The sequence below is a fragment of the Crinia signifera genome, chromosome 1 (genome assembly GCF_055691185.1).
Source record: "Crinia signifera chromosome 1, ASM5569118v1, whole genome shotgun sequence".
Taxonomy (NCBI): domain Eukaryota; kingdom Metazoa; phylum Chordata; class Amphibia; order Anura; family Myobatrachidae; genus Crinia; species Crinia signifera.
In genome coordinates this window covers 329,076,220-329,148,308 of record NC_139217.1, presented here as the reverse complement: position 1 = coordinate 329,148,308, position 72,089 = coordinate 329,076,220, and the positions used below count along the sequence as shown (strand labels likewise).

The following is a 72,089-nucleotide window of genomic DNA, read 5'->3' as shown; positions in this document are numbered from 1 at the left end:
CATGGCACAGAGCACAGCACGGAGCACACGGAGCTTCCCAACCACCCTCTTCCCTCTCCAAGATTGGAGTGAAGATGGCGGGCGCGCGTGCGTCTTTTATAAGATCCCGCTCCCGCGAGAATCCGACAGCGCGATGATGACGTTCGGCCTCGTTATTGGTCCGGAATTCAGGCGGGAACACCCGAGCCGGCTCGGATCTGGCCCGGATCCCCGATATTCGGATCTGTCGGATCTCGGGGATCCGGACCCGCTCATCTCTAATATATATAGTACAATATCTCTGGAATTTGCACTGAATATGTGTGGTCGCTATTAACACTAAGGGTGAGATTTATTGTGTTTACCGTTTTTCCGAAAATGCGATTTTTGCACAAATCGCCCTGTATCGCCGTTTTTTGAAATCGCATTTTTTTCCAGAAATCGAATATTTAATGAGGTGTGTATTCCGGCATGAAAAGTGCGAGAAAGTGCGATGTAGGGCGATTTTCGGGATGGAAAGTGCGATTTTTTAGTCATGAAAAGGTGCGATTTTTTAAAAAATGTGCGATTTTGTGATTGTAAAAAAAAAAAAATTGCCGTGAGGTCCCCCCTTCTGTACATAACCAGCCCCGGGCTCATTGAGCCGGACCTGGTTCCAAAAATACGGGGGACAAAAAATCTGGGGGTCCCCCGTATTTTGAAACCAGCACCGGGCTCCAACAGCCCGCAGTGTCATGCCACAGTCGGGGGACACTTTTTACAAAAGGTCCCCCGGCCGTACCATGAGCACCGTGGCTGGTCAGCCATGGACGGGGTACCTGGAGGAGTGGGGACCCCCCCAATAAAGGGGTCCCCCCCCCAGGCTTCACCCGTCTAGGGCTGAAGCCCGGGGCTGTCACCGGCGTCCCTGGCCATTGGACGCCGGCCTGATGTGTTAAATTCACATTCCTAACATTGCTTAATACAGGAGAACTACAAGTGCCAGCAGACCTCCCCCGCAGGCTGGGACTTGGAGAACTCCAAGTCCCAGCCTGCAGGGCATTAATGGGCCCGCTGGGACTTGTAGTCCACCTGTAAAAAGAATGTTAAAATAAAGTACACACACAGAAAAGTATAACTTTAATACACACACATCCACACACACCTCACTTTTACACCGCTATACATACCGATCCAGGATCCAGCGCCGGTCTCTCTGCAGCAGAGCCGGACAGCCCGCACTGACAGCGGGCTGAACCGGCTTTCTCCGATGCAGCTAACAGCTTCTGTCGCGCTGTCTCAGCGCGACACAGGCTGAGAGCGTGATTGGGCGATGCGTCTCCATGGAGACGCATATGTGATACGCCGCGGGTGGGGGTAGATAAATACCTTGAGTCGCTGGATACTCTTGGTTCCACGCCGATTCTTCGCCGTGTCGGCCGTAGAGAACACACCACCCCAGGGACTCAAGCAAGGCGCCCAATAGGTACAACTACTTATGTTTTATTTAGAGGAAATAAAAGAGTAAACAATCATCACCGTACCTCAAAGTTATAATCGGCCTAATCAGCTTAGCCCTATAAAATTGACATTACACCCGCCTAGCAAGTTACTACTTCAACTGGACAAAATCTCTCATTCGAATACTCTGCGGAACTTCCGCGTCACTGGAGAGTGTAGGCACACTTTCTGTAGGCCATGACTCAGGCTCGGGGAAGCGGGTGCCTTCACTCGACAATGCTACAAACATTATGTGGGTCTAGCCTCCTAATAGATGGGATAACGACATACATGACATGTAATGCAAACAAAGTACACGCAATATGAGACACACAATGTGACCTTAAACGTATCCAATTAACACGGTCCTGAATGAGGCCCTCCTAGGTGTACACTCTAGGATGCTGTCCTGGGGCGAAGGATGAGTTTTATCCCTTTAAATAGGGAGATCAATTGGCTCCAGGCAATATGAATTTCGGCCACAAGATGGCAGGGTTCTCCATTATATATGTACAGTTACAGCAACGTCTCTGCAACCCTTAAACAGCCTTCAAATAAAGGTACACTGAAGGGAGGGCTGATTCCCCTAAGTAGTGGGACTCACGTGGGGCTCCTTGGTGCTACAAGTAACAGGTGGCACCGTCCTCATCCTGTGGGGTGCCCCTTTGGTAACTAAGGCATAGGTGGGGGCTGTCCTCACCCTGTTGGGTGGCATACAGTGAATATAGTCCGCTGGCCAGTGAGGGGCTAGAGGCATTCTGGGTAATTTGAGCAAGGGGGTACCCGTTGGTGGCAGGGAGTGGGCACTTAGAGGCAGGCCTGGGGCAACCAGCACACGGGGTACCTGGTGTCAGCAGCAAGGTGCAGGCTCCTGCCCGTCGCGATCGGGTCCCCCGGTCTCTGGCGCTGGGTACTCTTCTGCAGGAGGGCTGCTAGTGTGGGCGCTGCTATTGCAGCGTTGCCGCACTCAGCCAGCCACTTCTGCGCTGCTGGGCTCCGCACTCCGGTCTCTGCTGCCGCTCTCTGTTCTTCCCCATGTGCATCTCGGGGTCGGCGGGGGTCACACGCCTCGTCTCTGCGGCGGGTGCCTCAGGGTCGGCGGAGGTCGCGCGCTTCATGCGCCGAGTCTCTGCTCTCAGCGTGTCCTGGGGTCGGCGGGGGTTACGCGGTCATCACCGCGCCGCCGCTCCGGCTTCCTCACTGCAGCTCACAGTTCTTCCTCTCCATGCTGCTGCTGTGTGTCCGTCCCTCCTCCTCCAGGAACTTCCTTCTCCTCCCTTCCTCTCTCTCCCTATACGTCCCCCAGAGCTGTCAGTCAGCCTGGGGACGCTCCTTAGCGCCCTGCACTGCACGGGGGTGTTAACCCCTAAGGTCCCGCTGCTGGGACTCTATGAAAAAGTCTGGGGTGCCACACATAGCTCAGTCCTGATTGGCTGAGCTATGCGTCTCCATGGAGACACATAAGCCGGAGACGCTCTCAGCCTCTGTTGCCCTGGGACAGCGCGACAGAAGCTGTTAGCTGCATCAGAGGAAGCCGGTTCAGCCCGCTGTCAGTGCGGGCTGTCCGGCTCTGCTGCAGAGAGACCGGCGGTGACATTTATTAGAGATAATTACTTTTACACATATTTTACAAAAGAACCATACACAGATCACAATGATCTGTGCATGGTTCTGACAAAATCGCCATGTTTCTGACAAAATCGCCAGTCAGGATCAGGTCTATTTTTTTTTGGAACTTTAGACCATTTTTTTGGGCGATTTCCAAATTCGCATCTCATTAAAAATGCGATTTGTATCTTTTTCAATGGGGAAAACATCTGGATGCGAATTCCGGAGTTAAAAAAAATTCGCACTTTCAGAAAGTGCGATTTCGCGGCAAAAAGTGCGATTTCGCTGCAAAAAGTGCGATTTATGCCGCAAATCGCCACCCATTAAAAAATCTATTTGGGAAAAAAATGAAAAAACTGCTGTTTTTGCGAAAAAAATGGCAAAAAACCCAACATCGATCTCTAATAAATGTCACCCTAAGTCTCCTACTAGAGAGACCAACCAATCCAATGCCACAAACAATAGTGTTAACAAGCGCCCAAATGATAATAGTCTTTCCCCTAATTTATACAACCAGAAATAAAACATTTATTAAAACAATGATATAAAACAAGCGTATTGTTGAATTTTGCAATGGTAGTATGTTGATTATCATTGTTTTAATAAATGTTTTATTTCTGATAAAAACTTGGTTGATCCTGGATGTATAAATTAGGGGAAAGACTATTATCATTTGGGCGCTTGTTAACACTATTGTTTGTGATATATATATATATATATAGAAAGTGGAATGACCGCACTCTCACCCAAATGGAGACAGCAGAGGGGTGCCCAGCAGAGGTACATGCAACAGCATGCCCCGAATAAATAAACGCAGATTTCCACACCAGTAGGTATGGAAGCAGAGCACTCTCCTTAAATCACACATCAGCCATGTGATAAAACGAAAAAGTATTTAATTCCAGCTGGGTCAACACAGCGTACGGTAATCAAAGTATACAAGCCCCGACGTTTCGGTCCCAACATGGACCTTTATCAAGGAGCCTACAGGTATACAGAAAAAGAAATATATACAGACAGTTGGTACATGTACTGCTGAATCAAATGACAAGTACATGTTACACAAGCCAAAGCATAGTTACGTTTTTCAATGAGACATCATATAATCAGCGGCGCAGGAACAGCCTGGGTAGGGACAGGGTCAGCCAGCTGATCTGACTGCCCCCCCGTCCGGCTATTTATACCATAAGAGGGGTATGGAGCTGGGAGGCGCCACAGACTCAGGTCTGACAGGCGCTGTCGTACTTCCGGCGAAACCGGAAGTGCGTCGGCCGGAGGCCGGCGCTGGAACGCAGCTCTGGAGCGCATAGCTGCCGGAAGAGAACCGGGGCTATGCGTAACTATGGCAACATATTGTTACACGCACGGAGTAAACATGGCAACGGAGAATACATGGGCTATAGTCTATGGCGTGTCAGTAGTAATGCGTTAGTAAAGCCATGCTGTTTGCAATTAAAGCAAGGTATAAAAGCCGGGGGGGTTATTCTATAAAAACCAGGGTGACTGACAGGAGTGTATCGCGGATAGTGATAGTGAATGCGCCAGGGTTGGAATGCATTGATCTGACACCAAAAGTGATAACGGTTTAAAGGGACACCACGGTGCGTGATTGGTGGGATAGTGATTACTGAGATTAAAAGCTACCCATCTAAGGGTAGCGGGTTATAGTGTGTAATCCATCTTACGGAGAGCACCAGGCTTGAAAATATAATTAGACATGAGTAGGAGGTGACTGAGGGCGTGATAGGTGATTGGGCAGTGTATCACCGGTGTCTGTGAGGGTCTCTCTGGGTTAGTGCTGACTTAGTATAGGGGGCACTGGTGCGTCTAGAGGTAGCGGTTGTGATCCCAATAATTCTAGGGAGTAACCCTAAATGGAAAAGAGGAGCATATGTAGACTACACACAGAATTCACGCAAGATGCATGGTGGGCATATAGAGACACAGATGCAAATATCCAAATCATGAAATCAGCATACATAGTCAAAACTGCGTGGTGGAAGCATAATTAGGATAACTCATCCATGGTACTTCCATAGGTAGAACACAAATCATCAATTAATAGAGATAATTATATTGAAAAACTATACACAAAAACACTAAACAAAAACCAAAACAAAAACAAAAACAGAAAGAGCAAGTCTGAATAAGGCAAAGCACGCAAAAAGTCTCATGGGGTTCATTTTAAGAAGATGGAAAGGGGATTGTTCTCGTTGAGACCTTTGGGGGCAAGTGTGTCCAAACGGTAGATCCACCTACTTTCCAGTTTTCTTAGAGCCAGTCCACGGTCACCTCCACGGAGGGGTGGGGGTACCCAATCGATAATGCGGCATCGGAGGCTGGAAATCTGATGTCCTGCTGCCAAGAAGTGGCGGGGAACAGGGAGTTCAGCTTTGTTTGTCTCTATCGCAGTTCTAATCGAGTTGCGGTGATTCGCCATCCTTTCCCTGAATTTAGGTGTCGTCATGCCGACATAGGCCAGTCCACAGGGGCAATAGAGGAGGTAGATCACGTGATCCATCTGGCAGTGTAGACGGTACCTTATTTTGATAGGTTTACCTGTATGGGGGTGTGGGAAAGTAGGTCCTGGGGTGACGCTGTTGCAGGTTGTACAGCCAGCGCATCGGAAGCAACCCGGGCGTTTAGAATGGAGCCATGTTAGGTTCGTGTCAATTTGTGGACTGATAGTGGGTCGCATGAGGAGTTCTTTGAGGTTTGATCCTTTCTTGTACGCAACCATCGGTGGGCCATACTGTTGTAATTTGAGCGACTGGTCGGAAGCCAGGATGGGCCAGTGTTTCCTTAGGCTGGTCTGGACTTTGGAGGAGGTATGGTCATACTTGTTAACAAAGACCATCCTTGGTGGTTTTGGAGTCTGGGTCTCAGGGTTGGAGGGGTTCATCTTCTTCTTGGCCTTTGATAGGCAACGCTTGAGGGTGGATTCGGAGTATCCCCGCTGTTTGAAACGGTCCGTCATTTCGCCCAGTTGGAAGTCCATAGCTGTGTCATCTGTATTGTTACGCATAACTCTCATATATTGTGAGATTGGCAGATGTTCTTTCAGGGTTGGTGGATGCTGGCTTGAGGTGAGGAGAAGGGTGTTTCTGTCAGTGGATTTTCGGTAGAGGCTGGTGTGAAGTCTACCATCCAGTATGCGAACATTAATATCCAGGAAATTTATCGATTGATTATTGCTGAGGTGTGTAAACTTGTTGGGGTGGTCCTTGGCGTTGAGTGTGTCAACCATCTCAGTGAATTCTTCTGGCGCGCCTGCCCAAATAAGAAAGACATCGTCGATGTACCTTTTGTAGAATTTAATTTTGTCCTTGTAGTGTGGAAGGATGTACCTATGTTCATAATCGAGCATGTAGGTACACGCATAGGAGGGTGCCAGGTTCGACCCCATCGCGGTCCCTGACACCTGGACGTAATATTTCTTCTGGTACATGAAGTGATTGTAGTGGAGTATTGCCTCAGCCAATTCAACCAGGAAGTCTGTCGAGGGGGTAAGTGTTGGGCGTTCATCCAGTCTGTTTCGAAGTGTCCGTAGGCCATCGGTATGGGGAATTACCGTGTACAAGGAGTTCACGTCCATCGTGGCTAGGAGCACTTGTTGTGAAGAAATGTCAACCATTTTTAGTTGATTGATGAAATCCGAGGTGTCCCTGATGTAAGTATCACTGGAGGTGACAAGAGGCTGGAGGTGGCTGTCGACGTAGATGGCCAACGGTTGTAGTAGGGACCCACGGGCCGAGATAATAGGCCTGCCAGGTGGGTGAGAGTGGGATTTATGAACCTTGGGTAAGGTATATATAATGGGGCATATTGGGAATTCTACCGTGAGGAATTCAGAGGTATCTTTAAAAATACAGTTGTTAGTTAATCCTCTCTGTAGGATCTTGTCAATAATGCGTTTGAACTCAGGTAGGGGGTTATGCTGTACGGGCTTATAGGTATTGGTGTCATCTAACTGTCGGACCACTTCAGAGTGGTAGTCAGACCAGTTTTGCACCACCACCGCACCCCCTTTGTCTGCCGGTCTAATCACTAAATTAGGGTTCCCTTTTAGTTCTTTGAGTGCCTCCCGTTCAGTCCTGGTCAGGTTGTCATACCTTGGTTTGGCGGGTGATTGTTGTGTGTCCCTTTCAACAAGTCTGGTAAATGTTTTGATACTTGGGTTGGTAGACATAGGGTCAAACACAGAGGGTTTATGGAATTTAGATCTGGGGAGTCCTGGGTTGCTGTCAGCAAATTGCTCTTGTAGCCTCAATTTGCGTCCAAATTTATAGATGTCAATGGTGGTCTCAAAGCCGTCATGGGGGTGAGTGGGGACGAAAGACAGTCCTTTGGAGAGCAGTGAGGTCATAGCAGGTGTCAGTTCAGAGTCAGAAAGGTTAAACACTAGTTCTGCACCTGCTTGCGTATTCTTTTGCCGGAGACGACCGCAGCGGGGGTGTGGGCGCCGCCCCTGCCTCTGGGGGGTTTTCCCGGTTTTACTGAGCTGCTTGGGCCTACGTCTAAAAAATCAGACTGGGGTTCAGACTGCTCGGTCTCAGACGCTGAAGTCGAGGAACCGGTGTTAAATTGGTACGGATTCCTCTGTCGTCTCTGGCGGAATGGACGCTGTGGGCGGGATGAGCCTGACTCCCCCACTAGCCACCTATAAACGGTGTGATTGCGATAGTCCGAAGTGACCACCGCTAGTTTATTGTGTTTAAAGGACAGTAGGTCCTGTTTATAAGCTTCAATCTGAGTTTTAATTTTATCAATCAAGTTGGTGCTTTTGTCAGTTTTAATGGTAGCCAGATGGGCGTTACCAAAGTCTTCTATGTCCTGTCTAACTTTTTTGAGCTCAACTCCTACCTCTTCGACCACGAGTAGCATGAGGTCGAAGGAGCATTTATTAAGAACCCCACACCAGCGACTGCAGAATGTGGGGTTTCGTCTCCCGATGGTGGGTACGTTCGAGACCCTAAAGCCCCTGGGTATAAATTTCTTGCGATAATATTCAGAAAGGAAGTGTCCGTGTAGGGACAGGTCAACCTCTCGTTTTTTAATTTTTAGGAGCCTCTGATAGAGGTCAGTTGGTGACTCATTGGGTAGTGAGTCAAAGTCGGTGGCGTCGAATAAGACTTTGTCGGCGTCGTCGTCGGTAAGTGAGACTATGCCGTGTTCGGCCTGTGAAAGGAGGAGGTCGTCTAGGAAACCTCCTGTGGCCATAGTGGATGGCCTACACTTAAGGAGAAAAACAAATAAAGCACAGGTAGGGAGAGACGATACACACAGACAGGTGGACAGTGGTTAGGGAGGGGAGGTCTGCACCCTGGTAGATACAGTATTGGGCAGCAGTTCAAAGTGCTGACACCTGGTCCTAGGGTACCAGGTCAGGTGTGGGTGTCAGGTCAAGAGGTTTAGGGCCTCAAAATCTATAGAAAGTGGAATGACCGCACTCTCACCCAAATGGGTATATACACACACACATATATATAGAATGAAGAAATGAGCACTCACCAAGGACTTAATCAGCAACATCAGTTTATTGTAGGTACATCCGACGTAACGTAACGTTTCGATCTAGTATAGACCGTCATCAGGAATAAGTACAACAGGTAAGGTCAAGCTCATATTCAGCACAGGCAACCTGGTATCCATCCTCCATCCTCACACACATATATATATATATAACAGCAGTAGGTTCCACAACAAGTGTCACCAAACACGGCACTGCAAGGACTTCCCCCGTCGTCAGGAGGAAGACATACAACATGCATGTCGGGAGGGGAAGATTGATAACAAATGCTGTATGGCCTTAAAAGTAGTTCATCCTGTGGTGCCAGCATTGTATACGCTCCCTTAAATACATAAAAGCATGGATTACCGGGGGAGTTTATACCAGCCTACATCACAGTTACTTGACATGTTGGTGCAGCCACATGTGTGTGCGCAGCCCACACATTTGAAAGATCCAACAAGTTTTTTGAATAGACTAGCTGAAGTTGGTGACGTTATGATGGACACGATCATGTGTGTCATGGACGTCACCAGCTTATACACGTCCATACCACATGAACAGGGATTAACAGTGGTGCGTAATTTTCTATGTCATAAAATTGAGATTTTTAATTGTGATATAGACTTGTTCCTATCCTTATTGAGACTCATTCTAACACGCAATTACTTAGTATTCAATGGTAAAATGTACCTGCAGACATCCGGATGTGCCATGGGAGTCACTGTGTCTCCATCATATGAGAACATTTTTATGTTCGAATTAGAACAACAATTTTTCTGAGCATAGATTCAGTGGCTACATCCGGATGTTCTGCAGGTATATTGATGACCTGTTTATGTTATGGCAGGGTGGCATGGATAGGTTCGAACTAATGATGAAGGAAATTAACAATCTCCCCATCACCCATCAAATTTATGTTTAAGTGGAGTTCTACATCAATTGCTGTCTTAGTGATATTTCAACTTCTGTCTTCTCAAAAAGTACCAATAGAAACACCTTATTGATGGCTAGCAGCCACCACCCTCCACCGCTAAAGAAAGGTTTGCCCTATTCGCAGATGGTGAGGGTTGCATGGATTGGCAGACTCTACCTCAAGAGTTAGATAAAGTTGTGTCTACATTTCATGAAAGAGGTTACAACATGAAAGCTTTATTGCAGTCTAAAATGAAGGTATTGAAGTTGAGAAGGGAAACATTGTTACCACCCAGTGGCAAACGCAGGATTTTTAGAAGGGGGTTTCCAGAGGGGCGGAGCAAAGCACGGAGATGGACACTTAGTTGACCCAGTATATGCTGGGTCAGTTAAAGTATTATAGATAGACCAAATACATAAATATACATACATACATATATATATATATATATATATATATATATATACATACAGGGGCGTCAACAGCAGTGTAGAACCCTGGGCATAGCAATGTGTTGGGGCCCCTACCGATCCTCCAGCATTAGGGGTGGGGGGTACTATGAGCGGAAGCTTTGATGTCCCGCGGGTGGTAGGGGGTATTATGTCAACCGCTCAGCATGTAGGGCCTGGATCAGTAATTTTCACTAATTACCCCTTTACTGCACAGATGGTGGGAGAAGGGGGCATTGGGCTGAATGAAGGGGCCCTGATACATAACTTCCAGGGTGGTAGAGGATGTTTAATATGCAGAGGAGGGGTGTATAGTGGAGTGGGCTTATTATTCATAATTTTCTGGTGGGAGGACAGCTTGCTTGACTGCAGATATCTCCAGTTCCCAGAAATAGATTTCTTAGATTGTAATGAAATTAAAATCTAGAGAATCCCACCTACCAAATGGTATTGGGGACTAGGGGATCAGATTTCAAGAGGCAGAGCAATCTGCCAATGAGGATATAAAACCACAAACCAGGTGTGTGGAGCTGGAACAGTAACCAGCTGCTGGAAGGCTGATATCTCTGGTTATGGGAAAAGTAGAGACAAGCTACTATTGTCCATTAAAGGGGGAGAGTCCCAGCTTTTGGAATATACCCTCAGAAAAACTCTAAGTCAGACAGAACCTGAAATATCTGACTGGGAAGAGCAATTAACAGGCTTGGATGGGGACCACTGCTTTGAAGTCAGATATCTCCAGTTCCCAAGGGCCGATTTTTAAAATTCTTGTACCCATGGAAAGAGGGGACCCTCAGCTTTCAGGCTAGGGCCCTTAGACGCCTGGGGTTTTTTTTTGGGTACTCAGAAACCCCCCCTGCGTGCGCTACTGCAACCTGTTAATAAGAGAATTTTTCCATTGGTAACTACCTATGACACATCCAGCGCTGTATTACCCATTGCTACTAAGTCTCTGTGGCCGATAGTAGCGTCCGATATGAATCTGACCTGCTTCAACGGTGTCAGACCTTTGTCATGCTATAGGCGGGGTAGGAATCTACGTGATAAACTGGTTCACTTTGACATTAGTGGATATAATTCCCGGGTTAATAACTCTGTAAGGAAACCGGGATGTTACAGATGTCCTAATTGTGTGATGTGTGGTTTCCTTATTCAGGGTAGAACTTTTAAACATCCCCACAGTGGGTTTCAATACAAGATCAGGCATGTATTAACATGTGAAACCAGATTTGTAGTTTACATTATTGTTTGCCCTTGCGGGCTATACTATGTGGGAAGAACCATTAAGGCAGCCCTGTTAGGCAAAACTAATGATCAACCAGTGGCCCTCCATTTTAAAAATCGCAATAATTTTAAAAATCGCAATCACCCGTTGTGTTCCCTAAAATATCAGATCATTTATCATGTGCCGGAGAGTATCTGTGGTGGAGATCGCAATAAAAAATTGCTTAGACTAGAGGCATACTGGATTTATAGACTGGAAACAGTCTCACCCAGGGGCCTGAACGAGAGAATAGCAAGGAATAGTCTAATGTAACTGGTGCATCTCTGTATTGACGGTATTGTGTTATATTATGTCTGGCTGGAATTGTACTGGTTTTATGTTCCTCTTTGATTTGAATCTGTAAATTGATTTTATTATTGTTGTATGTATATTATATATGTATTGGATGTTCTCAGTGTGTATATCTGATTGTAGTGAGCGACGCAGGTAGCTAGCTAACGCACGCCCCTCCGTAAGTCATGGATTTAGCATTCCAAGGTTGTTATGCAACCAGTCCGAGTGAGCCGGCTGATGTCATCATGCTGTGCCACGGACAGGTGATGCGGATTCCGTGATTAGCGGTGTCGTGGGCGGCGGATGCTGTACCTGTGTCCTCTACAAAAAGGTGAGCTTTGAGCATTACATGTTGTATGTCTTCCTCCTGACGATGGGGTTCTCAGCTGACATACCTGTCGCATACAGCTTGCTAGTGCAGCTGCACAGACTAGCAAGCTGTATGCGACAGGTATGTCAGCTGAATTTAATTACATAAGCACTACACCTCTCTGATAGTTTGTAAGTAATGATTGGATAGAGTGTTAATGAAGTGGGCGGGCTGCTTGTCATTTAAGGCTGATCTGGAGTGGTCTAGGTATCATTGGCAGCAATGAACCTGACTGTTTGGAGGTCTTGAAAAAGGGTTGTGCAAGGACCCGAAACGTCGACAATTGTGATGCAATTTTTAACAAGATGAATTAAAGCATTGGAATTTTATCGTTTTCAAGTCTGGTGAGTGCGCTCTGTGGACATTTCCCTCTATGGATATATATATATATATATTTACAACGCAGCTTGAATGCACCTATTAGGCTTTTTTTACATTAAGCGTGTCCCAGCAGCCAGAGCCGGATTAAGACTCTGGAGGGCCCATGGCACTTAATACAGGGGGGGGGGGGGTCCTAAGGTCTAAAATGAAATCATAATAAAAATAAATCTATATTATACACATATATATATATATATATATATATATATATATATATATATATATATATATATATATATAGACTCGGATAGAAGATGCGGCACACCATTCACGTACAAACGATTCTTTTAATGCAACGTTTCAATGCCTAGTATGGCATTTTCATCAGGCTTAGCCTGATGAAAATGCCATACTAGGCATTGAAACGTTGCATTAAAAGAATCGTTTGTATGTGAATGGTGTGCCGCATCTTCTATCCGAGTCTACCTACTTCCATATGCAGGCACCCATGCAGTATCCCACGTAGGAGGCTGTGCCGGACACCCTGGATCGCTATATATATATATATATATGTACCTCTAAACACCTCCTTCCCTGCACCTTCTCTGCCCCCCTTGCACCTCTCACTTCCCTGCATCTCTCTGCCCCAGTCACCTCTCATTTCCTCTTTCCCTGCACCACTCTGTACCAGTTACCCCTGCACCTCCCTGTCCCCGTCTCCGCTGCACTTCTCAATCATGTCACCTCTCACCTTATATCCACCTCTCAGTCCCCCTGCCACCCCTGCATCTCTCACTTCCTCTCTGTACCTCTCCATCCGTTGCACCTCTCCTTTCCTACCTGCTGATCTCTGCCCCCTGATCCCCACTGCACCTCTCCATTTCCCTGTGCACCTCTCCATTTTCCTGTGCACCTCTGCATCCACTGTCCTATTTGCCTTCGATCCCCCCTGCACCGCTCAATTCCCTGTACACCTCTCCATCCTCTGCCCTACCTGCACCACTCTGCCCCCTATCCCCCCTGCATCTCCCCATCCCTCTGTCCTCCCCTCTACCTTCTATCCCCATTGCCGTGCTGCCGTCATTCTGCATATTGATATAATGACTGCATATATCAATGTGACCTAATTATATCTACTGATTTATACTTTGTTCAATAATAAAACATATAAATCTGCATTTTCCCTGTGTTTCCAAGTAGCAATGATGGTTGTCAATGCTCAATTCTGCAATTTGTGTCACTGAGCAGAGAGGGCGATGAAACAATGGAGCTATGCACTGTTACCTCACTGGAGAAGTGGCCAGGGTCTGCAACTCTTATTTCTAAATCTTCCAGGTGTGCCGGTATAAGAGGCTTAGCTTGTGAGAGTGCCAATTGCATAATAATACGATTATGAACTACAGGTAATAGAGTGCAGAATTTTGAATCTGATGACATTTTAGCATCTTAACCAGGTATGTCTAGCCCCAGCAAAACCTACCACAGGATGCAGGAAGCCCCCCCTCACCTCGGGGATGTTTGCGGCGGCTCGGAAGGACTCGGGCGCCTGATCTCCTGAGCGCTCCCGAGTCCCCCCGAGCCGCCCGACCTTCCCTGTCGCCTACGTCACTGCTGCAAATGGCGCAGCGGAGGGGGCGGGGGTGGGCGACAGGAGGGTGTGTGTGACGGGGGGACCCCTAAAGGTAGTGCGCCAGTGGTTCTCCGCTGGAGGCACCACTGGCGCTCACCAATACATAATGGTATGCCCGGAGATTTTCCGGGACAGCCCGCTGCGGCAGCGCAATTTCCGGGCATACCACTCAAGTGGTTAATAGTCAAATTTAAAATGGTAATGTTTAGTAATGCAAAAGAATGTTGCTTTTGCTGTGCTAAACACTACTGTTTTAAATGAACTGCTAACTCACTGGCATCTCATCAGTTTCAGAATCCAGCATCCTATTGCATTTGGCCTACTTATTACATTTCATTTGTTTCAGAGAAGTCTTTACCTCATTGTTTCTCAGAGAATAAATAATTGGATTCAACATGGGGGTCACCAAAGTATAGAAAACAGCAATAGCTTCTTCTACTAAATAGTTCATAGAGTTAGGACTCAAATAAATGAAGACAGGGGGTCCGTAATAGAAAGTGACAGCAATCATGTGTGATGCACAAGTGGAGAATGTTTTCCGTCGGCCTTCGGAACTCTTGATCTTCATGATAGTTTTCAAGATGTGGACATATGATATCAAAATGATGAGAAAGCAGATTAAAGCAATGGCTCCAATGTTGGTTATTATTATTGCTTTATTGATAGTCGTGTCTGCACAGGCAAGTTTAAGTATAGGAATAACATCACAGAAAAAGTAGTCAATCCTATTGGGACCACAAAATGGCAGCCTGAAGGTTAACGTGGTGTGTATCATTGAATGTAGTGAGCCAGTTATCCAGATTCCAATAGCGTACTGTGTGCACAGCCTGAGGTTCATGAAGATAGGGTAATGTAATGGCCGGCATATAGCCAGAAAACGATCATATGCCATGACAGTGTAGAGAAAACACTCGGTGCTTCCGAAAAAATGGAAGAAGTACAACTGGGTTATACAGCCTCGGAAGGAGATGGTATTTTGTTCTTGCAGAAAGTTGGTCAGCATTTTTGGCAATGTGACTGTAGACAGCCAAATGTCTAAAAATGAGAGATTCAAAAGAAATAGGTACATAGGTTTGTGGAGCTGAGAATCTCCTTTTACTGCAACAATTAAAATAAGATTTCCTATGAGAGTACATGTGTAAATACAAATAAATACCATGAATAGCGGAATCTTCATTACCTCAGGGTGAGGCAGTCCGAACAGGATGAATTCTGTCACTGACGAATAGTTCCTATGATCTGGTACATTTTCCATCTATAGAAATCAGAAAATGAATTACACTGTTGAATATGTGTCATGTGCAGCAGCTTCAATGATAAAGTAATATAAACCAAGCCTAGCACAATATATTTCTAACCTATTCTAGAGATATCGTATTATTAAATGGAACGCGTTTAATATCCTGGTGGTGGGGATGCTAACTCATCTAATTTTCATCAGGCATCGGCCCGTCTGCATGACCGGTGGAATGCCCAGCGTTTTAATGGGGTGCCCATAAAATGATGGACGTTCCCCTCCAGCCTTCTATAGCGCAGCAGATTCCGTTGCGACAGTGTAGACAGTGATAGAATAAACTGTGGAACAACAGACAGACATGGAGGTAGGAGGGCCCTGCTGCACGCTTACAAACTAGCATTTGTCCATGGCTTAGCTCTCATGGGTGTCTGTTATTGCTCAGCAGAACTTATTTTACAAAGACAGTAGTATTTATAGTTATTGATCACAAAATGTTATTGTATACAATATTTGTATTTTTGCCCTTCTGGTATTAACTCATAAAGATGCTTGGGGCTATTAACTCTTGAGCAGGCCATGTAAGACTGGCAAGAAGCAGCTGGTCCTGAGATCTACCCCTGCAGACCTGAGCAATTGCCCCACAACTTAGTCATCATCATAGTGAAGCAGATGCTTACAGGAAACTGTTGGTGATTCAATTTAAAAGGAAAATCTGGGGAATAAGGAGAATATGGTAAATCACGTTAGTATCTCTGGCTCAGTTAGGTTCCTTTGTAGAGCAGTCACTTTAAAGCAGGATACTTTCAGCTAATCGCCTAAGTCAAGCTTGCTTAGCTTTGGTGAAAATCTTGGAAAGATTAGATCTCCTTTAGACGGTATAATTGTACCATTAGGATATAGCACACTGATAATCAATAATCCCGGTTTCTATTTTTTACTATAAACTATAAAATACAATTTAAGGGGAAATCAAATCAATTCCATAGTCCAGTCTTTTAAGTATTTTTAAGGCCCATACATATATATACATACCACATGTAGAAGTTACTCTTTCTAGCGCTGGAAAGGGGCTGCACACAACCTTCCAAGTGTTATTACCTTGGATTTACCAACAGAAAAAATATGTATAATGCGGAAGCGGCACCCCACAGTAGGGATATATAAAATGATCAAAATCTACCAAGTAAATACATATACTTAGGTCCTGATACTTTTCCTCCTGTGTTAGTGAGGATGTCATACTGAAGAGACATCTTGTCAAGTCCTTTTTTTATAATGTTCTCATAACCAAGGAAAAATAAAAATAAAGATGTGGTCTGGTAAGTCTTAATTTGTACAACCTTTTCCTTATTCAGGTTGTGGTCTTTTGTACTTTTAAGGATCACTTCCTGTGTTCTCCTATATTAGAAAGTGCTTACATCATGCTTACATTTAGCTTATGTTGTATATTCTCATAAAGGTATCTTTATCTTTATAAGGATGTTACTATGATTCTTCACTCACTGTCCTTGGAGACGTTGTTCTTATATTCTCTGGGAATGGGAAAAAGATTGAATAATAATGCCCGTTATGCAGAGGCGTAGCGAGGGCGGTGCCGGCGGAGCACACGCTCCGGGCGCAGGATGATTGCATGGCGCCGGAGCTGTGCTGTGGCACCGCCAGCTCGCTCGCCAGCCAGCTCCCCCGCCCGCCCGCTAGCTTCCCCGCCCGCCCGCTAGCTTCCCCACTCCATGCTCGCTGCTGCTATAAAATTCACGGGTCCCGCTGGACCGCTAGCCAATGGGCGCTTGCGGTCCAGCAGCCAATCAACTGATGGCTGCTGGACCGCGAGCGCCTATTGGCTTGTGGTCCAGCGGGAGATATGAATTTTACGTAGCCGCATCTCTCCCCCGGACACAGCACATAGAGCCGTGAGCGGGCGGCAGTGTGCACACTGGCAGGGGGGAGGAGAGGGGAGGGGTGCACACTCACAGCACACACACACTATCTCTGTCAGCACAGGCAGGGGGGGGGGGGCGCCTGGCTGTAACTATGGTGTACTCCCACCCTCCACCCACCCTGCTGCACTCACCCTCCTAACCACATAACCCACCCACCCTGCTGCACCCACAAACCCACCCTACTGCAGCCACCCACCCTGCTGCATCCTACTGCAGCCACCCACCCACCCTTCTGCACCCACAAACCCCCCCTTACTGCAGCCACCCACCCACCCTGCTGCATCCTACTGCAGCCACCCACCCTGCTGCATCCTACTGCACCCACATACCCTGCTGCATCTTACTGCACTCACCCACCCACCCACCCTGCTGCATCCTACTGCACTCACCCACCCACCCTGCTGCATCCTACTGCACTCACCCACCCACCCACCCTGCTGCATCCTACTGCACCCGCCCACCCTGCTGCACCCTACTGCCCCCTTGGCATCGAGCATGAAGCCCCTTGGCATCGAGCATGAAGCCCCTTGGCATTGAGCATGAAGCCCCTGGCATTGAGGTAAGTGGCACTTATGTGTCAAATGTGTAATCGGCATTATGGTGTGTTGTATGTAATGGGCATTGCGGAGTGTTATATAGTATGTCATGGGCATTGCGGAGTGTTATATAGTATGTCATGGGCATTACGGTGTGTTATATAGTATGTCATGGGCATTATGGTGTGTTATATAGTATGTAATGGGGATTATGGTGTGTTATATAGTATGTCATGGGCATTGCGGAGTGTTATATAGTATGTCATGGGCATTATGGTGTGTTATATAGTATGTCATGGGCATTGCGGAGTGTTATATAGTATGTCATGGGCATTATGGTGTGTTATATAGTATGTCATGGGCATTGCGGAGTGTTTTATAGTATGTCATGGGCATTGCGGAGTGTTATATAGTATGTCATGGGCATTGCCGTGTGTTATATAGTATGTCATGGGCATTACGGAGTGTTATATAGTATGTCATGGGCATTGCGGAGTGTTATATAGTATGTCATGGGCATTATGGTGTGTTATATAGTATGTCATGGGCATTATGGTGTGTTATATAGTATGTCATGGGCATTATGGTGTGTTATATAGTATGTCATGGGCATTACGGTGTGTTATATAGTATGAAATGGGCATTACGGTGTGTTATATAGTATGTTATGGGGATAACGGTGTTATTTAGTATGTCATGGACATTGCGGAATGTTATATAGTATGCAATAGGCATCATGTGTGGGCTTATGTGTAATTGGAATTACAGAGTTCACTAAAATGTCCAATGGGCATTGCGGTGTGTGGTATAATGTTGGTCCCTGCCCACTTTTCACTGTGCAGGAGCCTCACCTACTACAAATTCGGGGGGAAGGGGGCGCGAAACATGCCTTTGCTCCGGGCGCCGTGGCACCTAGCTACACCACTGCCGTTATGTATATTAGGTGTCTAGAGCCATATACTGTGAACTCTGCTAAAAGGGCAATACCCTTATCTGCCAAATAGAAGTTGACACCTAAGGGGTCACCTCTTTTGTCGAAGCTGTAATTATATGCTTACTTTACATTAAGCATGCACAGTATATGCTCATACAGGTATCTTTAAATGTTTTCACAAGCAATGCTCACTTGTATATACTTGGGATCCTCCTATAACGGTTTCCTTAAAAACTAAAATGTCTGGTCAGAAAGCACTAGTCGATTATATTTAGTCAATATCATAAACACTTTATTTCACAAGAATTTTCCATATATCAAAAACATAAAAATATTTAAAAAGGGGGCCTGTTTTGAGCTGATCCACACTACATGTATATGCTGTATATGTCTAGTGTCTGATTGTGTGTCTCCGAAACACTGCCATCTGTTGGCAGCGAATGGAACTACATCTCTTTCTCTCTTACACATGCACAAACACAGATGCAATCACAAGGTAGCAGACTAGCTTTCGAAGCATTTACTTCAAGTGGGCTTACATATTATATATCTATATAATCTGAATCCTGGGACATTTTTGCTTTACAGGACTGTAACTCGAAAGCCGGAATTCAATGTTCCAGCTGTTGAGTGTTGGAAAGTCCGGTGAATGGTTGATTCCACAATCCACAGATGTTTCCAACAAAACACTGATTTACCTCCACAGGGAGGTGAGTCTGTAGCAGGTGAGTCCCAGCAGGGATTGAATACCTTAACTGCTGATTTCCACTCTTGGAAATCTTTGCAGAAATTGTATCCAGCCCCAACCCGTTGTCTCCTAGTCTCTCATATTTGATTTTAACTCTTTAAACTCTTATAACTTTAACAAGTCATTGTGTTTACAATTCATTGCTGATTGGTTGGGGTAATTATAACTGGAAGTTTGGCACTGACAACATCCTTTGATAAAGCTGCCAAAGCACGGCAGCAAAATACATTAGCATTGCCTTGTATACCACTTACCTGGGCCTTTTTAATTGCCTACTCACTGGTCTTTCATTTACCAACAAATTTATTAACAATTGGACAACCTCAACTCAACACTGGAAGGTGAGTCCTACAAACTTGGTTACAGATACTGTATAGATATTGAAGATCAGCCTTCTTGGATTGATTGGGATTTCTATCCCGGATTCCTGTGCGAGTTCCGGGCCGCGTTTAATCCACACGCAACTCTGCAAACTTTGCAGCATTGCGTGTGGACCAGAATAAGTTCCTAAGTGTCAAGTGCCTGTTTTTATCTTTATAAATGTTCACCATGATATCACATCAAGATAATACATACCTAATGGGGCCTAAACACTTTGTGCCAGAGATTTAGCATGGGATATTCAGCATGAGAGATTCCCCTTGAGCTTCCCTGAATCTAGATCGTTCAGAAAGGGCCAGCTATGTGCCCCAGTGATTAAGCATAGAGATTAAGCATGGAAGATTTAAGTTAAAAAAGTAAATTAAGAATGGGAGATTTAAATTAAGCAAGTAAATGAAGGTCGCAGATCGCTGTCGCCCACTACACAAAAAACACGGGCGATGTGCAGTCTCTTACTAAGCGATTGGACTAGATTTATCCAGCAGTTGGATATAAACCTCCCGGTGCGGGCCGCACATCGCTATACCTATGGGTCCTACACACACAGCGATGTCTGTTTAATTTCTAAATGATCTAGTCAAATTAAGTTAGATTGCTGAAATAATAGCGCTTTATCGTTAAGTGTGTAGGCCCCATAAGTTTCCTTTTAGGTCACTAATCTATACAATAGTGAAATTGCTAAATTCATACAGTAGTTTTTGTAAAAAAATTCAAAGGAGAACCGAAAGGTATACAGGTTGAGTATCCCGTATCCGAATATCCGTTATCCAAATTATTCCGAAAACCATACTTTCCAGAAAGTGGAAAAAATAATTTGTTTAGCTAAAAACTCACTGGGGACATTTGTAACAGCACTACTGAGGACATGATATGTAACTGGCACTATATATGTACAAGAAAATGATTGCTTGGCATTCAAATTCAATATCTGTGATAGTACACAAATTTTGTTTCTTGTTTTGAAACCTTGTTTTTTTAACAAATAAAATATATTTGTGTGTATTTTATGTGGTAATAAAATATATTTGTGTTTCTTTTATGTGTTTATACAGCATAAATGCAAGATACTTCAAAATACATCATTGAAATATTAAAATATTTCAAAATACGGAATAATCCGTTATCCAAAATTCTCCTGGTCCCGAGCATTTTGGATACGGGATACTCAACCTGTATTATAAATGTAAGCTGACTATAGGGATAATAATCAACATGTGTTAGCAACCTCTGGCACACAGATATTTGTACCTCACCAAAAGTTTGGATGATTTACCAGATAGGACCAATATGTAAGTAGTAGGCTTTATTATATGTATAGGAAGGAAGCAAACACGCTCGCCTTAATTACATATTAGCTGAGACACTAGTAGCAAAAGGGGTACTTATATGTTAGTTGGGCGCCCGTTACGTAAAAGGTTGCTGACTCCCATTCTACAAACTGTGGATTGATTGCCAACATCAATGTAATCACGAGAATAGCTTGTAGCAGCCATAGTAATATTAATAAAAGTCACTACACAGTATCAGTGGAAAGCATTTAAAACACAACCAGTGAGAAACCTCTGTCTGTTATCATCATTAGCTCACATTTTGCACCAAGGGTTAAGTGATCCTTGAATTTGCATTTCATTCAAACACTAACGGCTAAATTATTAAAGGTGGATTTGGTGATTTATAATATTGTCCATTGAATTTGGAAACTGTCCATCTACTTAAGTTAAAATGGTCCGAAAACTGGACTATGAAACACTTTAAAACATTGGACCAACAAAAACATTGGTGTTTTTACATAGCTGTGTATAGAAACTGTAGCATTTACTAATGGTTAGTTTTAAAACCAATGGCAATAGGACTGCAAATAATAGACCTGCCTGCAGAGGCCGCCTAGGGCCCAGTAGGTCTCAGGAGGCCCAGTAAAGAGTCCCACTATCTGTATGCAGAAGACTCCCACTATCTCACTGTGTGAGGAGGGCAAGCAGCCTAGCCCCAGCACAGTAGCAGCTGCTACTGCCAGCACATTGCCTTGGCTCCCAGTAATGTCACTGTTAAGCAGTGGGAAAAGTCTTGTGCCAGGCAGCCTGAGAAAGAGAACCCCACCATTGTCTGTTCTGATGACTCATCATGTCATTATGTCACAGTAACTAAGCTGGGAACGGTCACATACATTGCTGTGCATGTACCCTAACCCACTCTAAGCCCCCACTGCAACCTTCTAATCCTTACGCTTATGTGTTGTATATATGGCATAATAGGTAGAGATTTATTAGAGAAAGGGTATTTAAGTTGGTGTAGCAGTTTTGATTGGGGTATTGGGGTTATAGATTATGGTTATTATGAAGTTTTGGGTGAGTTACTGTGGTCAGGATTAGGGTAGGTGTCCTTCTTTTACAAATCTAATTGACTTTGTGTAGATTTAGGCCCAGAGTATACAGCACACATATACACCTACTGTAGATCCTTTCCAGTCCAAGAAATACATGGTCTTGGACCAATAATCCTGAGAATGCATCCTATTGATTTACTAGGGTCTAGTGGCAATGTTAAATGATGTTCTATAATAGGAGAGAAATGTTTGGAAACAAAAATGGATTCATCCACTGTATGTGGGCAGTCAGTTTACTTTAAATGTGACAAAAAGTATTACACACAACTGAGCATTTATTGGTAGACTGCCCATGCTCCAATGTACTCTAGCAATGCTGCCTGCAATCAGGAACAAAATGATAGTGCTATGCATTGTTTGAGGGAGGGGACCCCAAACCGGTGTCTTGCCTAGGGCCCCACAAGATTTGGAGAAGCACTGCATAGATCACTATGATCAGTGCAGGCTTTGCTACTATAAAAAGCAAAGAACGTGTTAAAATGTAAAAGTAAAATGTGCGGATTCCCTCCAAATTGGTATCCAGCCTAGAATCTCTCAGTATCGCCTGGAATGGGAAAATAGGAGGAAAATACTAAGTGGAGTTCCCCGATTTCCCTATAACCAGCAACTGTGGCCTGGGCTGTACACCGCTGAATCAGCCCAATATAGCTTTGTCCACTTGCCATGCAAAATAATTCAACTCTTCAGAGCCCTTTTGAAGCACTGACTCACAGAAACTGTGCTGCCCACCTTGGAATTATTGCATTTGTTTTCTGTAACACAAAGTTAATTTATTTATACACTACCTTTAGAATTAGCTCCTGTCATTACTGCAATTGCTCTCTTTCATTAAGATGTCTCACTAGTTCGGGGTGAATGGATGACAGATGACAGTGTCTTTTATATCCCATGTAAACACCTTTTCTCATCTTGTAAATTGTATACTGATATAAAATTAGTATCATACAGTATTGAACACTTATATGTGGCTACAGTATGTCTGCAGAAAGAAAGGTATGCAAACCTGCAGTCAGACAGTAGCCTTTTATACTAATTATATCCAGTGGGGTGCAATAGCAGCTGGAGGGAGTGGTAATGTAATTATGGTGTTTATATCCTATGGGGAAGTTGGGAAGACTTCCCTATGCTCTTATTTTAATGATCTGTTTACAGTTTGCATTGATGCATATGTTTACACAGAACCTGGACTAGAATGTAGGACCTGGAGCAAGAATCAAAACATACAGTACATCCTCTAATCCTCAACTGTAACAAAATTAAGTGTAATATTTATTTCCCAGCTCATCCACTTTAGTGATTACACCTCTCGTGGTAACTCTAAACACAGCTCTTAGTTTACTGATATAATTCATATTTAGGAACATGAAAGACTGTCAATTAAAATGATTATATTGATGATTTCATATGACTGAGCATACTTACTGTGACAGAAAATAAATGATATTAAGAGCTTACTGCCTACCCTCCTGGAATGGCCGTGAGGGTCCCGCAAATCGGGCCCCCCCCGGGAAGGGGGGGCATGTATACCGCATTTTCCCCACAGCCCCAGTTCCCCCCTTCCCCGTGGTATAAACCCCGGAATTCCGCGGGTCTGCGGGGAGAGGGCGTGTAGGCATGCAGAATAAAATTACACGATTCGCTTCATTTCGTGTCATTTTAGCCCCTCCCACCATCCACGGACTCGCAAATTGTTGCAGCTGCCAGTCATGGGGGCGGGGCTTAGTGACGTCAGCCTCACCCCACCCCCAAAATGTAGCCTCTTTCTCGCCCCCCTCTCACTCCTCTCTGGGCTTCTCCCGGAGAGGAGTTTGAAAAAGTCGGCAAGTATGGTTAAGAGGGACCTGCCGCAGTCATGGTTTAAAAAGGGGTGGCGCATTGAGTTGAAGAGCAGGGCCTTGATCGAACTTTTCCGTCATTTTGTGGGCCCCCAGAACCTGTCTCTGCAATGACAGATGCCATGTGCACAAAATCTTTTTAGTGACCACTGGCTGCTGGTAATCACCAGCTGCAGAGCAGAGTAGTGACCCGCGGTTGGGACAGGTGGACTGTGTTGGGACAGGTGCACTTTCCATAGACACCACTACAACATAGAAATTTACCATAATGTGTTTCTCGAAGCACAACTGTAAATTGACTCAAAATAGATTTAGGAAATACTGTAGACCACCTTTTTCCACACAGATCAGTCAGATATGTGCAGTGCTTTTTTGTTTCAAATTAATTTAATAGTTTTTTTTTTAAACACACACACACACACACACACACACACAAAAAACTGTGTGGAGGCCCAATCACAATAATATCACAATATTAGATAGCACTACTGCCTTTGTAAAATAAGTTCCATTAAGCAAGAACAGGCATATAAATGAGTGAAGACATAGGCAAATGCTGGTATACAATATATACATATACAGTATTACAAACCCCGGCCCAAATGTGCCCTGAAAGTTGGTTTTCCAATCAGGTTTCTGTTGAATGGAACCTGACTTTGCAGCGGAACATAACTGAGGCAGAGTTTCTAATGAGATGTGCCAGGGGAACTGTGTTTATACCATGTATACCCCTTAACCCCAACAAATATCAATTCAAGTGACTGCAGATTCCTGTAAGTGCCTGCTTTGCAATGAAAAGTGCAGATTTCAAGACGATCTGCTTCTCCCAAGGACAGCTTTTTTGTGGTATGATCACCCCAAGCATAATTTCCTGCTATTCACTGAAGGAATAGCAGCAAATATTGATTACAAATAAATTTTGTGATCAATGTGTATAATATAAAATATACATCACAATATTAAATATAAATATTAAATGTCACTACAGCTTATAAATATATTGAATTTTTAAAGTCTTATTATATTTAAACATAGGACTCTTTAAAACACAGAAATATATTTAGATAGCTAAACCTTAGTGCAATAACTGTAATAGAAAAATCAAATGTTAAAAACAAATATTACTGTAATGTGGAAGTGTTTTCCCATAGAGCAGTTATTGTAGCCCTGGGAGGAAGAGTTGTACACAGTGGATCTCGGAATCATAACAACAGCTGTGATGAGTCAGCACTAATTGATCTCTAAATTTATTTACTAATCATAAAGCATCTATATGGATGTTAGCAGGAAGAATCCAGTAAGTACACTATAAAATCCATTATTGGACCTTTTTAACAAATACTATAATTAATGCCAATAACCATGTCACATGCGAGTACTGTAATTACTGTATGTTTACTTGTCTTGGCATCATCTCCATATAGATATTTTAAATTCTGGACAGATCCATAATAAAATTAGTCATGTTTTGTGAATTTCAGAAATGGTAATTTTAGGATTATGAAATGATAATTCAAACTGCTTTAGAACATACTTGCCTACTTATGAAAACTAGTTTCAAGAAGATTATTGTTGGTAGCAAAATTTTGCACAGCGCCCCATTGAGGGGGCGTATCATGCTCCACCCGGTGGGCGTGTCTAGTTCCATATATAAAGAGATTGTGAAAATAGATTGTGAACGTGGCAACTAAAAGTGTGGGTGTGTACTGCTACATCTGAGAGGAATCTTTTAAAATTACTTATATGCAAATGATGAGCCCCAAAGCAGTTAGTAAGAGCTACTATACTTAGTAAAATGTTGGGAAACGGTGCTGATGATTCAATGTAAATGTATCTATCTATCATTACTTTTTCCCCACAAACATTAACAGCTACATAATGTGGACTAGCTGAAATGAGGGAGATTGCTAGACTAATGAGGGAGAGATGGAAATTGCTGTTATTTCTGGGAGTCTCCTGCAGGGTAGGCAACTATGCTTTAGAATGTGATACTGCTCTAGTTAAACATTGCCACAAATAACAGTAACTTTATACCACTGCCAGGGATAACTTATTTGTAAATGCAATAAAAGTTTTAAAAACAAACTTGATACAATGACAGGGAATTAAGGTTAGGCGGCAGGGGTGGGGGGTGTTAGCTTTTGGCTTTGAGGGACTGGGCAGTTAGGATTAGGCTGCATAAGGGAACTGCTAGATTTAGGCTGCAGGAGGCAGAAGTGATGGAATGGCTGATTAAGGGGAGGGCTAGGATTAGGGCTAAGGCAAAAATATTTACTTGGATACTCTGGCCATTGGATTTCTGTTGATGGTCTTCCTAATTTCAGTATCCTGACTGCTGGGGCTCATTACCCATTTGGGCATGAGGTTTAGCGTGTTAAAAAAACTTTGTATATTTTACACCCAATTTTGGATTATCTGTGTCTGTACAAATCATTTTATGTGCGAAAACTTTGCCTTGGTGGTGAAGGTGCAGAAGGTGGAGGGGTCTTTGTTTGCCTTAACTATCCGTTGAGTTCCTGAAGTTAAGTATTTCACATTAGGGTCATTACATATAAAGTATGTATATATCTATTGTCAGTGTTACTCACCAGCAATGGTTCAAAAGTTTTCAGGCACCATTCCCAATGGTACCTTAGGTATTGCCCCCAATATGAGTGTTCATGGTCCATGGGAGTATCAGTCATCTGTCCTCATGCCAGTGTCATTCAGACTCTGTGATTTCTTAGCAAATGGGACATGACGACTAATTCATTGTTGTATGCACATATCAACAGAGTTGCTATTTTTTTAAGGCTATGTACTTACTAATTATTACAAAGGTACCACCCAGAAAAGAATATAGATGCCCACAGGAGCCACTGCAAAGTCCCCAGCATTTGTGCACACATACTGCATTCAGCATCTACTTAATAACAATGAACATCAAGGCCCTGAGTGAGACTATGGTCTTGTAGACTGGCAGCAGCAGTAGCGATGCTGGTGCAATGTTTCTCTATATACAGTAAATTATCAAAGCTGAAGGCAGAAAATGGTGATGAGACATCTGTGTTTTGCTACCACTCCTCATAACCTACACCAAACAGTCCTTTCCTGTCAAAAACAGTTACAGGAGCCCTTGCATATGTTCATGGTGATATTCCAAACAGCAGCCACAACATTGACCTGGCAGATTAACTGTTTTGAGTATAGAGAATTAGGCTAGTAGTAATTTCCCTCCACCAACTCTTGCTGCTCCTGGCGCATAACTACATGTGATGGCAGGGAGTGAGTACTTGAGAACCACCCAAGACCCTTTGTTCAATAAAATTGTAGGTGCCCTGGCTTGCGGGGATGTAAAACATTGCCATTGCTCTTGGAATTCAAGTTATTTATGGGTGGGAGTAAAGATAAGTGTAGGTGTTACCTCTGGACCTCAGTTGGGCATTCAATCTCCACTAATGATAGTTGGCCAGGAATATATCAAAATGTGCAACTTGCTCAGAAGTGCTGGACTTTCTGTCCTAGACCTATTCTTTGATCTTTTGGGATGTTCTAAGATAAACACGTTATTTATTGTAGCTTGCTTCCCTTCTAGTTAAAGGTTGCAATTTCTATACAACATATGAGGAACGCCTCTCTCCACCTCACCATTTCTATGAATTTGTCAATGTAAGTCAATGGCTTCTTAATCAGTACATACTCTACCCCGTTTTCTGGGTGTCTGATGTTATATGCTTCCATTATCTTTTCCATAAGATTGGGCACCAGGTATTTGGCCCATTCTGCTTATTTAATTCAATGGAACACAATCAATGGCTCAAAAATATGCATATGAATGTCATCATTAGATGTTGCTTCCTCATAGGTTGGTATATCTCTATACCCCAACCTAGGTGTAGGTTTTGCTGGTTCCACCAGTGTGGGTAGGCGTACAGACACTTTCACCACTGGTCATAAGGAGCTTCTCCATCTCCAAACAATGCAAAGTATTCTTGTTGCTACACCCCACTGCCCACAGCTGGTGATTCTTGGTCAATGAACTCTCTACTTGCACTTGGCCCTCCTTCTTCCTCTGATTCCTCATACTTGGTATGAGGGTTCTCTTGGCCCTTGTTTTATTATGATCTGCTTGTGTGTCCGCTGCAGTTATATCATTTCTTTGCAATTAACACATTCCTGCAGATATACATTATTGATTTTTTTTTTCGTATATCATTTCAATCCATCTTCTGTTGTTGCCTGCATGGAAAGTGATCCCGTTATTACTGCCATCAAATGAAAGGGCTCTTTCAGTAACTCAGGTCCATATAAGAAAAGAATACAACTGTAATCAGAATAGTTAAAATGGAAGCAGGGGCATCAATAAGTAATACAGTCACATGAAGCAGTTACCAGGTGCTCACTAATTCCGGCCAATGACATGACAGAGTCCTGATCCTCTATGTTCAGTAGCACAGATATACTGACTATAGTGTCTCCTTTTAGATCGGTATGCGGTCATTGGGTAAAAAGGACTATAGTGTAGTTGTGAATCTAGAATTTACTGACCCACGGTCAAGCTTAACCTTAATTTAATCTTAATGTACACTTGCATTTGGGCAGTTTGAAACTTTATAATACAAGTTACATTTTAATAGTAAACAAAGTTAATAAAGCTCGTTCCACTTTTCTCCTTGTTTGAGATGTATATTTATTTTGCAGCTTCAAATTGAGTTTGCTAATTACATGTGGTATTTACGCAATGTGGATAATTTGGCAATGGAAACAGAGAACCCATCACAAGTTATAATGAATTCCTTCATTCAGTGGCATACATTTGAGCTGAACTGCACATGGGCCGTAATGTTTACCACACAGAGGCATAGCTGGAAATTGCATGGATATCCATAAAATGTGTTGGGCTATCCTGGGCGGTAATTGGCTACCAGCAGAGGGCATGTCACAGTCATGTCAGTTTTAACCACTGTGTTTAACCACTGTGTTTAAATAAGAAGACATTCTGTGCATTCCATAGAGCTGATGCCTTATAGGATGATTTGGCCAATTAAACTGATAGTGTTTCTTTGTATATACATCGATGGTTAGGTGCTTCAGCCTTTGGGAATATCAATAAGATGCAGCTTAGCTACAACATTTATATAAAGATGTAGGGCCAGATGTATCAAGCTCTAAAAAGTTATAAAGTGGTAAACAACCAGCCAGTCAGTTCCTAACTGCCACTTTCAAATCCAGTCTGTAACATGACACTTAGGAGCCTTGGCTGGTTGTTTATCACTCTTCACTTTATCACCTTTTGAAGCTTGATACATCTGGTCTGTAGTAATGGCCAGTGGGCCTGATACAGCATGAGTTGTAGTTTTGCAAAAAATTGCAAAACTACAACTCAGAGTGCTAACATGTGGGGGGCCGCCCAGCACAGGGCAAGGCAGGCACAGGACAGCCATGTTTTGGGTAACAGCAGCTGTGTGTGATGTCACACAGCCACCTTGAATGAAACAGGACATGCCTGCATTGTTTACACTGTGCCCACCCAACGCCGTATTGGCGCCAACTCACCAACGTGATGCTACCGTCAGCAAATCCGTAGACTTTGGTCACATTTTACAGAATGCTACCGGAGTTTAAGGGCTCACGTCTGCTCACCCCTGCATTAAAGTGGAAAGAGGGTTGGGAGAAAAAGTCTTTGTTGCAATGGAGATTGTCACGGTAGATAGATTCAATTTTAAAGTTAAGTGTGATGCCAGATCAAGGACATAATAGGAATTAGCAAGAGGGAGAAGCAGTGGGGGGTTGTGTAAAGGAAAGGTTCCCATAAGGGGGAGCAGCCGGAGAGGTTATATATTACTGGGGGGGGGGGGGGTAGCACTACTCGTGAGCAGGTTAAAGAAATTACAGTTGAATAATAACATTTTATTTGCAGATTGACATGACACTCCAGAGAAGGAGACTAATGGATGAGAGGAGCCAAGGAAAAGGATTAGAACAATTTATTTTTTCCATAGCATTAGAAAGCTATTAACACTAAATTACAAGTTTACCTAATACAGAAGGCACCTTGCAAAATGTATAAATATATTTTTTTAAATATGAGAAACTGAGAATGTTGTTACACATGCTCTATGACTGGACTGGAAACTATTGTTCTATCAGCAATGCTAAGCTACTGTATATGTTGCCTTCCTGTAGGCTTTGAAATATATAAAGTGTAGCATGCAGCATACCATACGCAGCAAGTCTTCCCATGATCATGCTACATGTATTTAGTTTTTCTCCCCCACAGTTTTTTCATGGATATCTTCATTTCCTCATTCCTCAGAGTATAGATGATGGGGTTTAACATTGGTGCTATGATCGTGTAAAACACAGACACTAATTGATCTGCTTGAAAGGTTTTGGATGGTCTCATATAAATGAAGACGCAGGGACCGAAGAAAAAAGTTACCACTGTAAGATGGGACGCACAAGTTGAAAAGGCCTTACGTCTGCCTTCAGCGTTCCGTATTTTAAAGATTGCCTTACCAATGCCAACATAAGATATTAGGACAGCCAGGAAGCAGCCAAGTGATACAATACCACTGTTGGTCACTATCATAGCATCGATCATGGTTGTGTCAGTACATGCCAGTTTTATTAGAGGTGGGATGTCACAAAAGAAACTGTTTATTTCATTAGGGCCACAAAATGGCAGCCCCATAGTCAGTGTAGTCTGGATGTTGGAGTGCACAAAGCTAATGGCCCATGTTGCAGCTACCATCCAGAGACACCGCTGTTTACTCATGATGGTGGAATACTGCAGTGGTTTGCAGATGGCTGCATAGCGGTCATAACCCATAGCTATAAATATAAAACATTCTGCACAGGCAAAGAAGTGAAAGAAATACAGTTGACTGATGCAGCCATTAAATGAAATGGATTTCCTGTCAGAAAGGAAATCTACCAACATCTTTGGCACAGTTACAGATGAGTAGCAAAGATCAATAAAAGACAGTTTACCCAGGAAGAAGTACATTGGGTTGTGGAGATGATAATCTGTTCTTATAGTAAACATGATTAAAATATTCCCACAAAGAAGCAAAGTGTATAACAGCAGAAACAGTGAGAACATAGCATATTGCAGGCTGTGGGGAAAGGTGAAAGCCACAAAAACAAATTCTATCACTTCAGTTGTATTATGTTTACCAATAGTAGTGCCAGAAATGTGGGATTTCTGTGAGTTCACATGGCTCTCTGATATGTTATTAAATGAATCCATATTATCTATAATGTATAATGAGAAATTGTTAGTAAATGTAAGTTAGTTCCCGTTTATTCAATAATGTGTTCAAATTACAGTATGACATAATTATTGAGACACCGCCTACTATTCATATTTTTCTCACAACTAAAATAAACCAAACCATGTAAAAAAAAAAGTCCCAAAAACTAAAAATAAAAAGAAATGGCAATTATATATATATATGCAGTTTTCTGACAGTTTGACCATTAATTACTCAGTGGAAATAGAGCATAATTGCCTACCCTCCTGGAAGCTGCAGGAAGCTTCAGATTTTTGCGGTAGCACCCTGCCACTCCAGAAGAGAAGGACCTTCTCCCTCATTAGGCTCTCTTCCTAGTGAAGCTGACAGGATGGTGTTATAATGACCAGCATTAGTCCGTGGGAAGGGGACAGGGCTACATGTCTGGAATTATATCATGTAGCCCCGTTCCCTCACTACTGACTGCCAGTCGCAGGTGTTTCCCTGTCTATCCACAGCCAAACCCCTGAAAATCATCTTACTAAGGACTGTCTGGACCTTAATATCTAAGGACTGGTAAATATCCCTAATGGGGTATGACCTATCTGGACTGACAGCTGTTATTACTGGGGAACATAGCAGATCATATAGTATTAGGGTTAAAACCAGAACACTGTTGTACATCAACATATTGTTGTGCATATTTGTAAGCCTGCTAATTAGCTTTCTTCATATTGACCTTTCATGTGGAACAACAGTGTTTTTTTTTATCTTCTTATATATGTTTATTAATGTCTAATAATTTTTATCGACTGCATCATTCTATTTATTAATTATATATATTGTTCTTCTCCCCGTGACTCATCCTAGATGATCTGTTATGGACGCGGAAGTCATCATTGGAGCCAGGGGTAATTATAGGAAGAGTCTATCTATCTTTTCAATAGCACTGCATATGTTTTAAATATATTATTAAGACATTGTTATTATTTAAATAAAATAAAATAACTATAGCAACAGAACTCCCAGCTCCGGAAGTAAAATGATGACCGGAGTCACATAGGAGCTCAGGAACAGATGACCGGAGCCCACCGATTCTCGTTTTTTATACAGTGATCAGCCAGAATCTCTCAGACAAACATGTTCCAGATCCAGATCTGAGCTCATCCTTCACTGCCAGCAGGCAAAGTAGGCTGTGCAAAGGTAGAGGAACCAGTGGGTAGACTGAATAATGATTTCTCAATAATACTTTATTACAGGACTCCCTCTGGTATTTATTATATTAAAGCAGAAAGTTCCTTTGTGGAGCACTCTCTTTTGATTAGTTTTACATTTGATATAGTTAGTTATTAGTTATAAATGTAACACATAGCTTTTAGTCCTTGCGTTTAAAATAGGTTTACGAAAGGATTAAATGCTATATTTCATATTTCTATTTAATCAAAAATGAGTGCTCCACAAAGGAATTTTCTTCTTTTGACTGAACTCTTTCAGTCGAAATTTGTTTTGGAAAATTTGGAAGTTCTAGTTCCAGAAGCACCTCCAACATCACTGTACATTTACAATTATACTTATCCATGGATACGTTGGTTTAATTTATCACAGTGTCATTTCTGCTAGTTGTGTGCTGATTACCCACCTTACCCCTTTTCCACCTGCAAAAGTAGACAGTAATTAACCTGCACAGGAAAAATGTAAAAGCAGCATGGCTTATTCCAGACAAAAGTAACTTGTTTTTTTCTCTTTACTTACAAACATGAATCAGGCCCTTGCTAATTTTCCTCCAATTGCACTTTAGTAAATTTAGGTGATACTAAAATGAAAAGGTGTGAAAATACATTAATCGCATTATTATAGTAAAGATAATATTGATAAATGAACACCAACACAGGAAATGGCTTTTTACAGCAAAATTATTAAAACGCATGATAATCTGTTAGTTATATCAAAATATGTACTGTATGGAACTGAAAGTAGAAGCATCTGTAACAAAAGAAGGCTGAGGGTATAGAAAAGTACCAGTTCTCAAAGCCATTAGCGCATACATATGTGTATAGCTGTAATGTCAGGGTAGAATCTGATATGTAGTTACATCTTTTGTAAACAACAGGTATATGTGTATTTACAGGTATATGTGACTTCTTATTTTGTGACTGTAAATCTACTATTAGGTAATGTTTGTTAGCACTCTGTTTCCCGCCCTTGTGTGTGCTTTAGTCTTAATAAAATATTATTAATGCAAATATCATGAATTAGATTTTCTGACCAAACAACTAATAAAATATATACATTAACTGCTTCTTTTATGTAAAAAAAAATACTAAAACATTATAAAATAGATAATGAGATATAACAAACATTTTAGTTCCTTAAATTCTTTAGAAAACTTTATTTTTCAAAGCATATATCAAAAACATATACAGTCAGAAATGAAAGATTGGAGGTTACGAGTTGATTGATATATAGTACTTACCCATTCATTGTGTTTATTGTCACAATCCAAAATCCTATTCCACAGATATCGTCCCTTGCAACATCGTACTGTATATGACTGCCATATACGGTCCATACTGAGAATGCACCTGTTTTATTTTATCACCATGTCCATTGGGAAAACATTTCCTGTGAATTAATACCAGTTTATTCTACAGTGTGCTGTTATCAGTAACTCCCTTGTTTCTAATTATATTATTATTATACTATAATAAAAAGTTCTTCCTCATTTGAAGTCAACTATGCACTCTTGGGTAACAAATCTAAACAACTAAAGCACTAGCTAAAGTTTCGTTTACTTAGTTCAGTTTTTAAGTTGTGCTAAAAAGGAGTTTAAAAGGCAAAACTTTAAATACATAAACTGCATTGGTCAACTATGATTTCTATAATAAATAATTATATACATTGTGCAAATTAGTGTGAATTTAGGTATATATTTTGCTGTGTATATTTCCATGTAAATGTACGGGAAGTAAATGCATACTGTATATGGCGATTCTCTCGATAGAAAAACCTATTTCTAATTAGATTATGGGTCACTCCATGTTAGTACAACCAGCCATGACATCCACCAACTCAGATTTTCATGATGCTTTGTACATTTGATACTAACACGTTACTATATTAACCCATGCAAAATATTTCTTATATAGGCCTCATAGTTTTTGAGATATAGGCATAGGTGAATCTAGAGGGTGGTCCGAGGGTGCACAGGACCACCCATTAGCCCATCTTGTAGCTGATGGATGGGGCTTTCCAACGAGCCAAGCCCCGTGTCTCTAGCCCCCTGGGAACCGGAGATACTGCCAGGCAAAGCTGGAACGTTTTCCCTATAGGATAACATGGGACCCACTAATTCCCACCCAGTTCAACGGCTGCCAGTTCCCCCTTCGGCATCACTGAAGTTCGAGGTTGATCTCAGTCAAGCCAAAATCGCTGGGCCTTCAATCTGATACCAGGCTGGATCCATATAGGTTAATTGGTTCCAGGGATATTGAGGTTAAATCGTTTTTTTTTTTCATTTCTTAAATGTAATTTCATGATTGTTTATGTTCTTTGAGGGCAGATTTCTCCGGAACCAAACAGCCCAGTTTCACGGGACCAAAATCATTCAAAGCCAACTCAAAAGTTCTTCAATATGATACTGGTCTCATGTAAATGGGTCAGTTGGTTCCGAAGATATAGCTGGTTAGTTAAAGGGGGGTAGGGATAGGTGAGTGGTTGTCTCTCCTCCTCACACCAGAAAATGCAGGGACTAGGCTGGTGTATAAGGGGTCAGGCTGGGAATGTCCCTGCATGATCCTGGGACCATATTCCCGGGTAAAACCCTGCATTTTCTGTTGTGAAAGGGGTATTATTCGAAACAGCCGTGACCTGCCGTGCTCTGTATACAGCCGGGCAGCTCCCTGCTCTCTGCCCAGCTGTTAAAGACTGTCACCCCTGCAGCTTCCGCTCCAATTCTTCTCCCCGTTTTCACCTCAGCCCGCCCCCCCCTTTAATCATGTGGTGCCGGCGCCCGGCGTGCTCCCCCGACGTCACGCACAACAACAGCGCGCACAATATTTCAAATGTCCACTCGGCTAGAGGGGACACCAGGAGGGGAGTGGGAGCGTGCTCTGCGCTCTGCTCCTCTCCCCATAGAAGCAGCTGCACCGCTCTCCATCTCTCCCTGCAGCAGCAGCGAAGGCTCATATAGAAATTTACAGTAAGTGGCACTTTTGGGGGCATTGCTTAAGGGACGCTACAAGTGGCGGTATGTGAGGGCATTACGCATAATGTGTGGCTTAATGTGTAAGGGGCATTACAGTGTGCAGCATCATGCGTAAGGGACATTATGTGTGCAGCATCATGTGTAATGGGTACTATGGTCTGTGGCATTATGTGTAATGGGTACTATGGTGTGCAGCATCATGTGTAATGGGTATTATGGTGTGCGGCATCATGTGTATTGGGTACTATGGTGCCATCAAGCAAGAACCCCCTAGCAATGAGCACGTAGGTAAGCAGCACTTATGTGGCAAATATGTAATGGGCATTACGGTTTGTTATATAGTATGTAATGGGCATCATGATGTGTGGCACAATGAGTAATGGGCATTATGGTGTGTGGCCTTATGTGTAATTGGCATTATGGCGTGTGGCTTTATGTGTAATGGGTATTAAGGAGTTTGCTAAAATATGTAATGGGCATTACTGTGTATGGTCTAATGTGTAATACCACACCCCTTTTTATGATGCCACGCCTCCTTCACATGAGACCACGCCCCCTTTTTGACTCGCGGCTACGCCGCGCAAAGGTCCCCCTGCTATTATGTCTGGATGTCGGACCAACCATTACCATAATTCTAGATTCGCCTATGGATATAGGGGGTAATATTTTTTAGAAATTGCTTGCACATGCCCTTCCTGATACTTCTTTTTCATGTTAGGTCTATGTGGAAAAAAATTCCTAACTCAGGGGCAGATTTATTAAGCTCGGTGAAGTGATAAACTGTCTGGTTTTCATTACCGGCCAATCAGCTCCTAACTGTGAAGCTATAGGCTTGGTTTGAAAAATGTGACGTTTAAGGGAAAGGGGGAGAGGAAGATGGACCAGTGCACAGGTTGGTGTTGTAATGTATAAGTGTAAAAGGATAATTATAGCTGTCCACAATAGAATTTAATTATGAGAACAGGAGGTTCCCCAAGAAATCACGAGTGTGGAGGTGCACCCTAGAGAGTAAGGATTACTGGAAAGGAGAAGAAGGAACGACTCTCTTTTGTGTTGGGGCACTCTTAGTTTAATGATTATATCTAGTAATCTATACAGTTATGATTACTAGATTATCTGAAATGAAATATCGGTGGGATTGAGGATACTAGCTCAAAGATAGGGAGTAAAGTGGGAGAATGCTAGTTGCACAATGTGTTAGAGGGTGGACTGTTCCACCTCAAGGTGAGTTATTAGCGTTTAAAAATTAACTTTTATTAGGTATAGGGTAAAATAATTCCTAGACAGACATTTACAGACATTTAACGCAAAACATTTAGACATGTAGACAAATTAGGGTAACACTTAGATATCTGTGCCCATGGGGCAGTGTGTCCTCCTGTGATACCTCCACTGAGGTTGGTTATGTACGAAATCCCAGGTGGGATTGAAGCCTCCTCTGAGGTGGGTTGTGTATTGGAGTCCCTAGTGGGATGGTTGAGCCCTATCACTTGCAAAAAGTGGCTCAATCTCTGTTTGAAAGGTCCCTCGTTTCAGGAGGGGACTTAATAGTAGCGGGGTCAGAGGTTCCACTGATGAGACCTAGACGTTCCTGCACCGGGCGGGCCAAATCCCTGGGGTAACGATTGTGCAGAGAAAAAACCTATGCTCGGGGAGCTAGGTGGAGATCTTCGTGTCCAATCGGGTCCCTGGTTTCTCTATCAGTGTACTGGGTCCACCGTTTAGGGGATTAATTTTAGACACTGGGGTTCTTGTTTCCCATAAATGCGTCCACGCTAAGATCAGGTAATTCGTGTAACTATGGCCAGGGATATACCTTCTAGTACATCTCGGGTCAGGTTACTAGGTACATACAAAGGAAATCACATGGCATGCTACATATCTCACAAATAAGATAAAAAATTACCAGCATGAACTATCAACCCGTGTAACCCAATTTTCCTCTTTTTGGCGAGGAGATTATCAACAACGTTTAGCCCAAGAAAACCCCTTTGGATCTTTTACACTTCCCTGAAAGGAATCACAGTGCAGACATCAATTTCTAACTTAAGTCACAGTGTTACACTTCCTGAGCAATGATGTTCCCAGCAGGATTGACCTTTGTACAGAAATTGACTACAGTGTATGCAGTTTTACGGCTATGTGCTCATTGCACCATTACACCATTCTAAAGCATCCAAAAAATTGTCATTGCATCTATACACAAAATAAATACTAGGAGAAGGGGATCTTTCAATATATCATGGGTCTCGTTACTCATACAAGAGAACACAATATACCGGCCCGTAGTGGCCTAGTTACCAATAATCCCTTGGAAGGGTGAATATTTAGTTTTTCTGCCTCCCAAGCAAATACACAGTCTGTCTCACAAAGTCACGTGAGAACCGCACAGTAGAAAGGCTGATTTAGGTGAAGCTTCACTGAGTTTACATGTTACATTTGTGAAATTATTTCAAAAAGACACATCTAAATCACGGGAAAAAAGTAGCAGTATAGACTAACTAATTCTCCCGCAAGGAGACAGGGATAGGGCTGAAAGGAGGGGGAGTAAGGGAGGGTGGTTGAGGAGAAGAGGCAAGTAGGGGTGAGAATTGGGTAGGAGTTAGGGGTTGGGGTCCCGGTCTGCCCAGTGGGTATGGGTGGTCCCACCGACTTTATATACCCGTAACAGAAGGGAGAGTCTGGTTCAAGGCAGGAAAGTCTCCTTTCCCCTCTAGCAGGTTATCTGCTCCAACTGTCAGCTGCCACTTGGTGAGAGTGGGCTTTAAGGGTATTGTGGGGGATGTCGCCAACCTTATAGGGTATCGGGTCAGGGGTGAACAATGAAAGACTGCTCAAGGTGATCCTCTATAATAAGCGGCTGCTGCCCAGCTTTATATACCTGTGGGCTCAGGGTGGAATACTGTTCTATGGGAGAGGTCCCCCTTCTCTCACAGGACCTTCATACGCCCTGGGCCGGTTACCGTCAGTTTGTCGACGGACCTCAGAGGTATGGCGGGTGAGCGGGCTTATGTTGGCGCAACAAGAGGCATATGTCACAAGAGCAGTCAAGTGAGGAAACTGCTGTCAGGGCAGACCCCCAGATTCCCCTGTTTGGATAGTTTCCAGTGCAGGGTGAATCGTGGGTGCTGTGCCCGGATGAGTGTTCCCCGAGCAGGGAGTAATACCCTGAATAGTATACAGTCAATGCTGGGATAGGTGTGCTGCTATCCTCCTCATATGAAGCGCCACTTATGGTGGAGGGTGAGCGGCACCTATCAGAGAGCCAGCTAGTGGGATAAGTAGAAGGCAGGTTGTATGGTGGGCAAGAGGTGGATAGAAATTTGGGGAAGGGGGGGAGAAGAAGGGGACGGGAGAGAAAAGAGGTGGATAACACTGGTCAGGAGAGGTAACGGGGGATGCAGGAGAAGGTGGTACCTGCCTGTGTACAGCGTACACATGTGTGGCACTTGAGACGTCTCCTGCAGGGAATGGAGGCTGCGCGAGACGGCGTCCTGTGTCTGCACCTATTGATCAGCTGGCTGTGCGGGCTGCTTTGTAAGAGGCGGGAGGGTACCTGGGGAATCCCCTTGAGTGCGGCTTTAGACTAATTTCTGCCCGATGCTGCCGGAGTCTTCAGCAGGCTCAGGTGGCTGCTGCGGGGGACACTCAGTGTTAGGACTGCTTCCCCAGGGTCGCCAAGCGGTAGGACCCACGAGCGGTGTCGTGTAGTCAGCGTAAATGCTGCTGCTGCGGGATACGCTAGATAGTAGCGTCTTTCCCTCTGTCTCCTCGCTTAGATGCGGCTGCTAAGGGAGGCGCTTGGTAGTAGCGTCACTCCCTAAAATTACCAACGATCGTTTCACCTATGGGCTTCGTCAGGGTGTGTGTTGACACACACCCTGACGAAGCCCATAGGTGAAATGATGATCAAAAGCTGATCAATAGGTGCAGACACAGGACGCCGTCTCGCGCAGCCTCCATTCCCTGCAGGAGACGTCTCAAGTGCCACACATGTGTACGCTGTACACAGGCAGGTACCACCTTCTCCTGCATCCCCCGTTACCTCTCCTGACCAGTGTTATCCACCTCTTTTCTCTCCCGTCCCCTTCTTCTCCCCCCCTTCCCCAAATTTCTATCCACCTCTTGCCCACCATACAACCTGCCTTCTACTTATCCCACTAGCTGGCTCTCTGATAGGTGCCGCTCACCCTCCACCATTAGTGGCGCTTCATATGAGGAGGATAGCAGCACACCTATTCCAGCATTGACTGTATACTATTCAGGGTATTACTCCCTGCTCGGGGAACACTCATCCGGGCACAGCACCCATGATTCACCCTGCACTGGAAACTATCCAAACAGGGGAATCTGGGGGTCTGCCCTGACAGCAGTTTCCTCACTTGACTGCTCTTGTGACATATCCCTCTTGTTGCGCCAACATAAGCCCGCTCACCCGCCATACCTCTGAGGTCCGTCGACAAACTGACGGTAACCGGCCCAGGGCGTATGAAGGTCCTGTGAGAGAAGGGGGACCTCTCCCATAGAACAGTATTCCACCCTGAGCCCACAGGTATATAAAGCTGGGCAGCAGCTGCTTATTATAGAGGATCACCTTGAGCAGTCTTTCATTGTTCACCCCTGACCCGATACCCTATAAGGTTGGCGACATCCCCCACAATACCCTTAAAAGCCCACTCTCACCAAGTGGCAGCTGACAGTTGGAGCAGATAACCTGCTAGAGGGGAAAGGAGACTTTCCTGCCTTGAACCAGACTCTCCCTTCTGTTACGGGTATATAAAGTCGGTGGGACCACCCATACCCACTGGGCAGACCGGGACCCCAACCCCTAACTCCTACCCAATTCTCACCCCTACTTGCCTCTTCTCCTCACCCACCCTCCCTTACTCCCCCTCCTTTCAGCCCTATCCCTGTCTCCTTGCGGGAGAATTAGTTAGTCTATACTGCTACCTTTTTCCCGTGATTTAGATGTGTCTTTTTGAAATAATTTCACAAATGTAACATGTAAACTCAGTGAAGCTTCACCTAAATCAGCCTTTCTACTGTGTGGTTCTCACGTGACTTTGTGAGACAGACTGTGTATTTGCTTGGGAGGCAGAAAAACTAAATATTCACCCTTCCAAGGGATTATTGGTAACTAGGCCACTACGGGCCGGTATATTGTGTTCTCTTGTATGAGTAACGAGACCCATGATATATTGAAAGATCCCTAGTATTTATTTTGTGTATAGATGCAATGACAATTTTTTGGATGCTTTAGAATGGTGTAATGGTGCAATGAGCACATAGCCGTAAAACTGCATACACTGTAGTCAATTTCTGTACAAAGGTCAATCCTGCTGGGAACATCATTGCTCAGGAAATGTAACACTGTGACTTAAGTTAGAAATTGATGTCTGCACTGTGATTCCTTTCAGGGAAGTGTAAAAGATCCAAAGGGGTTTTCTTGGGCTAAACGTTGTTGATAATCTCCTCGCCAAAAAGAGGAAAATTGGGTTACACGGGTTGATAGTTCATGCTGGTAATTTTTTATCTTATTTGTGAGATATGTAGCATGCCATGTGATTTCCTTTGTATGTACCTAGTAACCTGACCCGAGATGTACTAGAAGGTATATCCCTGGCCATAGTTACACGAATTACCTGATCTTAGCGTGGACGCATTTATGGGAAACAAGAACCCCAGTGTCTAAAATTAATCCCCTAAACGGTGGACCCAGTACACTGATAGAGAAACCAGGGACCCGATTGGACACTAAGATCTCCACCTAGCTCCCCGAGCATAGGTTTTTTCTCTGCACAATCGTTACCCCAGGGATTTGGCCCGCCCGGTGCAGGAACATCTAGGTCTCATCAGTGGAACCTCTGACCCCGCTACTATTAAGTCCCCTCCTGAAACGAGGGACCTTTCAAACAGAGATTTAGCCACTTTTTGCAAGTGATAGGGCTCAACCATCCCACTAGGGACTCCAATACACAACCCACCTCAGAGGAGGCTTCAATCTCACCTGGGATTTCGTACATAACCAACCTCAGTGGAGGTATCACAGGAGGACACACTGCCCCATGGGCACAGATATCTAAGTGTTACCCTAATTTGTCTACATGTCTAAATGTTTTGTGTTAAATGTCTTGGTTTGAAAAATCAAAGTGAAAGAAGAGAAAGTACTCTCTTTTGTTTGGGGGCACTCTTTAAATTGTCAAAAAGATAGTGTTATTAATGAATAGTTATAAAATGTAACTTTTAATGATCATTTAAAATAAGAATTTGCAGACGGACAGACACACACACACACAACATTGAACATGTGTGTCATAGGAAGCTCCACCTAGCGAAACGGCCGTCTGATCCTGACTACAGCCACACCAGGGGCTTACCCTTATACCCCGCTGCACTTAGCGGCTCACAGCAGTCCGGGTTCTTAGAAGAGTGTGATTGATCCTGATTGCAGCCACACCAGCGGCTTACCCCTACACCCCGCCGCACTTAGCGGCTCTCAGCAGTCCCGATTCTCAGAGGATTGTGATCCTGACTGCAGCCACACCAGCGGCTTATCCCTACATTCTGCCGCACTCAGCGGCTCACAGCAGTCCCGGTTCCCAGAGGAGTGAGACTAAGACAGTTCCGGGTAAGCGGCGGTAACCGCCACCTTCTATTAATGCGCACTGTTTATCACTACGTTATTATGAGTAATTACTAGCAGTTCTGCGCACTCTTTTTCTTGTCTCCCCATTATTAGGGGTTTACTATCACTCACGCAGACCAGTGGCAGATGTCGCTCATCCGCTATCAATGTTTAACATAAACACATAGCGGAAAGCAGCACACCTACCCCTAACAGTAAGACGCTACCTGTTAATTTCTTAGTAAATTAATATACCTGCTACTAGGGGCACTCTCTACTCTGAAAGGTATTGTAATCATTTAACCCTGCACTGACCAAGGTATATCAGGGTTTTGATCTACCTAGTAAGAGACAACAGATGCCCTTATTTTTCTTTCTCTGACACTCTTTTCATACAGATATAATATTTCTGACCGCTCACTGACTCTCATAGAAACCTGGACGGTTGCGATAGTCAGCAGCAGCCTCAGAGATCTTTACTACTGTGAGTGTCACTAACTTACCTTCTAACCTATAAATCTGTATCTCTATGTGAGTGGTTACCGTCGTAATACAAATACCCAACCTTAGTACTCATCTCCTCGCTTATAAAAATAAGGCAACAACAATAAATGTATTCCATTATCAAGACAATTGTTGCCTAGTACAATTATAAGTGTCCCGGACTGTACCAGAGTAGGACAACTCCTCTTTGGTCACTATAATCTAATAAAATATATTTCGCTTATAAAAACTTCCGTCATTGGCCCTTATTCTGATTGATGCGGACTTTACCGCGTTCTTACGGATCGCGTCTTTACGGCGTCTGCGCATGCGTGGAGAACGCTACGCGCATGTGCCACGCCTTGACTCGGTACCAGTTCGGACAAAGCCCGTCCAAAACTGGTCACCGCAATCAGTCGGGAAATAGGGGCGTATTATGGGCGTCATGCGGAATGACACATGGGCGTAGTTTCAAAGTGGGCAAAACGGGGCGGAAACATGGGCGGACACGGGGGAGTACACTTATGTTGGGGGGCGTACATTCGGAAACCACTCCGAATGCACGCGAGCAAAAAGGGCTGAAATGTGCGGTGTCCACAAGTGTACTATTGCTTTGCGGACACCACTCGTTCATGCGGTAGGCGAACGTACGCCTAATGACTACAACCATTAACACCTGAACCCAATAACAATCTACTCCTTTACTCATTACTCACTAATAGGACGCTTGTCAGTGCTTTAATTGAAACCATTGCACTTCAATTGCTGTAAGGGTTAATGTGTGCTATGCATGTGTTAGGCATGCTTGTAAGGATATATTGGAATCTAATTGATTCCAATTCCAAATAAGCAGTTTTTTATGAGGATAGGTAATTGAATAAGTGGGTCATGTGATGTCTTGCAGAAGATACTTCATAGTGGGTTGTTTGGCGTAAATCCTCCGCTTACGTGCGGTAGCACCGCTTGGCTCCCGTTCGGATGCGGTATTCCCGAGCATACTCTGTAATACTCTGTAATACCGTGCCGAATCGGAGTGTTTCTCCCGCACACGCATGGTTTGTATGTCGTCCGTAAACACGCCCTGTTCTTAAAGAGTGAGTCCGTCCGAATGCGGAGGACACGTGGGCGTTTCTACGGACGATGGCCGCATGCGGCAAAACACCGTGGCGTGCGGACCGCTCCGTAAGAATGCGGGAATATCCGCACAGATCAGAATAAGGGCCATTGTCAAGATGGGACTACAATATTGATAAATTGACAAAATAGCATCATATCTTATTTAATTACTGCTCCTCCCATCTGACAAATTTCAGGAGCCTACCATATTCATAGGATTGTATTAAATTATTCTATAAAGTTACTTTTACTCTACCTATGACACACATGTTCAATGTTGTGTGTGTGTGTGTCTGTCCGTCTGCAAATTCTTATTTTAAATGATCATTAAAAGTTACATTTTATAACTATTCATTAATAACACTATCTTTTTGACAATTTAAAGAGTGCCCCCAAACAAAAGAGAGTACTTTCTCTTCTTTCACTTTGGTACTAATTTTTACTCTCAGGGGAGCACCGCCACGTCATCACCCACCGTACCAGCGGTTGATTATTTTACAGTGGTAATTACATTTGCTACATCTTACTTTGAAACTATTTCTATTATACTACTAACAGTATTACCAGTGTCACTTGTGCTCAGGTCATCCCTCTCCAGAACCCCCTTCCATCCCCTTCCCCCTAATTAAATTGGTTTGAAAAATGACAGGCCACTTTATCACTTCACCGAGCTTAAAAATCTATCCCTAAATCCCTAATCCACATATCACTTTGAAATTTTGACCCTTTGTTTGTTTTATTAATCTTGGGTGACTCTGATGGGACCTATACACTTATCGATTTAGGGGCATATTTTGTAAGCAATCTCACTAGATCGATAAGAAAATGCCCCTACGTCACTGTGTCTACAGGGGCATAGCGATCCGTGGCCCCGTTCCGCTGCACATTGCCCCGTGTGTAGGCCCCAGGAGAGTCATTATACATTCATTTACTTTACACGTAATTGTACCCCACCCCCTTCCTACTCTATAGTATCTGCATCCCCACAGCTGCATCCGACGCCCCCTGTCGTTTTGTTCTAACCCATACCCCTGACATCAGGTTACCAGCTTCAAAAGCTGTCCGATCTCTATTGAATTGTAGCCATCATTGTGTATGCCCAGTCTTCCACAGCAAGTGCATAGAGAACACAGGACAGACCTTCTGCAGTGATTATAAATATATTGGAAAATATAAATTTGATAGGCTTAGAAATTTTATAGACATGTACAATTTGCCCATTGCTACATTCCACCATTGTGTCGTATAGTACAATGGGTCAAAATATCTGCTTGCTACTTGGTGAACAAGCCTATTTGATACAAAGGGGGACATTTACTAAAGGAAATTTGTAAAATATAGGTGTATTTGTATCCAGAAATACACTTATTTTTGACATTTACTATCCCGAAAATACAGCAATTCGTATTCGTATTGATAGCACATCAATACAACTACGAATTGCCGTATTTTCAGGATAGTAAATGTCAAAAATAAGTGTATTTCTGGATACAAATACACCTATTTTTTTTACAAATTTCCTTTAGTAAATTTCCCCCGAAACGCGCACTCAGGAGCGTCAGGACCTTGTGTCTGTGACTTGGACAGACCTTAACCATACTGGATTCAGGTAAGTATAATACTCTTTTTACTATTATCTGCATACCAGCACTAACACAACACAACTAATTCTGTTGTATATTGTAATTGTCTAGGAACGCTTCAGCAAAGGAAGAATATCTGTTAGATTATTTCAAGCAATAGCTCCAAAAAAAACCAGAACATAGCTTTAATTGCTAATCGTTAAAATGCATGATGCAATGAGATCGCTTAGGTGACTCAACAGTGACATCTTTTGGCTAAATATAAGAATACCACTCTGCTCTGTGTATCTTCACCAGAACAATACCTTGAATATTGTGAATTCAGTATCACTGCCACAAACTACATCTCTCACACTTCAGACAGGAATCTCAATGTGATGGACCCCGATATTCCTTCTGCAATGGTCTTCCAACAGGGGTGACTAGGGAGGTCAGTAAGCATAACAGTTGAGCCTGTCAACTCTTCTTTACTTTTTCTTACCTCTGTTTGCACTCTTACCTGGCTCTTCTCTGAAGTCTGACCCTCTGACTCAGGTTCAATGCACACAGGACCGCGGACATTGAGGGGACATTAAAGGCATCTGATTTGGGACAATTTCTCTGCCGGATACACTGGGAAGGGGTGAAATTGGCCCAAATCACTGTAATATATGGGGGCCTTTAGAGAATGAATGATATTCAGAACCGTTATACATACTGTAAATTAGATTTGGTGTCAGTTATTAGAAAATGTTACAAAGAGCACCACTTTTACCCAAGGCAGATAACAAAATAGGCAACATTTAAGGTAAAGAAATTAGAGATGAGTGCCGGGATTTGGATTTGTCGACGGGATTTGAATTTGGCTTTGTCAAACAGCGGTGAAATCTTTGGATTTGGATTTTTTTCAAAAGTGGTCAAAAACGCCCAAATTTCGTAATTTTGTGTTTTTTTTGCCCCTAGAGTCATATTAACCTCAATAACATTAATTTCCATTCCTTTCCAGAACATTTTTACCACTTTACAGATCACAATGTTGTTTTCATTCAATTTAGGCCAAGGTCTGCAGCAAGCTGGCTGGTTATTAACACATGGAACTTCTGACAGTATAGTATGGGTGCAGAACATACTGTACAAACAATAAAGAGAAAAATTGTTTTACATTTTTATTGTTGTAATGTGCAGCTTGTATAACGCTGCGTGGAGGCAGAACAATCACACACTGAACTTATGGTGTATACTATTGGGCTGCAGTATACACAAAAAAAAATAAAGAACAGCAAAATGTATTTTTATATTGTATTTTTTTTATGGATGGGGCTTGTATAACACTGTGTAGACCATGGAGGCAGAACAATCACACACGGAACTTGTTCTGACAGTAGTATATGGTGTATTGGATTGCAGTGCAGCACACCACACACCACAATGAAAAAACGATTAAAAATTAAAAGCTGGCTGGCAGCCTGCCTGTGTACTACTGTACCCCACTACACTGACTGACAGCCTGTCTAACACATGGCCAGTACAATTACTAGGTATATATATAATATATAACCCAGCATAAACCCCAGCACACAACCCCCTCTGTACTGCACTGCCACACAAACCCCTCTGCACTGCACAAATCCCTCTGCACTGCACAATACCCCTCTGCACTGCACAACACCCCTCTGAGTCTGCACAGCACAAACCCCTCTGAAGTCTGCACTGCACAACCACAACACCACCCCTCTGCACTTCACTGCACTGACTGCACTGCACCACTCTGCACTTCACAGCACCCCTCTGCACTAACTGCACTGCACCCCTCTGCACAAGTTGCACAACACCCCTCTGCACACTCACAACATCCTCTGTACAATGCCCAGACCCCACTGCAGAGCTGTGCGCAGCTGGAAATGTCACTGTGAAATGGCGCCAAATTCTCCTGACTCCGAGCTTTTATAGACTCTGCGTCTCGCGAGAATCCGACGCCAGATTCCCGCATACGGGTTTCCGAACGGAATCCGGACTGCTCATCTCTAAAAGAAATACACAATATACTAAAGTACAGACTACACAGAGCTATAGACAGGAATTCTTACTCTTAAAAAACACAGAAAAACAAATATTAATAGACTAGTTAAAGCCTGTCAAAATGATGGTTTCTGCAATGTACTTTCACTTTCAGACAGTTTTTACTTTTAGATTGAGCTGTGACAGTTTTAGCCCACAAACTATCCACCCTCCCCCTAGTCCCTATGTGCTCTTACCTCCAATCTCTATCTTCCAGTTCACTTTCTCCATATTTAACATAGATCATTGTACCTGCAAAAATTGCTTTCACTTTCTGTCGAGATATATTTTAGCATACAAAGGAGGAATTTGGTCCATCGAGTGGCCTCTAGTGGTCACTGACGGTACTTCTCAAACTTGCTGGATATCGAAAGAGGGCATACTTGCCTACCCTTCTGAAATGGCCTGGAGGGTCGCACAAATCAGGTCCCCCTCCTGGCCCCCCGGGAAGGTGGGTAAGTCTCCCGCATTATTGCCACAGGCCCTGCTCCCCCCTTCCCTGCAGTATAAAATTCCGATGGTCCGCGGGAAGGTGATGGGGCTAAAATGATGCGAATTGCGTCATTTTGTGTAATTTTAGCCCCTCCCTCCATCCACAGACCCGCAAATGAATGCGACTGCCTGTCATGGGGACGGGTCATGGTGATGTCAGCCTCACCCCGCCCCCAAAATGTAGCCTCATCCCACCCCCCCTTTCACTTCTCTCCGGGCTTCTCCCGGAGAGGAGTTTTAAAAAGTCGTCAGGTATGAATGAGGGAGCTGTGAATGCAGAGAATGGAGGTAGGAGCAGATAAGGACTGGGGTGGTGTGGAGAGTTTATGGGCTAAAAACTGTCACAGCTCAAAGTAAAAGTATAACATATACATTGTAGAAGTCGGCATTTTGACAGGCTTTTAACTAGTGATGAATCAATTGCACTAAAGGCCCCCAGCTGTACTCTGCATATGTTCTGCCACTAGTCTCTAAACCCCAATATTGTAAGTTACAATATATTTCCAAAATTGTATGATAAGGGTCAAATTTTGTGAGAGACTGGAAAAAAGTGTACGTTTTGATGACTAGAATCAGAAGCAAACAGAATGAAGAGGTAGGAAAGGAAAGGGAAACAAGAAGCCAAGGTACACACATGCCAATCCTGCAAATATGTCATCAATATCCTCTCATACTAACTGATGATCCACAAAGTTATTTAGATGTTTATCAAAACATTCCCAAGGTTCTCTGGTAATTAAGCACAAGCGAATACAATGAAGATACTGTAATTGTATATCTAATGGATGATTTTGTTCCAATAAATCAGTGGGGAGATGTCTTTGTTTCCATTCACTTGTTGTACAGTAAAGTACAGTGAGTGAAGGCACATTAGCTCCTCCCTGTTCCTCTCCCCTGTCTGAGTATTTGTATGTGTTACACTGGAACAGTAGTGACACCTATCTAGTGCAAGCTGCTAACACAAGATTGCTTCATTTACAATGAAGTTAAAGGCCCCCATACACTAGGGCGACTTGTCCTTAGGACAAGTCGCCCCCGACTTCCCCCTGAACTTCCCCGGCTGCTCCCCGGGGGAGCTTGATTAGATTGGCGCTTGATGTGCCATTTTTTACATGTGATAAATCGTCTCGATTTATCACATGTAAAAAACCCGGGGAGCGGGGGGGGGGGGGGGTGGGGGCTACAGAGGTGGGAGCAGGGGGGCTGGGGACGCTGCGGGCGACACGTCTGTGTCCCCCGCTGCTGGGGACGCTGCGGGGGACAGCGTCTGTGCGAGGCGGTAGAGTGAGCAGGGGGGGCTGGGGACGCTGCGGGGGACACAGGCGGCATAGAGCCGGGCAGGGGGAGCCGGCCGGGAGCTGTCAGTAATGAATAAAAAAAAAAAAGCCCATACAATGAATGGGCAGCCTGTGATTGGCTGCTGAGCGCTCTCTCAGCCAATTGCTGACTGGCTGAGAGAGCGCTCAGCCAATCACAGGCCGCCCATTCATTGTATGGGCTTTTTTTTATTATTCATTACTGACAGCTCCCGGCCGGCTTCCCCTGCCCGGCTCTATGCCGCCTGTGTCCCCCGCAGCCGCGCCGCGTCCCCAGCCCCACCTGCTCCCTCCACCGCCGCGCCGCCCCACTAGGTCCCAAGTCGGGTGGTCGGACGTGCAGCAGGTCCGACCACCCGACGCAGATCCCATGCGCACGGGACCGCGCATCGGATCTGAGGGGACATCAAAACTAGCCGATTTTGGTCCGATTTCGGCCAGATCCGACTGATCTGGCTGAAATCTGACCAAAATCGGCTAGTGTATGGGGGCCTTATGGCTGTGTACAATGATCTATATTTCCTTAGCAGGTAATTTCACAGTAATGCTGATTTATAGAAAACATTTCTTCTCGGTGTCTCCACCTTAATTCTTATTCTCTCTTTTACAACAGGAACCAGTAGATCAGAAAGTGTCACACAGTCACAACCAGCGATAATTGCAGAAGCTAAAGCGCCGATCACTCTAGATTGTGAATATGACACAACAGATATATCTCCCTATCTCTTTTGGTATGTTCAATATCCTGGTAAAAGTCCACTGTGCATTATAAGAAATTTTGAATCATCAGAAGAAGTCAAATCTTATGCTAAGTTTTCAGCAAAACGTGAGACAAAGAAGAAAGTTATCTCCTTGACAGTTTCTGATGTCAGCATGACAGACACGGGATTGTATTACTGTGCTTTGAGTGGCACAGTGTATGAGTTCCATAATATAACTGTACAATAATCTCTGGGAATAACTAACATATAATTACTGTGACATTTTCTGTGAGAACAACACCACATTCTCCTATTCTTGTTTACAATGAATGAGGCTATTTTTTAAATGGAGAAAAGCGCTCCATCTTTTTTCTCCCCAATATTCCCTCTGTCTGTCAATCAAGTACGCTGCTCTGCAGTGCGAGTGCCGAATGTTTCCTGCATAATGAGTCCGGCACATGTGCAGTTTACCTAACACCGCTTATGCGACCCCTTAAACCCAGAAGGGTGTGGTATGGCGCTCCGACAGCGGGGATCCCGATGGTCAGTAGCCCAACTGCCGGTGCTCCGACAGTCGGGCTACTGACTCGCTGCGCTCGCAATGCTGCGGGCTTGGTGGTTCTGTTCTCCTTCTATGGGGTCTCTAAGGGAGAATAGCCCCTGTGAGTTGAGATCCCCCTGTTGTAGCACCGGCAGTTGGGATTCTGACATTGGGATACCGACTACCGACTGTCGGGATCCCCCTGTTGGTACTTCATCCGGCACCGAACTCAGAAGCCCCACCTCTCATCTCTTTTTCCCCACATCATCTCTCGCCTCTGTTTAGCTGCCTCCCCCTTTTTATCACTTTTCTCTTTCTCTCTCCCATGTCATCTTTCCTGACCCCCTCTCTCTTTCACCCTTTCCCCCTGTCCCCCTCTGCTTTCTCTCACCCCTGGCACTGCCTTTCTCTCTTCCCGCCACGCTCACTCTCTGTCTCTCCCCCTTTCTTTTCCTGACACTCCCACTCTTTTTCTCTGGGTGTCTCCCTCTCTCTGCCTGTCTCTCCCTGACACTCACTGTATCTTGTGCCCCTCTTTTTCTCTCTCTTCCTCCCTGACATTTTCTCTCTCTCTCCTCTTTATTTCTCTCATTCCCATTTTTTCCATGAATCTCTCTCTCTGACTACTGCTATGTCTCTCTTTCTCTACTCAGTTTCCCTGACACCTTCTTTTTCTATCACTAACCTCACTCTTTCCTCTGCCCCCTATGGGGCATCGTAGAGACAATGGTGAGTGTGGGTGTATTGAGTGGGCCCTGTCAAGATTTTGCAATGGTGCCCTTAAAGTTCTGGTTACGCCCCTGCCACTCCCCATTCCCTACCCTGCTGTGCCAGGCTTGGAGACAGAGTCCCCCGCTGGACCGCTAGCTAATAGGTGCTTTCGGTCCAGCAGCCAATCAGAAGCAGCATTGGCTGCTGGACTGCGAGCGCCTATTGGCTAGCGGTCCAGTGGGAGAATTGAGCCCTGGCTCAGCCGGGCACAGCGGGGAGTGGGAAAGTTGGGCGGATGGGGGAGCGGGCTGTATTCCCTCTTGGCATTGAGCAATTTAAGTCCCCCTTAGCAACGAGCAATTTAAGTCCCCCTTGGCAACAAGCAATTTAAGTCCCCCATGGCAAGGAGCAATTTAAGTTTCCCTTGGCAATGAGCATGAAGCCCCTTGGCATCGAGCATGAAGCCCCTGGCATCGAGCATGAAGGTAAGTGGCACTTATGTGTCAAACGTGTAATGGGCATTATGGTTTGTTATATAGTATGTAATGGGCATCATGTGTGGCCTTATGTGTAATTGGCATTACGGCGAGTGCCTATTGGCTAGCGGTCCAGCGGGAGACTTGAGCTCTGGCTCAGCCGGGAACAGCGGGGAACGGGAAAGCTGGGCGGATGTGGGAGCAGGATGTATTCCCCCTTGGCAATGAGCAATTTAAGTGCCCCTTGGCAATGAGTATGAAGCCCCTTGGCATCAAGCATGAAGCCCCTGGCATCGATCATGAAGGTAAGTGGCACTTATGTGGCAAATGTGTAATGGGCATTATGGTTTGTTATATAGTATATAATGGGCATCATATGTGGCCTTATGTGTAATTGGCATTACAGCGTGTGGCTTTATGTGTAATGGATAATACAAAGTCTGCTAAAATGTGCCATGGGCATTACGGTGTGCGGTTAAATGTAAAGCCGCGCCCCCTTGTCACCGAGCAAGAGCCCCTCCTACTACAAATCGGGGGGGGGGGGGGTACTCTGGGCACTGTGGCACCTAGTTACACCACTGCATGTGCCAGTCCTGGGACCGTGGTGGGAATCAGCGGCAGCAGTGGAGGTGGGGCTAGCATTGTGGGCAGCGGCAGCCCTCCTCCTACACTAAGGAGTTGCTACTTTTATTATCATTTCCTGTGTTAAACCTATAATACTGTATGTTTATATGATAACTAGATGAGTTACAAAACTGATGTACTGTAAAAGACTACCATTGCAGCATGAGAGGCTTTTAATGAGACAGGAAGTGATCAGCAGTGCATGCTAATTACACCTGTCATACAGACAAAAGATACAGCAGAACAGACAGCTCTACGTCTGCCATGCATTATCTAATTTCATCCTATCATTTTATCATAGGTAAGTCAGATATTTCCTTGATTTTCTTGGTATTCATTCCATGCACTTATTTTCAAAACCAGGTTGATGTTGCCATGTAATTGATTGCTGCTTTAAAAAAAATGGGAAAACTCTCCCAAAATCTCTCACTTTCTGAAACTCTCACCCTATTACATTTGGCCCTTTGTGTCCATTTGTGTGGCCAGTCATAAATTTGGAACTGAGTTATTTCCCTTTCTTACTTCAGTGCTTGCAATGTCCCAATGTAAGGTGTTCCAGGATGAACAGATTAGAGTAAATGAAGGAGAACAAGTGACGATCTCATGCTACCAGAATGTTACCAGTAAGGACACCATGTTCTGGTACAAAAAAAATATCCATGGAAGGATTGAATTTCTTGGTAGTGGATTTGATGGCACAAGAGAAGCTGGGACGTTTTCGATGTCAGCAAATCCAGATGAGAGAACAACGAGTTTAGAGAAGAGTTGCGCAGAGCCTGAAGACACTGCTCTGTACTTCTGTGCAGTTAGAGACACAGTGATATTATCTGGGGCAGTCAGCGTTCAGGAACTGCTGTCACTTACAGTATGTAGCTCTCAGATGCAAGCTGACAAATGAAAAGGACCTGGCTAACATATATAACTAAGTTTAGTTCATTACATATTTATTATAAGGCAACTTGTATTTTAGATTTACTGATCTGCTAAACTATTCTTGCTAACAATGAAATGCATGCATTCAAATAGGCATAACAATGTCCTTTACTTTATAAAAAAAAATATAGAATACAGTACTGTGAAAGAAAAAAAGGTACTTCTGTAGTTTCACGGCGCCGGAAGTGCAGAGGCTCGCGTGCCGCTCTAGCTATGAAACTTGGCAGCCTGCCAGAGGCTCTGTTTCACTGTGCGCGTGCTGCTCTAGCTCTGTCTGACTGAGCTTGTTCCGCTCTAGCAGGACGTAAACGTAAACAGCGTAGCGGCCGGCCAGCAGCAGCAGCAGCGGCGCTGCCCAGGCGCTGACAGGTCAATGTCACTGTGGCACTTGTAGTTCCACAGTGAAATAGGCAGCGCCTGGGCACCGCTGACAACGGGGGTATGTTAAAGTGGACACCCGGCACAGTGATGCCGGAGCTTCTAAACTGTACGCGGGATTCAGACGCAACTGCGTCTGAATCTCGAGTCACATAGATAGCCGCTAAGAAGTTTAGGTGGCCCTAGGGGAACACTATTGAAACCCACCCTCAGTGCCACTAGTGGACGCCACAGCTGTGGACCGTGTAAATCCCACTATCCACGCCCACCCGAAGCGTGGCGAGCGCAGCGAGGGGCGGCGGTACGCGTCCTACGACCTTTTCATACCCCCACTATCCACGTCGGCGTGGAGTTGAGAATAGATTAGTGTGGCGAGCGCAGCGAGCCACCGAGCCCGAAGCGTGGTGAGCGCAGCGAGCCCCGCGAGGGGACGCGGATACCTTCACAGCTATCCGCATCCCCTCGCGGGCTTCACAGGTGTCAGCATCCGCTCGCCTCGCTTCGGACTCGGTGCGTGGCGAGCGGACGCTGACACCTGTGAAGCCCGCGAGGGGACGCGGATAGCTGTGAAGGTATCCGCGTCCCCTCGCGGGGCTCGCTGCGCTTGCCCCGCTTCGGGCTCGGTGGCTCGCTGCGCTCGCCACACTTATCTATTCTCAACTCCACGCCGACGTGGATAGTGGGGGTATGAAAAGGTCGTAGGACGCATACCGCCGCCGCTCGCCACGCATCAGGTGGGCGTGGATAGTGGGATTTACACAGTCCACAGCTGTGGCGTCCACTAGTGGCACTGAGGGTGGGTTTCAATAGTGTTCCCCTAGGGCCACGTCTGAATCCAGGCTTTCCGGCTTCTTAGCGGCTATCTATGTGACTCGAGATTCAGACGCAGTTGCGTCTGAATCTCGCGTACAGTTTAGAAGCCCCGGCATCGCTGTGCCAGGGTGTCCACTTTAACATACCCTCGTTGTCAGCGGTGCCCAGGCGCTGCCTATTTCACTGTGGAACTTCAAGTGCCACAGTGACATTGACCTGTCAGCGCCTGGGCAGCGCCGCTGCTGCTGCTGGCCGGCCACTACGCTGTTTACGTCTAGCTAGAGCGGCACAAGCTCAGTCAGACAGAGCTAGAGCGGCACGCGGACAGTGAAACAGAGCCTCTGGCAGGCTGCCAAGTTTCATAGCTAGAGCGGCACGCGAGCCTCTGCACTTCCGGCGCCGTGAAACTACAGAAGTACCGAAAAAAAACCTCCAGTACTCTAAACACAACAGGATATAGGCAAATGGTTATGACAATTACAATATAGACATTGTCAAAATGCCAACAGGCAACGTGAAATAAATCTAAATTAAATTATTTGAATTGAAAAATAAAACATATTTTAAAGGTAACCTTTCTAAAAAGCTATTCTCTATGGTATGCTGAGTATATTTAAAGATTATTAAAGGAGCATGATAATGAAATACTTAATGCTTAACATAGAACAGGAATGATGACCATTAATGGAATCTGTATGCAGCCAATAAGAACATTATTACTGAATGAATAGGGTGGTCTAAACCAGGACATTTCTTTACCTACCATCTCTGATGAAGGCTCTTTGGGGTATACTAATGCCTGGGAGAAAATAAACCATAATAGCATAGTTACAGTATATCAGGAGCTGTGACTGCACTGCATTTCATGCCAAACAAAACAAGTGAAGCATCTTGTGGCGTCCGAACCTGCCAACTACTGGTAATCTACAGTATATCAGAAGGTATATATTTACTAAAAGTTGATTTTTTTGTTATACTTTTTTATTGTTGGCCATAACTTGTTTGATATTCTCCCATCAGGTAGATGCTTCAGGTCCATCCCTGCCAAGTCGTCAAGAACTGCAAAAAATTTGGCTTGGGAAAAAAATAAAGTCCTGGAAGAAACTGCCATTGATAAGATCAGGCAGGATTAACCTGGTCAAGATGGCGGTCCTTCCCAAATTCTTATACGTGATTCAACACTCACCAATTTACCTCCCTCTAAATATTTAGAAAACTGAACAGTATTATCTTCTCATTCATTTGGAACGGGGCGCGACCTAAAATTCAGTTAAATAATCTAATGAGGGCGAGTGGGGAGGTCGGCTTGGGTTTACCAGATATAAGAAGGTATTATATAGCTGCCCAGTTAACACAGTTAAGCTCATGGCTAGACCAAGAGGCACACGGTAGTGACATGGCCATAGCTCTAGTGACCTCCTCGTCTCCAGGCAAAACCCCGTTATACAGGATCTTACAGGGTAATAAATTGGCCTCAGACCCTCCACTCCTGTTCTAATCCATTAAAATATGGTGCAAAGCAAATTAAATGATGGAAATTGATTTCATAGACCGGGAATATCCAGTAGAAGCCCTACTATTAGATAGGGAACTTAAAGAACTCCAGATCAAAGAAGCATGGCATATGGTGACCACCCTCTCTCAGCTATATAATATAATGGGCCTTAAATCCTTCTTGCAGCTATCTTTTCCATAAGATTGGGCACCAGATATTTGGCCCATTCTGCTTATTTAATTCAATGGAACACAATTAATGGCTCAAAAATATGCATATGAATGTCATCATTAGATTTTGCTTCCTCATAGGTTGGTATATCTCTATACCCCAACCACCAGTGTGGGTAGGCGTACAGACACTTTCACCACTGGTCATAAGGAGCTTCTCCATCTCCAAACAATGCAAAGTATTCTTGTTGCTACACCCCACTGCCCACAGCTGGTGATTCTTGGTCAATGAACTCTCTACTTGCACTTGGCCCTCCTTCTTCCTCTGATTCCTCATACTTGGTATGAGGGTTCTCTTGGCCCTTGTTTTATTATCATCTGCTTGTGTGTCCGCTGCAGTTATATTACTTCTTTGCAATTAACACATTCCTGCAGATATACATTATTGATTTTTTTTTCGTATATCATTTCAATCCATCTTCTGTTGTTGCCTGCATGGAAAGTGATCCCGTTATTACTGCCATCAAATGAAAGGGCTCTTTCAGTAACTCAGGTCCATATAAGAAAAGAATACAACTGTAATCAGAATAGTTAAAATGAAAGCAGGGGCATCAATAAGTAATACAGTCACATGAAGCAGTTACCAGGTGCTCACTAATTCCGGCCAATGACATGGCAGAGTCCTGATCCTCTATGTTCAGTAGCACAGATATACTGACTATAGTGTCTCCTTTTAGATCGGTATGCGGTCATTGGGTAAAAAGGACTATAGTGTAGTTGCGAATCTAGAATTTACTGACCCACGGTCAAGCTTAACCTTAATTTAATCTTAATGTACACTTGCATTTGGGCAGTTTGAAACTTTATAATACAAGTTACATTTTAATAGTAAACAAAGTTAATAAAGCTTGTTCCACTTTTCTCCTTGTTTGAGATGTATATTTATTTTGCAGCTTCAAATTGAGTTTGCTAATTACATGTGGTATTTACGCAATATGGATAATTTGGCAATGGAAACAGAGAATTCCTTCATTCAGTGGCATACATTTGAGCTGAACTGCACATGGGCCGTAATGTTTACCACACAGAGGCATAGCTGGAAATTGCATGGATATCCATAAAATGTGTTGGGCTATCCTGGGTGGTAATTGGCTACCAGCAGAGGGCATGTCACAGTCATGTCAGTTTTAACCACTGTGTTTAACCACTGTGTTTAAATAAGAAGACATTCTGTGCATTCCATAGAGCTGGTGCCTTATAGGATGATTTGGCCAATTAAACTGACAGTGTTTCTTTGTATATACATCGATGGTTAGGTGCTTCAGCCTTTGGGAATATCAATAAGATGCAGCTTAGCTACAACATTTATATAAAGATGTAGGGCCAGATGTATCAAGCTCTAAAAAGTTATAAAGTGGTAAACAACCAGCCAGTCAGTTCCTAACTGCCACTTTCAAATCCAGTCTGTAACATGACACTTAGGAGCTGATTGGCTGGTTGTTTATCACTCTTCACTTTATCACCTTTTGAAGCTTGATACATCTGGTCTGTAGTAATGGCCAGTGGGCCTGATACAGCATGAGTTGTAGTTTTGCAAAAAATCGCAAAACTACAACTCAGAATGCTAACATGTGGGGAACCGCCCAGCACAGGGCAAGGCAGGCACAGGACAGCCATGTTTTGAGTAACAGCAGCTGTGTGTGATGCCAGCCACCTTGAGCCACACCACAAATGGTACAGGACATGACTGCATTGTTTACACTGTGCCCACCCAATGCCGTATCAGTGCCAACTCATCAACGTGATGCCACCGTCAGCAAGTCCGTAGACTTAGGACGCATTTTTCAGAATGCTACCGGAGTTTAAGAACTCACGTCTGCTCCTGCATTAAAGAGGAAAGGAGTTGGGAGAAAAGTCTCTGGTGCAATGGAGGTTGAAGGGAATTGTCACGGTAGATAGATTAAATTTTAAAGTTAAAGTGTAATGCCAGATCAAGGACATAATAGGAATTAGCAAGAGGGAGAAGCAGTGGGGGGTTGTGTAAAGGAAAGGTTCCCATAAGGGGGAGCAGCCGGAGAAGTTATATGTCAGGGGGGGGGGGGGGGCAGCACTGCTCGTGAGCAGGTTAGAGAAATTTGAGTTGAATAATGCCATTTTATTTGCAGATTGACATGACACTCCAGAGAAGGGGACTAATGGATGAGAGGAGACAAGGAAAATGTTGAGAACAATTTATTTTTTCCATAGCATTAGAAAGCTAAATTACAAGTTTACCTAATACAGAAGGCACCTTGCAAAATGTATAAATATATTTTTTTAAATATGAGAAACTGAGCATGTTGTTACACAAGCTCTATGACTGGACTGGAAACTATTGCTCTATCAGCAATGCTAAGCTACTGTATATGTTGCCTTCCTGTAGGCTTTCAAATATATAAAGTGTAGCATGCAGCATGCCATACGCAGCAAGTCTTCCCATGATCATGCTACATGTATTTAGTTTTTCTCCCCCACAGTTTTTTCATGGATATCTTCATTTCCTCATTCCTCAGAGTATAGATGATGGGGTTTAACATTGGTGCTATGATCGTGTAAAACACAGACACTAATTGATCTGCTTGAAAGGTTTTGGATGGTCTCATATAAATGAAGACGCAGGGACCGAAGAAAAAAGTTACCACTGTAAGATGGGACACACAAGTTGAAAAGGCCTTACGTCTGCCTTCAGCGTTCCGTATTTTAAAGATTGCCTTACCAATGCCAACATAAGATATTAGGACAGCCAGGAAGCAGCCAAGTGATACAATACCACTGTTGGTCACTATCATAGCATCGATCATGGTTGTGTCAGTACATGCCAGTCTTATTAGAGGTGGGATGTCACAAAAGAAACTGTTTATTTCATTAGGGCCACAAAATGGCAGCCCCATAGTCAGTGTAGTCTGGATGTTGGAGTGCACAAAGCTAGTGGCCCATGTTGCAGCTACCATCCAGAGACACCGCTGTTTACTCATGATGGTGGAATACTGCAGTGGTTTGCAGATGGCTGCATAGCGGTCATAACCCATAGCTATAAATATAAAACATTCTGCACAGGCAAAGAAGTGAAAGAAATACAGTTGAGTGATGCAGCCATTAAATGAAATGGATTTCCTGTCAGAAAGGAAGTCTACCAACATCTTTGGTACAGTTACAGATGAGTAGCAAAGATCAATGAAAGACAGTTTACCCAGGAAGAAGTACATTGGGTTGTGGAGATGATAATCTGTTCTTATAGTAAACATGATTAAAATATTCCCACAAAGAAGCAAAGTGTATAACAGCAGAAACAGTGAGAACATAGCATATTGCAGGCTGTGGGGAAAGGTGAAAGCCACAAAAACAAATTCTATCACTTCAGTTGTATTATGTTTACCGATAGTAGTGCCAAAAATATGGGATTTCTGTGAGTTCACATGGCTCTCTGATATGTTATTAAATGAATCCAATGCCATATTATCTATAATGTATAATGAGAAAGAGTTAGTAAATGTCAGTTGGTTCCGGTTTATTCAATAATGTGTTCAAATTACAGTATGACATAATTATTGAGACACAGCATACTATTCATATTTTCCTCACAACTAAAATACACCAAACCATGTAAAAAAAAAAAGTCCCAAAAAATAAAATAAAAAAAGAAATGGCAATTATATATATATATGCAGTTTTCTGACAGTTTGACCATTAATTACTCAGTGGAAATAGAGCATAATTGCCTACCCTCCAGGAAGCTGCAGGAAGCTTCAGATTTTTGCGGTAGCACCCTGCAACTCCAGAAGCCAAACCGATGAAAATCATCTTACTAAGGACTGTCTGGACCTTAATATCTAAAGACTGGTAAATATCCCTAATGGGGTAGGACCTATCTGGACTGACAGCTGTTATTACTGGGGAACATAGCAGATCATATAGTATTAGGGTTAAAACCAGAACACTGTTGTACATCAACATATTGTTGCGCATATTTGTAAGCCTGCTAATTAGCTTTCTTCATATTGACCTTTCATGTGGAACAACAATGTTTTTTTTATCTTCTTATATATGTTTATTAATGTCTAATAATTTTAATCGACTGCATCATTCTATTTATTAATTATATATATTGTTCTTCTCCCCGTGACTCATCCTAGATGATCTGTTATGGACGCGGAAGTCATCATCGGAGCCAGGGGTAATTATAGGAAGAGTCTATCTATCTTTTCAATAGCACTGCATATGTTTTAAATATATTATTAAGACATTGTTATTATTTAAATAAAATAATATAACTATAGCAACAGAACTCCAAGCTCCGGAAGTAAAATGATGACCGGAGTCACATAGGAGCTCAGGAACAGATGACCGGAGCCCACCGATTCTCGTTTTTTATACAGTGATCAGCCAGTATCTCTCAGACAAACATGTTCCAGATCCAGATCTGAGCTCATCCTTCACTGCCAGCAGGCAAAGTAGGCTGTGCAAAGGTAGAGGAACCAGTGGGTAGCCTGAATAATGATTTCTCAATAATACTTTATTACAGGACTCCCTCTGGTATTTATTATATTAAAGCAGAAAGTTCCTTTGTGGAGCACTCTCTTTTGATTAGTTATACATTAGATATAGTTAGTTATTAGTTATAAATGTAACACATAGCTTTTAATCCTTGCGTTTAAAATAGGTTTACGAAAGGATAAAATGCTATATTTCATATTTCTAACTAATCAAAAATGAGTGCTCCACAAAGGAATTTTCTTCTTTTGAGTGAACTCTTTCAGTCGAAATTTGTTTTGGAAAATTTGGAAGTTCTAGTTCCAGAAGCACCTCCAACATCACTGTACATTTACAATTATACTTATCCATGGATACGTTGGTTTAATTTATCACAGTGTCATTTCTGCTAGTTGTGTGGGGATTACCCACCTTACCCTTTTTCCACCTGCAAAAGTAGACAGTAATTAACCTGCACAGGAAAAATGTAAATGCAGCATGGCTTATTCCAGACACAAAGTAACTTGTTTTTTTCTCTTTACTTACAAACATGAATCAGGCCCTTGCTAATTTTCCTCCAATTGCACTTTAGTAAATTTAGGTGATACTAAAATGAAAAGGTGTGAAAATACATTAATCGCATTATTATAGTAAAGATAATATTGATAAATGAACACCAACTCAGGAATTGGCTTTTTACAGCAAAATTAGTAAAACGCATGATAATCTGTTAGTAATATCAAAATATGTACTATATGGAGCTGAAAATAGAAGCATCTGTAACAAAAGAAGGCTGAGGGTATAGAAAAGTACCAGTTCTCAAAGCCATTAGCGCTTACATATGTGCATAGCTGTAATGTCAGGGTAGAATCTGATATGTATTTACATCTTTTGTAAACAACAGGTATATGTGTATTTACAGGTATATGTGACTTCTTATTTTGTGACTGTAAATCTACAATTAGGTAACGTTTGTTAGCCCTCTGTTTCCCGCCCTTGTGTGTGCTTTAGTTTTAATAAAATATTATGAATGCAAATATCATGAATTAGATTTTCTGGCCATACAACTAATAAAATATATACATTAACTGCTTCTTTTATGTAAAAAAAATACTAAAACATTGTAAAATAGCTAATGAGATATAACAAACATTTTAGTTCCTTGAATTCTTTAGAAAACTTTATTTTTCAAAGCATATATCAAAAACATATACAGTCAGAAATGAAAGATTGGAGGTTACAAGTTGATTAATATATAGTACTTACCCATTCATTGTGTTTAATGTCACAATCCAAAATCCTATTCCACAGATATCGTCCCTTGCAACATCGATCTGTATATGACTGCCATATACGGTCCATACTGAGAATGCACCTGTTTTATTTTATCACCATGTCCATTGGGAAAACATTTCCTGTGAATTAACACAAGTTTATTCTACAGTGTGCTGTTATCAGTAACTCCCTCGTTTCTAATTATATTATTATCATACTATAATAAAAAGTTCTTCCTCATTTGAAGTCAAATATACACTCTTGGGTAACACATCTAAACAACTAAAACACTAGCTAAAGTTTCGTTTACTTAGTTCAGTTTTTAAGTTGTGCTAAAAAGAAGTTTAAAAGGCAAAACTTTAAATACATAAACTGCATTGGTCAACTATGATTTCTATAATAAATAATTATATACATTGTGCAAATTAGTGTGAATTTAGGTATATATTTTGCTGTGTATATTTCCATGTAAATGTACGGGAAGTAAATGGATACTGTATATGGCGATTCTCTCGATAGAAAAACCTATTTCTAATTAGATTATGGGTCACTCCATGTCAGTACAACCAGCCATGACATCCACCAACTCAGATTTTCATGATGCTTTGTACATTTGATACTAACACGTTATTATATTAACCCATGCAAAATATTTCTTCTATAGGCCTCATAGTTTTTGAGATATAGGCATAGGCGAATCTAGGGAGTGGTCCGGGGGTGCACAGGACCACCCATTAGCCCATCTTATAGCTGAGCGATGGGGCTTTCCAATGAGCCCCCTGGGAACCGGAGATACTGCCAGGCAAAGCTGGAACGTTTTCCCTATGGATAACATGGGACCCACTAATTCCCACCCAGTTCAACGGCTGCCAGTTCCCCCTTCTGCATCACTGAAGTTCGAGGTTGATCTCAGTCAAGCCCAAATCGCTGGGCCTTCAATCTAATACCAGGCTGGATCCATATAGGTTAATTGGTTCCAGGGATATTGAGGTTAAACCGTTTTTTTTTTTTCATTTTTTAAATATAATTTCATGATTGTTTATGTTCTTTGAGGGCAGATTTCTCTGGAACCAAACAGCCCAGTTTCACGGGACCCAAATCATTCAAAGCCAACTCAAAAGTTCTTCAATATGATACTGGTCTCATGTAAATGGGTCAGTTGGTTCAGAAGATATAGCTGGTTAGTTAAAGGGGGGTAGGGATAGGTGAGTGGTTGTCTCTCCCCTCACACCAGAAAATGCAGGGACTAGGCTGGTGTATAAGGGGTCAGCCTGGGAATGTCCCTGCATGATCCTGGGACCATATTCCCGGGTAAATCCCTGCATTTTCTGTTGTGAAAGGGGTATTATTTCAAACAGCCGTGACCTGCAGTGCTCTGAATACAGCCGGGCAGCCCCCTGCTCTCTGCCCAGCTGTCAATGACTGTCACCCCTGCAGCTTCTGCTCCAATTCTTCTCCCCGCTTTCACCTCAGCCCGCCCCCCCCCTTTAATCATGTGGTGCCGGCGCCCGGCGTGCTCCCCCGACATCACGCACAACAACAGTGCGCACAATATTCCAAATGTCCACTCGGCTAGAGGGGACACCAGGAGGGGAGTGGGAGCGTGCTCTGCGCTCTGCTCCTCTCCCCATAGAAGCAGCTGCACCGCTCTCCATCTCTCCCTGCAGCAGCGAAGGCTCATATAAAAATTTACAGTAAGTGGCACTTTTGGGGGCATTGCTTAAGGGACGCTACAAGTGGCGGTATGTGAGGGCATTACGCATAATGTGTGGCTTAATGCGTAAGGGGAATTACGGTGTGCAGCATCATGCGTAAGGGACATTATGTGTGCAGCATCATGCGTAAGGGACGTTATGTGTGCAGCATCATGTGTAATGGGTACTATGGTCCGCGGCATCATGTGTAATGGGTACTATGCTGTGCAGCATCATGTGTAATGGGTATTATGGTGTGCAGCATCATGTGTAATGGGTACTATGGTGTGCGGCATCATGTGTAATGGGTACTATGGTGCCATCAAGCAAGAACCCCCTAGCAATGAGTACGTAGGTAAGCAGCACTTATGTGCCAAATATGTAATGGGCATGTTATATAGTATGTAATGGGCATCATGATGTGTGGCACAATGTGTAATGGGCATTATGGTGTGTGGCCTTATGTGTAATTGGCATTATGGCGTGTGGCTTTATGTGTAATGGGTATTACGGAGTTTGCTAAAATGTGTAATGGGCATTACTGTGTATGGTCTAAAGTGTAATACCACACCCCTTTTTATGATGCGGCTACGCCGTGCAAAGGTCCCCCTGCTATTATGTCTAGATGTGGGACCACCCATTACCATAATTCTAGATTCGCCTATTGATATAAGGGGGTAATATTTTTTTAAAATTGCTTGCACATGCCCTTCCTGATGCTTCTTTTTCATGTGAGGTGTATGTGGAAAAAAATTCCTAACTCAGGGGCAGATTTATTAAGCTCGGTGAAGTGATAAACTGTCTGTTTTTTATTACCGGCCAATCAGCTCCTAACTGTGAAGCTATAGGCTTGGTTTGAAAAATGACAGGCCACTTTATCACTTCACCGAGCTTAAAAATCTACCCCTAAATCACTTTGAAATTTTGACCCTTTGTTTGTTTTATTAATCTTGGCTGACTCTGATGGGACCTATACACTTATCGATTTAGGGGCATTTTCTAATCAATCTCACTAGATCGATAAGAAAATGCCCCTACGTCACTGTGTCTATAGGGGCATAGCGATCCGTGGCCCCGATCCGCTGCACATTGCCCCGTGTGTAGGCCCCATGAGAGTCATTATACATTCATTTACTTTACACGTAATTGTACCCCACCCCCTTCCTACTCTATAGTATCTGCATCCCCACAGCTGCATCCGACGCCCCCTGTCGTTTTGTTCTAACCCATACCCCTGACATCAGGTTACCAGCTTCAAAAGCTGTCCGATCTCTATTGAATTGGAGCCATCATTGTGTATGCCCAGTCTTCCACAGCAAGTGTATAGAGAACACAGGACAGACCTTCTGCAGTGATTATAAATATATTGGAAAATATAAATTTGATAGGCTTAGAAATTTTATAGACATGTACAATTTGCCCATTGCTACATTCCACCATTGTGTCGTATAGTACAATGGTTCAAAATATCTGCCTGCTACTTGGTGAACAAGCCTATTTGATACAAAGGGGGAAATTTACTAAAGGAAATTTGTAAAATATAGGTGTATTTGTATCCAGAAATACACTTATGTTTGACATTTACTATCCCGAAAATACGGCAATTCGTATTTGTATTGAAAGTACATCAATACAACTACGAATTGCCGTATTTTCGGGATAGTAAATGTCAAAAATAAGTGTATTTCTGGATACAAATACACCTATTTTTTTACAAATTTCCTTTAGTAAATTTCCCCGAAACGCGCACTCAGGAGCGTCAGAACCTTGTGCCTGTGACTCGGACAGACCTTAACCATACTGGATTCAGGTAAGTATAATACTCTTTTTACTATTATCTGCATACCCGCACTAACACAACACAACTAATTCTGTCGTATATTGTAATTGCCTAGGAATGCTTCAGCAAAGGGAGAATATCTGTTAGATTATTTCAAGCAATAGCTCAAAAAATACCAGATCATAGCTTAAATTGCTAATCGTTAGTTAATATGCATGATGCAATGAGATCGCTTAGGTGACTCAACAGTGACATCTTTTGGCTAAATATAAGAATACCACCCTGCTCTGTGCATCTTGACCAGAACAATACCTTGAATATCTGTGAATTCAGTATCACTGCCACAAACTACATCTCTCACACTTCAGACATGAATCTCAATGTGATGGACCCCCATATTCCCCCTGCAATGGTCTTCCAACAGGGGAGACTAGGGAGGTCAGGAAGCATAAAAGTAGATCCTGTCAACTCTTCTTTACTTTTTCTTACCTCTGTTTGCACTCTTACCTGGCTCTTCTCTGAAGTCTGACCCTCTGACTCAGGTTCAATGCGCACAGGACCGCGGACATTGAGGGGGCATTAAAGGCATCTGATTTGGGACAATTTCTCTGCCGGATACACTGGGAAGGGGTGAAATTTGCCCAAATCGCTGTAGTATATGGGGGCCTTTAGAGAATGAATGATATTCAGAACCGTTATACATACTGTAAATTAGATTTGGTGTCAGTTATTAGAAAATGTTACAAAGAGCACCACTTTTACCCAAGGCACATAACAAAATAGGCAACATTTAAGGTAAAGAAATTAGAAATGAGTGCCGGGATTCGGATTTGTCGCCGGGATTTGGATTTGGCTTTGTCAAACAGCGGTGAAATCTTTGGATTTGGATTTTTTAAAACAATGGTCAAAAACGCCCAAATTTCTTAATTTTGCGTTTTTTTGTCCTTAGAGTCATATTAACCTCAATAACATTAATTTCTATTCCTTTCCAGAAAATTTTGACCACTTTACAGATCACAATGTTGTTTTTATTCAATTTAGGCCAAGGTCTGCAGCAAGCTGGCTGGTTATTAACACAGGGAACTTCTGACAGTATAGTATGGGTGCAGAACATACTGTACAAACAATAAAGAGATTTTTTTTTTACATTTTTATTGTTGTAATGTGCAGCTTGTATAACGCTGCGTGGAGGCAGAACAATCACACACAGAACTTATGGTGTATACTATTGGGGTGCAGTATACACCAAAAAAATAAAGAATAGTTAACATTTTTATTAATGATATTGGGATAGGATTACTCAGCAATGTATCCATCTTTGCGGACAATACAAAACTTAGCAAAGTCATCAAATCATCAGAAGATATCACCATGCTTCAAAATGATCTTGCAATTCTAGATGAGTGGGCAAAAAAATGGAAGATGAGGTTCAATGTCGATAAATGTAAGGTTATGCACCTTGGGAGACATAACCAGTGTGCAAGTTACAACCTTAGCGGAGAGGAACTGGGTAATTCCATACTTGAAAAGGATCTAGGAGTCCAAATAGACAGCAAACTGAGATGTAGTGCCCATTGTAATGTAGCTAGAAAAAAGGCCAACACAATTCTGGCATGTATTAAGAGGGGAATGGAAACTAGGGACTCAAGGGTAATTATGCCACTGTATAAAGCATTGGTGAGACCTCACCTCGAGTACGGAGTGCAGTTCTGGGCCCCAGACTACAAAAAGAACATCATACAATTAGAAAAAATCCAAAGGCGAGCAACAAAGCTTATTAGGGGAATGGAGAATTTAAACTACGGGGAGAGATTAAGCAATTTGGGACTATTTACATTGGAAAAGAGACATTTAAGGGGGGACATGCTCAACATGTACAAGTATATCAAGGGCCAATATAAGGAACTGTCACACACCCTCTTTTCTAATAGAAAGGAATCTAGGACACGAGGGCATGAGTATAGATTAGAAGAAAAAAAATTTCATTCAGCTAGTAGAAAGAATTTCTTTACGGTCAGAACAGTCAAACTCTGGAACTCTCTTCCCAGAGAGGTGGTAACAGCTGGCTCATTAAATGCATTCAAGGCAAAATTAGACAAACATTTACTGGATAAAAACATCCAAGGGTACAAATAGGAAATATAAACTGTCTGTAAAATATCAGAACCTACTCCAGGTTGAACTTGATGGACGCAAGTCTTTTTTTAAGCCTTACCTACTATGTAACTATGTAACTATGTAACAGCAAAATTTATTTTTATATTGTATTTTTTTTATGGATGGGGCTTGTATAACACTGTGTGGACCATGAAGGCAGAACAATCACACACGGAACTTGTTCTGACAGTAGTATAGGGTGTATTGGATTGCAGTGCAGCACACCACACACCACAATGATAAAACGATTAAAAATTAAAAGCTGACGCAACCTGCCTGTGTACTACTGTACCCCACTACACTGACTGACAGCCTGTCTAACACATGACCACTACAATTACTAGGTATATATATAATATATAACCCAGCACAAACCCCAGCACACAAACCCCTCTGTACTGCACTGCCACACAAACCCCTCTGCACTGCACAAATCCCTCTGCACTGCACAATACCCCTCTGCACTGCACAACACCCCTCTGAGTCTGCACAGCACAAACCCCTCTGAAGTCTGCACTGCACAACCACAACACCACCCCTCTGTTTTTCACTGCACTGACTGCACTGCACCCCTCTGCACTTCACAGCACCCCTCTGCACTGACTGCACTGCACCCCTCTGCACAAGTTGCACAACACCCCTCTGCACACTGACAACACCCTCTGTACAATGCCCAGACCCCACTGCAGAGCTGTGCACAGCTGGAAGTGTCACTGTGAAATGGCGCCGAATTCTCCTGACTCCGAGCTTTTATAGACTCTGGGCGAAATGTAATAGGGTGTGATTTTTTAGACATGTGCGATTTTTGGTCAAAAACGGCCGACATCGCACATTTTCCGAAAATCGCACATTTAATAGGTTGAAAATCGCGGTAAAAAATCGCACTTTTTACCGCGAAATCGCACTTTTAGAAGTGCGATTTTTAGTCACATTTCAATTCGCATCCAGATGTTTTCCCATTATAAAGTATACAACTCGCAAATGTAATAGGGTGCGATTTTTGGTAAATGTTACCAAAAATCGCAAAAAAAATAGACCAGGTTCTGACAGGCGAATTTGACAGAACCATGCACAGATCATTGAGATCTGTGCATGGTTCTGTTAATAAAAATGTGTAAAAGTGTTTTTATAAAAAAAAAACGGCGTGGGGTCCCCCCTCCTAAGCATAACCAGCCCCGGGCTCATTGAGCCGGACCTGGTTCCAAAAATACGGGGGGACAAAAAGCATAGGGGTCCCCCGTATTTCTGAAACCAGCCCCGGACTCTTGGACCGGTCCTGGTTCCAAAAATACGGGGGACAAAAAATCTGGGGGTCCCCCGTATTTTGAAACCAGCACCGGGCTCCAACAGCCCGCGGTGTCATGCCACAGCCGGGGGACACTTTTTATACAAGGTCCCCCGGCCAAAACATGAGCACCGTGGCTGGTCAGCCTTGGACGGGGTACCTAGAGGAGTGGGGACCCCCCAATAAAGGGGTCCCCCCCCCCCAGGCTTCACCCGTCCAGGGCTGAAGCCCGGGGCTGTCACCGGCGTCCGTGGCCAGTGGACGCCGGCCTGATAGGGTTAAATCCATCATACATATCATTACATTGCTTTTTACTGGCGAACTACAAGTGCCAGCAGACCTCCCCCGCATGCTGGGACTTGGAGAACCACAAGTCCCAGCATGCGGGGCATTAATGGGCCCGCTGGGACTTGTAGTCCACCTGTAAAAAGAATGTTTATAAAAAACACACACACAGAGAAGTACAAGTTTATTACACACACACACCTCAATTTTACACCAGCATACTTACCATTCCTGGATCCAGCGCTGGTCTGGCTGCTTCACAGCCGGCTCCCCCCGCACTGACAGGCAGCGGGGAGAAGCGGCTGTCTCCGTCGCTTCTAACAGCCTCTGTAGCGCTGTCCGAGTGCTACAGAGGCTGAGAGCGTGATTGGCTGAGCTACAGTATGCGTCTCCATGGAGACGCATAGCTCAGTCCTGATTGGCTGAGCTATGCGTCTCCATGGAGACGCATACTGTAGCTCAGCCAATCACGCTCTCAGCCTCTGTAGCACTCGGACAGCGCTACAGAGGCTGTTAGAAGCGACGGAGACAGCCGCTTCTCCCCGCTGCCTGTCAGTGCGGGGGGAGCCGGCTGTGAAGCAGCCAGACCAGCGCTGGATCCAGGAATGGTAAGTATGCTGGTGTAAAATTGAGGTGTGTGTGTGTAATAAACTTGTACTTCTCTGTGTGTGTGTTTTTTATAAACATTCTTTTTACAGGTGGACTACAAGTCCCAGCGGGCCCATTAATGCCCCGCATGCTGGGACTTGTGGTTCTCCAAGTCCCAGCATGCGGGGGAGGTCTGCTGGCACTTGTAGTTCGCCAGTAAAAAGCAATGTAATGATATGTATGATGGATTTAACCCTATCAGGCCGGCGTCCACTGGCCACGGACGCCGGTGACAGCCCCGGGCTTCAGCCCTGGACGGGTGAAGCCTGGGGGGGGGGGACCCCTTTATTGGGGGGGTCCCCACTCCTCCAGGTACCCCGTCCAAGGCTGACCAGCCACGGTGCTCATGTTTTGGCCGGGGGACCTTGTATAAAAAGTGTCCCCCGGCTGTGGCATGACACCGCGGGCTGTTGGAGCCCGGTGCTGGTTTCAAAATACGGGGGACCCCCAGATTTTTTGTCCCCCGTATTTTTGGAACCAGGACCGGTCCAAGAGTCCGGGGCTGGTTTCAGAAATACGGGGGACCCCTATGCTTTTTGTCCCCCCGTATTTTTGGAACCAGGTCCGGCTCAATGAGCCCGGGGCTGGTTATGCTTAGGAGGGGGGACCCCACGCCGTTTTTTTTTTTCCTTTTTTTTTTTTGAACAAAATCGCATTTATGAAAATGCGCACATTTTCATGACTGAAAATGCGCACATTTTCATGACTAAAAATCGCGGCAAATCGCGGCAAATCGCATTTTTTGCCGCTAATTCGCATCTCATTACATATGCGAATTCGCGGCAAAAAATGCGATTTTTAAAGGTGCGATTTGGTGCGATTTTTTTTTAGTCTAAAAATCGCACCCTATTACATTTCGCCCTCTGTGTCTCGCGAGAATCCGACCCCAGATTCCCGCATACTGGTTTCCGAACGGAATCCGGACTGCTCTTACTTCCAATCTCTATCTTCCAGCTCACTTTCACGAGGCTGAAGTTGGCTTCTTATTCGGCCAGCTTCTTATTCGAGCTCCAGCTTCTTATTCGAGCTCCAGCTTCTTATTCAGAACAATCACTTTTACAAGGGTTAATGAATCATGGACCAAAAATTTGACTGCAGAAATCAACAAAGGGGGGTCACGTACATATGACCCACTAGCAATTTCTTTTGACCAACAAGAATTTGGGCAGTAATAGGGCAGTAAAGTGGGCATGGGTCCAAGATGTCATCATTTTGAATAAGTAGCTGGTGTCCTGCAAGGGTTAAACAGCGTTGGTCAACAAATATGACACTGAAAGCCCACACAGGGGGGTCACTTACATATGACCCACTTGTCATTTCTTTTGATCAACAAGGATTTGGGCAGTAATAGGGCAGTAAAGTGGGCATGGGTCACAGATGTCATCATTTTGAATAATTAGGTGGTGTTCTGCAAGGGTTAAACAGCGTTGGTAAACAAATATTACACTGGAAGCCCGCACAGGGGGGTCACTTACATATGACCCACTTGTCATTTCTTTTGACCAACAAGGATTTGGGCAGAAATAGGGCACTAAAGTGGGCCTGGGTCCCAGATGTCATCATTTTGAATAAGTAGCTGGTGTTCTGCAAGGGTTAAACAGAGTTGGTCAAAAAATATTACACTAGAAACCTGCAAAGGGGGGTCACTTACATATGACCCACTTGCCATTTCTTTTGACCAACAAGGATTTGGGCAGTAATAGGGCACTAAAGTGGGCAGGGGTCCCAGATTTCATCATTTTGAATAAGTAGCTGGTGTCCTGCAAGGGTTAAACAGCGTTGGTCAAACAGTATGACACTTGAAACCTGCACAGGGGGGTCAGATACATATGACCCACTTGCAATTTCTTTTGACCAACAAGGATTTGGGCAGAAATAGGGCACTAAAGTGGGCATGGGTCCCAGATGTCATCATTTTGAATAAGTAGCTGGTGTCCTGCAAGGGTTAAACAGCGTTGGTCAAAAAATGTTACACTGGAAACCCGCACAGGGCGGTCACTTACATATGACCCACTTGTCACTTCTTTTGACCAACAAGGATTTGGGCAGAAATAGGGCACTAAATTGGGCATGGGTCCCAGATTTCATCATTTTGAATAAGTAGCTGGTGTCCTGCAAGGGTTAAACAGCGTTGGTCAACAAATATTACACTGTAAACCCGCACAGGGGGGTCACTTACATATGACCCACTTGCCTTTTCTTTTGACCAACAAGGATTTGGGCAGTAATAGGGCAGTAAAGTGGGCATGGGTCCCAGATGTCATCATTTTGACGAAGTAGCTGGTGTCCTGCAAGGGTTAACCAGCGTTGGTCAGAAAATGTTACACTTGGAATCCACACAGGGGGGTCACTTACATATGACCCACTTGCAATTTCTTTTGACCAACAAGGATTTGGGCAGTAATAGGGCAGTAAAGTGGGCATGGGTCACAGATTTCATCATTTTGAATAAGTAGCTGGTGTTCTGCAAGGGTTAAACAGCGTTGGTCAAACAGTATGACACTTGAAACCTGCACAGGGGGGTCACCTACATATGACCCACTTGCAATTTCTTTTGAGCAACAAGGATTTGGGCAGAAAATGGGCACAAAAATGGGCATGGGTCCCAGATGTCATTTTGAATAAGTAGCTGGTGTCCTGCAAGGGTTAAACAGCATTGGTCAAAAAATGTTACACTTGGAATCCACACAGGGGGGTCACTTACATATGACCCACTTGCCATTTCTTTTGA

The 72,089-nt window shown here is 43.7% G+C and overlaps 3 protein-coding genes across 3 annotated transcripts; all 3 read right to left on the bottom strand.

The window, feature by feature from the left end:
• Positions 1–14,138: 14,138 nt before the first annotated feature.
• LOC146079233 (olfactory receptor 10G2-like) lies at positions 14,139–15,074 on the bottom strand. Its single transcript, XM_083186167.1, has one exon. The coding sequence runs from the start codon at positions 15,072–15,074 to the stop codon at positions 14,139–14,141; it is 936 nt and encodes a 311-aa protein (XP_083042293.1).
• Positions 15,075–30,042: 14,968 nt separating this feature from the next.
• LOC146079217 (olfactory receptor 4E2-like) lies at positions 30,043–31,044 on the bottom strand. The gene has a single exon (XM_083186166.1). It carries the CDS (start codon positions 31,042–31,044, stop codon positions 30,043–30,045), a length of 1,002 nt encoding a protein of 333 aa, XP_083042292.1.
• A 23,771-nt stretch (positions 31,045–54,815) lies between these two features.
• On the bottom strand, positions 54,816–65,552 carry LOC146079201 (olfactory receptor 4E2-like). The gene is made up of 4 exons (XM_083186165.1): positions 65,491–65,552; positions 58,240–59,079; positions 56,807–56,862; positions 54,816–54,859 (listed from the first exon to the last, which is right to left on the bottom strand). Exons 1-4 carry the CDS (start codon positions 65,550–65,552, stop codon positions 54,816–54,818), a joined length of 1,002 nt encoding a protein of 333 aa, XP_083042291.1.
• Between the last annotated feature and the right edge of the window lie 6,537 nt (positions 65,553–72,089).

Bases quoted from the DNA above. Each gene is read 5' to 3' on its own strand.
- LOC146079201 (XM_083186165.1), bottom strand. From the start codon at position 65,552: ATGTCCGCGGTCCTGTGCGCATTGAACCTGAGTCAGAGGGTCAGACTT. The intron at 59,080-65,490 runs GTAAGAGTGCAA...CTTTCCCCACAG, and splicing joins AGACTTCAGAGAAGAGCCAG to CCTGCAATATGCTATGTTCT. The intron at 54,860-56,806 runs GTAAACATTACG...ATTTTCTCCCAG, and splicing joins TCCAGCTATGCCTCTGTGTG to GCATTAGTATACCCCAAAGA.
- LOC146079233 (XM_083186167.1), bottom strand. From the start codon at position 15,074: ATGGAAAATGTACCAGATCATAGGAACTATTCGTCAGTGACAGAATTC.
- LOC146079217 (XM_083186166.1), bottom strand. From the start codon at position 31,044: ATGGATTCATTTAATAACATATCAGAGAGCCATGTGAACTCACAGAAA.